This window comes from Trachypithecus francoisi, unplaced genomic scaffold (genome assembly GCF_009764315.1).
Source record: "Trachypithecus francoisi isolate TF-2019V2 unplaced genomic scaffold, Tfra_2.0 Lachesis_group14, whole genome shotgun sequence".
NCBI lineage: Eukaryota > Metazoa > Chordata > Mammalia > Primates > Cercopithecidae > Trachypithecus > Trachypithecus francoisi.
In genome coordinates, this window is record NW_022681459.1 from 43,448,647 (window position 1) to 43,520,035 (window position 71,389).

The following is a 71,389-nucleotide window of genomic DNA, read 5'->3' on the forward strand; positions in this document are numbered from 1 at the left end:
TCTCGTTAGCTGTGGCTTTGGCCATCAACTGGAACTTCGTCATTATTTATAAAACAGGAGCAATCACAGGACTGTGGTGAGAATTACATGAGGTGACACATGTGAAATGGTCCTTTCCCCTAAGACGTGTAATTGTAACAAGGAACAAAATTTACATAGAAAATAATTACAGAGCAACATAGGACCATGTCTTCATTTCTCCCTGGAGTGGATGCAAAATAAGGTGATTGACTTGACCAAGCATGTTATGAATGTTTAGAAATGTCTTCTAGGGAAGTAAGCTGGCGCTCACCGATTGTGGTTTGCCAGGCGTATCAGAAGGCGCTTTGTGACAGGTGCAGTAGGGACGTGGATCTCTTCATGTGTAGGCTATGCCCAGGCCACACCTAGGCCTTGCCTGAGTCTGGCCATGCAGTTCTTGCCCCAAGGAAGAACAGGAAAATATAGCATGTGGTTGACTGTCAGGCCCTCTGCACATTAGCCCCTTCCCTCCTCACAGCCACCTTCAGGGCTGCTTTCTCTCCATTTTCCTGAGGTCCAGAAAGAGGTAGCTGGCACAATGCCACACCGCAGTCACGAAGAAAAGCCAGTGTGCACCAAGACCCTTCTTCCTCCCACATCTGCACTGCTCCATGCAACCTTTAGTGGTTGGCTGTTGCTTGGGTCCAACTTCCTTTCCATGAAAGCTCAGCCGTGCTAGCAAAAAAGCAGGGGCTGTTTTCATCTTCTGTGAGAATCCCATGACACTGGTGAGCAGAGGCGGCCAGTGGGACACCCATGCAAGGAAGCAGGCAAATGCAGGGGCCAGCGAGCCACCTGCGTCCCTCCTTCTACTCCCTCTCCTCCGGTCATTGTGTACCTTCTTCCTGTCTCATCAGAGAGTAAGGATCCAGTGAGTGAACTCATCCTACGGTCAATGACCTAAGGGGCTATTCTTCCTGGGAAGGACTCCAGGGAGAGGTGGGCTGGGCCAGGCTTCGTGGCACCCTTCAAACCACGAGACAGGAGACTGCATGTTCCTCTCACAGGGAAGACTGGCCCAACTGGATGACTGCTCGCCTCCATCAATTTAAATGGACAGGGTACGAGTGTGGACCCAGTGCTAGGATCTGGGAGAGGCGATGGGGCATGGAGAGCCATGCAGAGGCGCAGGGCAAGATGGACCTGGATGCCACTGCAGAGTGAGGAGAGGCCCCGTGGGCAAAGTGTTGGGTATAGAATTAACATTAACAGCTTGTGCCATAGGTTTAGGGGTAGTTGCTTTTATCTTCTTCTGCAAAATATATCCATGGAATCCATATTGTCGCCATTTTCCCACAACGGACATGTTCACTCAGCCACATACTTCCTGAGCTCCTGAGCGATGCCAAGTATGGGAACACGTATTACTTTTATAATCTGAAAAGGCAAACACTGGAGGGAGAGAGCAATACCTAATAGCAGGGAACGAGGCTCAGTGGTACCTCAGGGAGCACAAACTGCTCTGCCCCAGAAGCAGGCTGGTGCCACTCAGGGATACTGCAGGCCTCCCAGGACACCATGAGGTGGGAACTCCTGCCCCACCCACTTTACAGAGGAGCAAGCTACCTAGGGCGGATGAGCAGCTGGCCAGCCCCCAACCCTGCTGCCTCTTCTTTGGAAGGACCCTCTGTCCGACATACCTGACTTGTGGGACGCAGGCCCAGCTGCTGGAGCAGCGGCCCTCCATCTCACTCTGCCCTCAGGTGCCCCGGGTCTTGCTGGAGTCCCAGCTGGCAGGGCGCTAACGCAGAAGAGGGCCCTGCATACCCCTCGTCTATTTAGGAAGGGGATCACCAAGCAGAGCCCAAAGGCTATAGAGTTAAAACAGCCCACTGCATTGTAAGTACATCTTCTTCTCTCTTATGCCCTATTTAATTTTCAAAGATAAATAGGAAAGGCCAGGCACGGTGGGCTCATGCCTATCATCCCAGCACTTTGGGAGGCCAAGGCGAGCAGATGGCTTGAGCCCAGGAGTTCGTGACCAGCCTGGACAACATGGTGAAACACTATTTCTACAAAAAATACACATACACACAAATTAGCCAGGCACAGTGGTGCGTGCTTGTAGTTCTAGCTACTGGGCAGGCTGAGGTGGAAGGATTGCTAGAGCCTGGGAGATCGAGGGTGCAGTGAGCCATAATTGCACCACTGTAATACAGCCTGGTGACAGAGAGACCCCGACTTAAAAACTAACAAAAAACCAAAACACAACAAAAGCAAGAAAGAAGTATATCCATCATACCCTTGCGTTCAGAGATCCCAGCTCAAACTGCTGAACGGATGTTTCAGAGACTGAACACAACCCTTTTTAGACCCTAAACACCTTCAAGGACCTTCCTACGCAGAAGAGAGAAACTGGTTTTGAATCAATTATTCTTTTTTTTTTTTTTTTTTTTTTTTTTTGAGACGGAGTCTCGCTCTGTCGCCCAGGCTGGAGTGCAGTGGCCGGATCTCACTCACTGCAAGCTCCGCCTCCCGGGTTCACGCCATTCTCCTGCCTCAGCCTCCTGAGTAGCTGGGACTACAGGCGTCCACCACCTCGCCCGGCTAGTTTTTCGTATTTTTTAGTAGAGACGGGGTTTCACCGGGTTAGCCAGGATGGTCTCAATCTCCTGATCTCGTGATCCGCCCGTCTCGGCCTCCCAAAGTGCTGGGATTACAGGCTTGAGCCACCGCGCCCGGCCTGAATCAATTATTCTTTAAAAACAAAACAAAACAAAACAAACACTAGGATCAAGACAGTAGGCAGGAAGTAGTCATGAAACTGGGAGCTTGCTTGGTGGCCTCATGCATAATTGGCCTGGACACAGGCATGGTTAGATGCTCTTCTAGCCATCTTCTAGCTGCTTCTCTTCCAGCCGGAACCACCTTTGCACACTACTCAAGAGAGGAGCTGAAGAGGTGGGAGGGGCACAGCGTGGAGGGCATTTGTTCTTAGAGAGACATTTCTTGGTGAAACAGAATTTATTAGCCATGGTTCAGAATAATACAAAAATAAAGGTGTGGCTTTATTTATACACATTCTTGAAACTCTTGGCATTCGGCTGAGAGCGGATACCATACTCAGGGTAAGCAAGGACCAGTGTGAGACTGGGCCCATAAAACGGGGAGGGACTGGAAGGAGAAACAGGGAATGACATTAAAGAAGAAATAGACGCCCTGGAGAATTTATGACTCCTTTCTATATATGTCATGTCCAGAAGAGGCAAGTCTACAGAGATCAAAGTAGCCTAGGGATGGGGAGGCTGGGGTGGTGACTAAGGGGGCTCCTGGGCTCAAGTGATCATCTTGCATCAGCCTCCCGAGTAGCTGGAACTATAGGCATGTGTCACCACGACTGGCTAAGAAAAAATTTAGGTAGACAAGGTCTCACTATGTTGTCCAGGCTGATCTTGAACTCCTGAGCTCAAGCAATCCACCTGCCTTGGCCTCCCAAATTGCTGGGATTACAAGCATGAGCCACTGCACCCGGCCCATTCGGCTTTTACATCTCACGTGACCATCCTTTTTTTTTTTTTTTTGAGATGGAATCTCGCTCTGTCGTCCAGGCTGCAGTGCAATGGCATGATCTCGTCTCCCTGTAACCTCTGCCTCCCAGGTTCAAGCAATTCTCCTGCCTCAGCCTCCAAAGTAGCTAGGACTACAGGCATGTGTGTCACCACGCCCGGTTAATTTTTGTATTTTTAGTAGAGATGGAGTTTCACCATGTTGGCCAGGCTGGTCTCGAACTCCTGACCTCAAGTGATCCACCTGCCTTGGCCTCCCAAAGTACTGGGATTACAGGCGTGAGCCACCGTGCCCAGCCCATCCTGTTTGTTAATGTGTCCTTGGCACTAGCGGTTAAGTTCCTTCGTGGCTGGGGCCATGCCACATGCAATTTATCTTGGTATCCCAAATGCCTGGCACATAGTAGGTGTACCATAAATGCTGAATGAATGAATGATGGTATCTCAAAGAGACTCTACCATTAGCTCCTGGGAGTGGGCTGCGTGGGTTCCCTGGGGAGAGAAGATAACCAGATGGCTGCAGGAAGAAAACTTAAGAGGGATACCTGGGATTCAAATCCAGACATCTACATGTTAAAACCTGCACTTCACACACGAACAAATACACATGCAGACATGTACACACAGACGAATACTTGTGTATCCATGTGCACACACACTCCTCTCTCAAGTCTGGAATCTGGGCGGTCCCTGGGGAGCCGCCCTCATGCACTGGGCCTCTCTGACTCTGACTCCACCGTGTCCCAGCCCGAGTTCTTCTGCAGCTGGCGAAAAAGCAGCTGCCGCTGGAGGCTCCTCAGGCTCTCCAGGTCCTCGGGAGAGAGTGGCAGGGCCGGCTTCCCTGGGTCCTGCTCTTCTTCTTCCTCTTCCTCCATTTCCGTGAGTCCGTCGGGGGGCTGCGGGGAGCTTCTGGAGATGTAGCCCTGGTCAGACTGCACTGACCGCCGCTGCTCCTCCTCGTAGGGTGTGTGTGGGTCTTTGAGGACCATAGCGGGTCTACTGCAGCCTCCCTGGGCCTGGCAGCTCAGACTCTGCTGGAAGAGGGAGAGCATCAAGCCTTCGAGGTGCTCCCTCATGTCCTCTGGAAGGTGGTCAGGAGACGCCATGGGGGTGCTGCCAAGGGGCGAGTCCTCGGGGTCCACAGGGAGGAAGAGGACGCTATTTCGCCCAGCGCCTGGGCTGCCCAGCAGCGGGCAGGCCTCGCCCTCCCCCGCCAGTGCCAACCGGATAGCAGCACCGTCAGCTAGGGGCCCAGGCTCCACCGCTGCCACCAGGGCGCCCTCCTCTGCGGGGAGCACCAGGGTGTGGAGGGGCTGCGGCGCTGGCTGACCCCGGGGCTGCAGGTGAGGTTCCAGCTTTGCCACTGCTGCTCCTCCTTCCTCCTCGACCAGGAGGTCTATGGCCAGGCAGGCCTGGGAGCCAGGCTCGCGTACCAGGGGCGCCCGCTTCATGATGCCGGTTCCCGGAGGCAGCAGTGGCTCCTCAAACACCTCTTCGTCCAGGGACGGGGCATCCTGGTCATCGGCCGAGTAGAGGTTCTCACGCTCGAACCAGTCGGGGCAGCGGGCCTGCCAGTCTCGGAACCTGTCCAGGGCGGCGCAGAGCTGCCTGCCGCCCGGGCTCCGCAGGTAGTTGTCTCCTGACAGCTCCCCCACGCGGTGCATGCGGCCGGGCTGGAACATCTCCAGGTCCTGGATGCGGAAGTACACCTCCTCGAACCTGTCCATGAGCGGGTACCGCGGCGCCGCGCCGAACAGGTCGGGGACGTCGCCGTCACCGCTGACCTCGCTGAAGTAGCAGACTACGTAGGTGCCGAAGCAGGCTGGCCTCTTGAAGTCCGGGAGGATCATGTTCATGGCTGCGGTGAACAGGTCCCCCACGGGCTTCCCGTGGTCACAGCGCAGCCGCACAGGCGCTCCCCGGCCCAGGAGCGCCTGCCACTTTGCGCGCGTGCCGCGGGAGCACAGGATGATGATCTTAGAGTTGCTCTCCACCATCTCCTGCTTCTGGCGGCCCACCCAGGTCATGACTCCCACCTCCGAAATAGCCTGCTCTTCCAGCAGGTCCAGGGCCACTTCCGTGCCGCAGGCAGTGAGCAGGAACTGGGCGAATTTCAGGACCACGTCCACGTAGAGGGGGTGGTCAGCTGAGTAGATGATCCAGACCTTCCTGGGCTTCAGCGGTGGGGGGGTCAAGTCAGCCGCAGGCAGGCCATCTAAGGAAACAAGACCACACGTGCTGACCCTCACCCCAGGGCCCAGGGCCCAGGGCAGCTCTGTGCCTGTCAGCCCAGGAGAGGCCTGGACCAGGACACAGAGCTTGGCCACCTCCCTAGGCTGAGAAACCCAACTGAGGCCTGTTGGAAAAACCCAGATGTTACTATTCCACCTTTGGCTACCTGAAAAAAATCAGTCTGCTGCCTTGTGGGAAAAAGAATCTCTCACGTTCCTTTCTGGTCTTTAGCCTATACTTAAGAAAAGAAAAAGAGGCACCAAGCTCTGTTGGTCTGCTCCAGGGAGGACCTCTTTTCACAAAGTACAATGCACCTACCTTTCTTTCCTTGTCTGAGTGATTCAAAAAAATGGCACCCAGCCCTTGTTATTGGGGGCCCTTGTGAGTGGGGTACTGGAAGGGGGTTTCTAAGGTGGGGTCTCCTGAAGGGACTCAGGAGTTAGACCACAGGACGCAACCCACACACTTATCCCAGGAGAACCCTCCACTGCTTTAAAAATAGGCAAACAGGCAAACCAAGAAATACTGACCGGTGTATTTGGTGTCATTACTGTATTTTTCATTTCCAGGCCCTGGAAAGGAAAAGAAATATACTGGAGAGGTTCTTTGGGAAGAGAAATAGAAACCAGCTCACAGGGTGTCTGCCCCATTCCTGACAAAGGGTGAAGGGTAAGGGGGCAGCCCTGAGACTGAGTAGGGAGGCCAGGTTAGGTGGCTGCACAGGCATGAATCCTGGGTCTGCCACTACGAGCACCATGACCTGGAGCAGTTACGAGTGCCTCGGAAATGCAGCTGCTTTCTCTGTGAAATGGGTCTACATTTGCTCTCGTTTAATGGGTATTAAATGACTGTATGTGAAGTGCCTGGCATGTTGTACATAATCAACTGGGGCCACAGTTATTATTTTGTAGCACTGACCCAGCTGGGACCCCCAGTGCTGGGGGAGGGGGGGTCTACCCTGGTTCCTCATTATGGTCCTGGTCTGCCGCGTCTCCCTGAAATTTGGCTACCCCAAACTGACTCCACCTGAGGGAAAGCTCTTCCCTGCAAGTGTCTGTGCAGAAGGCATGCATCTTACCACACTTCTTTCCAGAAGCAGCCCCACCAGGCTGCTTGCAACATTTCCTCCTGGTATTTTTGAGGTAAGGAAGGGGAACCCACATACTTAAGCAATTGTTCCTCTGGGAGATGTGATGAAAAAACTGCTCTGCAGGAGTTAACTCCTTAGTGACAGCTGGGATGATTGCGATCCACAGATGACTCAGCAAATGACTTAGAACCTTAATCTCAATCCTAACCCTTTCAGCTCTTCCCCAGAACTGTCAAGACAGCCAAATAACCAGCGAGGCTCCTCCTTGCCTTCACCCCATGGTGGTGTGGGGCACTGTGGGAAACAGAGGTGCAACAGGAGAAAGGAAACCCAAAGCACCGCCGCCACCCTGCCCCAAACCTTTGGAGAGCTGCACAGCCTATGGAGCATTGGCTGAGATACTATTGAATGTTACTGGAACCTCCCATAGGTCCTCCCATGCCTGGCCGGTTATCTTTTCACCACACAATAATGATGATTAACACCTAATCCTCACAAGCCTAGGAGAGCGTGGAAACAGCTTCCCAGATGAGGGAAGGAGCAGCCTAGGGTCATGGGGGCAGGGAAGGGCTGAGGCTGCAACCGGGAGGCCTGCGTTCCCCCAGCTTAGGACTTGGCCAGCAGAGGGCTGCGGCTGAGAGAAGGAACTGGTATGTACTAATCCCTACCAGCAAGCGCCTTCCTCAGCTACTCATTTAACCTTCGTCACAGCCCTGAGAGGAAGGCATTATCAGTGTATTTTACAGAAAAGAAAAGTGAATCCATGGTGTGTTAAGTAACTGGCCTGTGACTACAAGGCTAATGAGGTAGGGCTGGGGTCCACCCCTGTTGCTCAGGGCAGCCGGAGCCTTCTCTATCACCCGATGCTGACCCTCACTATTCTCCCTGACCCCAGATGTCCACGTCTGGTGGCTGCAGGATGGGGTTGTTCAGGCTGCTCCGCCTGCCTGGTTGGTCATTCCTGACACAGGGAAACTTCACTCTAGCTCTTTCCAACCTGTTGATTTTACTAATATTACATTTAGTAACAACAAATATAATCGTGGCTAACAGATACTGTACAAATAGCACATGCCAGGTTCTGTGCTAACAATTCCTGTGTCTTATTTCACTCAGTCCTTACAACAGCTTTATGACATGGTTCTCAAGCAAGAACCTGAGGCTAAGAGAATAAAGCGATTTGCCCTGGTAGTGAGTGGTGGTGCTGGTATTTGAGGTGCTGACTCCAGGACGGCCAGAGCCCCAGCCCTTACCGGCTAGCCTCCAGGTCATGCAGACGATCAGCAGGATGGCAGAGCCCACCAGCAGGACGGAGATGCCCGTGATGAACCAGTACACCCACAGGGGCATGTAGTCTGCGGTGAGCAGAACAGCGTGAGTGATGCAACGGGGCCTGCCCTGCCCACCCTGAGGCCCCCAGCCCCGCTCCCCAGCCCCAGGCTCTCTCCTCTTTGGCCCTACCACGACAAACCATGGTCTCACCCCCCCCTTGGGCTGGCCTCAGTTCAGCCTTGTCTGCCCGGCTGAGGCAGGGACTTCTTAAGTGGCCCCTGGGGAATGTCCCCTGAGGGCTGCAGTGGGCTGCCGGAGAGAGATCCAAGCTTACCCGGAATTGGTTCTGCAATGAGAACAGAGAGAAAAGGAGAAATAGTATTCTTAACGCTTCCCAGGCATCACAAAAAACACAACTGACGTCCCTTGAGGGCTTTAATGACGCTGGCCCAGCACCAGGAACTTTAGATCCAGGTTAAACTTAATGAAACCACCTACAAGAGACACTTGAATTGTTGGTCTAAGAGGAGACACCTTGCCTCCTCCTTGGGAGGCTGGGTTCTCCTTCCAGCCTGGCTCCATGTATGCGCCTTCTGGTGAGCATGTGGCCGCAGCCTCCTGTGCATTGGGGCATGTGACTTTTGAAAACAGCGTCCCTGGTGTGTGATCTTGGACAAGTTATTCAACATCTCTGTGCCTCAATTTCCTCATCCATGAACCTCGGGTTTGGGGTGGGGGATCCTCTACTTCACAGTATCGTGACTCACAATGAGTGAGAATAAAAAATGGACGGCATGTTGGAGCACCGTGCTTAGTGCATGGCGCAGAACTAGGGCTCTAGGATAAAAACCACCCCATTTTCCAATCCAGAAAGTTGAGGATCAGAAAGATTAAGTATTTTGCCTAAGGCTACATAGCTAATGAAAGACAGCCAGCCAGGAGTCTAGCCCCAGGGAGTGACACTCTAAAGCCCCACTCCACACTTCAGGCCTGAAGGACTCCAAGTTACTCTCCTCCCTAACCACTCCCCAGAACCAGGTGAGGACGCAGCGCAGGCTGGGAGCCCTCAACCACTTGCACTCCCAGTATGGCCTGGGACAGCTGCATGTCCCCTACCTGGAGTGTCTGGCATTTCTGGGCAGGGAACAGTCACGGAGTGTCTGAGGCAGTCATTGAGGCAGCTGCTGAAGAAGGGCTGGATCTGCGGGCAGAGAGGGCAGGAAAAGGGCTCCAGAATTGTAGAGTGCCCATGCCTACTAGCCAGCAGAGGCAAGGTGAGAGGAGGGGATCCTGGCTGGCTACTCCATGATTGCCAGGTGGCCATCATCTCCCTCCAGCAAGGGCAGGTCAGAGGACCCCTGCCCAGGTGAGGGTGGGAGAACCGGACAGGAGAAAGGCAGGGGCAGTATCTTACCAGGCAAGGAATCCTGACTGGTAGCGGTGGCTCGGTGCCAGAGAGAGCACAAGCTTTCCCCTGTCCACCAGCAGGAACGCCGGCTGTGCACGCTCCCCACTCCCATCCACACCACACTCTCCACCTGTACACGCTCCCTATTCCCTTCCACACTCTCCACCTGTGCACACTCCCCACTCCATCCAAACCACACTCTCCACCTGTGCACACTCCCCACTCCCGTCCACACTCTCCACCTGTACACGCTCCCTACTCCCGTCCACACTCTCCACCTGTGCACGCTCCCTACTCCCGTCCACACTCTCCACCTGTACACGCTCCCTACTCCCGTCCACACTCTCCACCTGTGCACGCTCCCTACTCCCGTCCACACTCTCCACCTGTGCACGCTCCCTACTCCCGTCCACACTCTCCACCTGTGCACGCTCCCCACTCCCGTCCACACTCTCCACCTGTGCACGCTCCCTACTCCATCCACACCACACTCTCCACCTGTGCACACTCCCTACTCCATCCACACCACACTCTCCACCTGTGCACGCTCCCCACTCCCATCCACACTCTCCACCTGTGCACACTCCCCACTCCCGTCCACACTCTCCACCTGTGCACACTCCCCACTCCCACACTCTCCACCTGTGCACACTCCCCACTCCCTTCCACACTCTCCACCTGTGCACACTCCCCACTCCCTTCCACACTCTCCACCTGTGCACACTCCCCACTCCCTTCCACACTCTCCACCTGTGCACACTCCCCACTCCCGTCCACACTCTCCACCTGTGCACACTCCCTACTCCATCCACACCACACTCTCCACCTGTGCACACTCCCTACTCTATCCACACCACTCTCCACCTGTGCACACTCCCCACTCCCATCCACACTCTCCACCTGTGCACGCTCCCCACTCCATCCAAACCACACTCTCCACCTGTGCACGCTCCCCACTCCATCCAAACCACACCCTCCACCTGTGCACACTCCCCACTCCTGTCCACACTCTCCACCTGTGCACGCTCCCTACTCCTGTCCACACTCTCCACCTGTGCACACTCCCCACTCCCATCCACACTCTCCACCTGTGCACACTCCCCACTCCCGTCCACACTCTCCACCTGTCCCGTCCCCACGTCCCCCACTCCCCCCACCACACCACACACACTCTCCACCGACACGCTCCCACCACTCCCATCCACTCTCTCCACCTGTGGACGCTCCCCACTCCCGTCCACACTCTCCACCTGTACACGCTCCCCACTCCCGTCTACACCACACTCTCCACCCGTGCACGCTCCCCACTCCCATCCACTCTCTCCACCTGTGCACACTCCCCACTCCCGTCCACACTCTCCACCTGTGCACACTCCCACTCCCGTCCACACCACTCTCCACCTGTGCACGCTCCCCACTCCCGTCCACTCTCTCCAGCTGTGCACACTCCCCACTCCCGTCCACACCACTCTCCACCTGTGCACGCTCCCCACTCCCGTCCACTCTCTCCACCTGTGCACGCTCCTCACGCTCCTCACTCCCATCCACACCACGCTCTCCACCTGTGCACACTCCTCACTTCTGTTCACTCTACACTCACCACCTGTTGTGCTCCCTGCACCTGTCCACACCACACTCACCCACCTGAACTTGGTGGCGGCAGCACCCTTTCAGGTTGCGTGGAGTGAGTGTGACGTTGGATCGCTGGTGGAAGTCCTCTGGTCTGGGCTGAGGAGAGAGGCAAGAATGGGTAAGGCTAGTTGGGTAAGAACACGCTGTGCCACTGCCACGGAGAAGCTGTCCAGGGCACCCCTTAGTGCAGGGGAGAAATACTTTTCAGGTTTCTGTTCCAGAAAACACTCCATTTTTACATGGAAGCTGGTTTGTTATAAATTCATAAGTACACTTAGTAACTGGTAAGTCTCTCTGCTTTGACTGTTGGGAATGAGGGCAACAAATCTGTGTTCATGGACATCAGTTGTACAGAACCACATAGCACATATTTCCTGCACTGAGCTGGCTTCATCGCATTGCCTTGTCTTCTTTTTTTTAGAGATAGAGTATCGCTCTGTCGCCCAGGCTGGAGTGCAGTGGTGCAATCTCAGCTCACTACAACCTCTGCCTCCCAGGTTCAAGTGATTCTTCTACCTCAGTCTCCCAAGTAGCTGGGACTACAGGCGTGTGCCAGCGCACCTAATTTTTGAACTTTTAGTAGAGATGGGGTTTCATCATATTGGTCAGGCTGGTCTTGAACTCCTGAGCTCAAGTGATCCACCTGCCCTGGCCTCCCAAAGTGCTGGGATTATAGGCGTGAACCACTGTGCCTGGCCTATTTTATGTCATTAATTTACTTTATTTATTTTTTCATTTTCATTTTATTTAGAGACAGGGTCTCGCTCTGTCCCCCAGACTGGGTGCAGCGGTGCCATCATGGTTTACTGCAGTCTCGAACTCCAACTTCAAGCCATTCTCCTGCCTTGGCCTCCCAAATACTGGGATTACAGGTGGGAGCCACCGCGCCTGGACTTATTTCCTTATCTTTAGTTCCCCTTTGTCTCTATTTCCACATTTCTTTTTTTTTCAAATCCTCAAATCCTTTTTGTAATAAAGAAAGCAAAACAAAAAGAGGACAAGGGAGCATGTAGGGGAGGGAAGAAGAAAAAGGACTGAGTCATGGGCAGAGCAGAGTCAACTGCTTTCTATCAACCATAGACCACCGGGGAAGAAAAAGGGCAAGTCGCCATGATCACTACGGACTAAGCACAGCCCTGAGTCCCGAGCTTCTGGCAACACAGTTCTGTCAGACCAGCAGAGAACAGACTCGGGGCTTGGAGGGGTGGTCCCGAGCTATGCTAGGGGGGTTGAAAAGAGCAGAGTTACCGCAGGAACGTGGTACATGTGCTCAAAGCAGCTGTGGTTCTCCATGTGCGGAAAACTGGTCAGCAGGATCTGGTAATGGGTAGATTCATTCCACAGGGTGAAGCCCACACGCAGCTGCTGGGCCGCCAGGGTCTCCACAGTGATGTTGGGGTCCCACAGGCTGCCTGCCAAGGTCACACGCAGGCTGGGAGTGAGGAGGGGCACACACATGTGCATGTGTGCGCATCCAAGTAAAGTTCTCCCGCGCCAGCCCATTACCTGAGCTCATGCATGGCGTGGTTACCTTCATTCTGGTGTGCTCACAGTCTGTCGGCCCAGAAAAAAGGAAACTCATTAAGCCTCTGCCTTAGGAAGTCTGTTCTTTCAGGCTCCTAACACCAGGAACAACACTTAGTAAGTACACTTTTGCCACTGGGAGCCTGTCCACTCTGAAGATGGCCCCTTCAGAGTGAGATCCAGGGCTGGATCCACCTTGGCATGAGTGCTAGCCTGCTTGTCTGATCCTCCTCTCTCAGGGAACCCTCCCGATTCAAGTGCATTCCTCCTGAGCTTGCTGTGGGTGATCAAGCAATCTCGGTCCCCTCCAGTCCCTTCTCTGCCCACCCACAGCTTCTTGTCCCCACTGGCCCTGTCTTTGCACAGGCTGAGAAGACATGTGACAGGTGTGAATCACCATGGAAGGACAAGGACTGAGTCAGTCAACTTTAGGAACAGAAGTGAGAACTGAGGAGATTCACTTCTTCAACAAATACTTATTGAGCACCAACTATGCACCAGGCCCTGTTCTTGGCACTGGAGGTACAGTGGTAAACAAGACAAAGCCCTGCCCCCCTAGAGACTGCAACCCAGTAGAAGAGACCAATAAAAGCAAACGCACAGCATGCAGTACCAGTGAGGGAGTGATGAGCCACATGCGGTGACATAAGGCAGGGTGAGCAGAGTGTGTGCACGCATGTGTGCGGGGTGTTCCCAGGATGAAGAAGGTCAACACCGTCCTTAACAAGCATTTCCTGACCACCTACTATATGCAAGGCAATTCATGAGGTTCTGGAGATTGTACAAATGGGCAGAAGACTCAGGCTTTGTTCTCAATTGGGCTTCCTGACATAGCTGGCTATGGACAGTGAGAATTGTAGGGAGACTGAGGCAGGAGAATTGCTTGAGCCCAGGAGTTCGAGGCTGCAGTGAGCTAGGATAGCAAAACTGCACTATAGCCTGGGTGACAAAGCGAGACCCTATCTCTATTAAAAACAAAAAGAGAGAACTGTAGGTAATAGCTGAGCTTCTGGGGAGGACAGAGAAGCAGAAGGCGCACATACATCAGAGGATGCCTGAGAAGAAAAGCCTGGCAGTAATCACAGGCAGCGTGGATAGGCACGGGCAGGAGAGTGCTATGCATGGGACCAGTGTTGGATGATGCAGGCGGAATATGAGGTGGAAGGAGAAGAGCAAGTCATGGAGGCTGGGACCAGGCTGGAGGTAGAGGCTGCAACTTCTCCACGAGTGGCTTGCGGCTTGCCTTTATGGTATTTTCTGGGCAGGATGGGTGCTTCTCTAGATAGAGGGAGGTACTCTGGTTCCCATAAAACTCCTAGGATCTTGGGCCAACATGCACTGTTGTGCCAATAGAGAATGGGCTGTGCCTCAGGGAATGGAGGCTGCAACACACACCAAAGAACTCCCAGTCCTGCCCTCTGTTTGTTCTGTGGGTCCCAGGTGCTGGCAATGCCAGCCACTGAGCAGGGGGACTGGCGTCTGTGCCACCTGGTGCCTCATTCTCACAGAGGCTGTTGGGGAGGGAATGTCTTGGGAGGATGCTCTTACCAGGCACAAGGAAATTCTTGGACTGGTGGTTTGGGTCCCCGTCAGGGATGGGCTTGGGCAGGTGGTGAACGGTCACCTCATATTCCTGGTCAGGGTCAACCACAAAGTGGCTGAAGGTAAAACGCCACTGAAGAGAAGGGAGGAAGGAAAGGTGGACGGATTACACACACCTCTGTCACCCATCTATGCCCAAAGACCCCCGTTCCCACCCACTCCCAAACATTCAGCCAAAAATAAGAATGAGCAAAAACCACAACAAAATCCAAAGTCAGGGAACGCAGTACCTTTGTTTTTTGTTTCCTCTGGTCCTTTCTGCCAATTTTTTTTTTTTTTAAACCTGGATCTGACCTCATCAGTAGATGGTGAATAAGGCAAAAGAATTTGGGGAAAGTGGAAGTAGTCCTGCCCCTCCCACCTGCCCTCTCAAATTCTAGAACAATAGGTATGACAGGGCTGAGCCAGAGGACTTGGTGCTATGGAGATCTGGCACACACAAGGCAGGTAAAAACTATTTGTCAAATGATTCTTCCTCCTTAAATGGGAAAGCCAGGGATCTCTTGAGGTCATTCTGGTGTAAAAAGGTGCAGAGGACAAGCCAGAGACCCCCACTCACCCTGGGCCAGCAGGCACCTTAGTTGCAACGATATTTGAATTTGTGCTAAGTTATTTTCTGGGTGGTAGAGATTACAGATATTGACTCCATCCCCCATTCTAGTTACCCTGGTGGAGGAGCCAGGGGTCCTTTGCTTCTAAGTGGATGGAGAAACCCGGTTCTCACCATCCACATAGCAGTCAAGTTTGGGGGTCCTAATTTAACATCGGAAAGGGGTTCTGTCTTTGCTGCTTGAGTCTGTGGGAGATCTAACTTATTTTCAAGGGGCCATTTGCAGATTTAAACCAGCAGTCTTCAAACTAAGGCTTGTATCATAATTACTTGAGGATTAAGCACCTGTTGCTGGACCCCACCCTACGAGTTTCTGGCCTGGGAAGTCTGGGGTGGGGCCGCACATCTCTACCAAGTTCCCAGGTGAGGCTGAGGCTGCTGACCTAGGGACCACGCTTTGAGACCCACTGCTTTAAACAAACAAACAAGAATCAACATTTCACCATTTAGCTGTGAGCAGCAAAATGAGACTAAACTGCTGTAGTGCTCATTTGCCCACCTACGGCAGTTCTTTGGGCAGTTTTTCCTTCCTGAAGGCAGGCCCCAGCTTAATCCAGTTTACACATAAAAGATGTTACACAAAGTTACACAAAGATGGCAGGAGGTAGGCCTGTGGAAGTTGTCTTCCAATTCAACTTCCTTTCAGAATGAAAAGCTAGGTAAAGTGGGAAGAAAAAGTCGGGGTGAGTATGTGAGGGAAGCTTTCAGAAATATGCTCTGTCCCTCACTATTGCTCACGGTGGCCACACCACTTCTCTTTTGACTTCTGCCCATCTCAGGCTGCCATTTTGAATTTCAGACTCTCTCAGCACCTCTCGGTCTTCCCCACTCTAAATCAGGGTCTGAATTTGGGGACAACAAGTCTGCACTGGTGTAATCAGTGGAACACAATCCACTCAGGAGCTGTATTCTTACAAGTCTGCACTGGTGTAATCAGTGGAACACAATCCACTCAGGAGCTGTATTCTTACCCGCTTGTGGTGATGCCTCAGTTTGGACAGAAACTCAAACTTGACGCACAAACGTTCATTGGTGTTCAGCTGCAGGACAGATAACTCTGCACCCTCGAGGTATAGGATGCTGGCTGAAGGACAGAGGGAGAAGAGGACACAAACAGACACAGATCAGCCAAGACAAGTGCTGGGTGTGTCACTTCCCTATCTGTTGTGGTTGTTCACTCCTAAAAGAAAATCTGCCCTGTCTTACCCAACTCTCCACATCCTGTTCCTTTCAGTTCGCTCTCTGGCCTCAGCCCACTGCCTTGCAGACAGTTATTTCCCAGCTAGGCAAGGAAAAATGACACTTTACACTGGGCTAGGAGTAAAGGCTTTACAAATTTGTGGTGAGGGCTTTGACAATCCGGCATGGGAGTCAAACACAGCCATCCCCACCATCCTCACGAGGTTGTGGCAGTCAGCGGGAGCACTGAGGGCGAGGACTTCCAAAAACAACTTCCCCCACGTCCCGTTCACAAATCTGGGGCTAGTGCTCATAAGCCCCAATCGTCCCAATTCTATAACATAAACTCTCTATTCCTGAATAGGCTCGGGGGATGTTTTAGAAGTGCTGGCCCCTAAATTTAGGGAACAGGCTGACAAATGTGTTGCCATTTTCCACTTCATTTTTGGCACTGTAGTCACAAAATTAACTGCTTGCTTTATTTTTTCCTCAGGGTGCTAAAAATATTAGGCTGAAGGTAGTCCTTTCATGAAGAATGGTGTGATGAGAAGGTATCACTGTGGGTTAATATCTAAAATGCTGAACAAGTATTAACTGCATGAAATGATGGATCCTTATAGCACTAAATTTGAACCCTCATGTCTGAACACAGAACTGGGAGCCCAATCCTGAGCCTGACTGGGAGAGCCACTTGCAGGTGGGGAGAATCCCCCAAGGCCCTGCTGGCAGGCCCACTCACCATCTGTCTGCAGTGTCCATTCGATGTGAGCCACGGGGAACAGGTCTCCTTGCTGGGTGTGGGCAAAGCGCAGCTGGATCTGCAGGTCCTTTGGGGAGGAGGGGGTCAGGTTTCGAGGGTGAATCCAGCTGTCATCTAGGCATGTACCTGGCAGCCAGGGAAAAGCAGCACTCAGAGACTCATAGCCAAGACCCTGAGATGGCCCAGCAGCAGGTACAGAGAGCTAGACAGTAAACAGCTCAGGGGCCTGCAACCTTCCAGCCTGTGGCCCTCGGCCATGTCCTCAGCTTTACTGCCCTGCTCCCTCTTTTCTAACGTTTACTGGGGTCACTGCCAACCTCTCGAGTCTAAAGGGAATTTTAGGAGAGAAGACAAAGTACACAAGTTGATTCTGAGATGAAGCTGTGATTGGGAATAAGGGCACAGGTGGGATGCAGTTGTAGTAAGAGTCGCTTTATTTTTATATGTCAGGGGTCTCTAATTGGCTTAGACACTTGAATTTGCGCCTCTTCTTTGAATTAAAATAAAACAAAATCAACACCACAGATGTCTCTCACTTTACAGTGACAAGCTGTGGCAAATCAAATTATATTATAGATACAGTAGGACAGCACCCCAGAGAATACTTTCACAATCCAAATGACAGTTGTTTCTCCTTTCCTGACTTTTGCATAATGAATGTTCTCGACAGGAAGCGCAGGTGCACGCATCCACAGTTCTCCGGGAACCCTCCTGCGGATGGCTGTAGCTCACAGCCTGAACCTGGAGTGGCATGGCAGGGCTTCTGTCAGAAGTTGGCACCAGGCTCTCACTTGATTAACAAGGCAACAACAAGAAGATCAGAAAAAGATGACTTACTGTTCTTGACTGTGCAGTTTAGCCCCTGTGGAAAAAAAGAGGGTGGTTATTACAGCTGGGAAAGGGCTTGGATTCACCCGCCAGGGCCAGATGCTCTCCGCTGGCTCATTCTCAGGAATGCCATTTACACAGCTCGCCCTTCTCACTTTTTGGGGAATAGGATGAGGAGTGAGTCCAGTGAACGGCAAAGGGAATGGTGTTTTATGAGGAACTGCTATGAGCTGGGGCCCTGACAGCTTTAAAAGACACTGAGAGGGTTCTCTTGGAGGGCCCTGGGAAAAGGGCCCCTTGGTCTCCTGAGGTTTCCAACCTTCCTGGATAACACCGCTGCAAGAGGTGCGAAAGGGGTGAGGGGCAATATTTACAGTTTCTGTGACAGATCTGTTGGGGAACATTCACTAAGTCCCCACAAAGTCTCTAGGGAAAAGTGTGCCAGGCCCTGTTCCAGGTGGTCATGATGAGGTATTATCCTCAGCCCATTTTGCAGATGAGGAAGCTGAGGCACCCATATTACATTATATTGCCTCCCTCCTGGGCAGGATGTGTTAACTTTCCAACCCTGAGGAGATCCTGATGGCCAAATTTAGAAGCCCTAGTAGGGAAATGTAACCATTAGGCTTATGTGTTGCCGGCTGACCTACTTTGGAAAACACATACACACACAGATACACACCTGGCACCTGGGGTTGAGTCCCCTCCCCAAGCTTTAATTTATCCAACTATAAAATCAGAATAATCGGCCGGGCACGGTGGCTCAAGCCTGTAATCCCAGCACTTTGGGAGGCTGAGACGGGCGGATCACGAGGTCAGGAGATCGAAACTATTCTGGCTAACACAGTGTAAACCCCATCTCTACTAAAAATACAAAAAAAATAAGCCGGGTGAGGTGGTGGGCGCCTGTAATCCCAGCTACTTGGGAGGCTGAGGCAGGAGAATGGTGTGAACCCAGGAGGCGGAGCTTGTAGTGAGCTGAGATACGGCCACTGCACTCCAGCCTGGGTGGCAGAGCAAGACTCTTATCTCAAAAATAAAATAAAATAAAATAAAATCAGAATAATCATAGTACCAACTCTACAGCACTGATGAGCATTAAGTGATAGAAAGAGAAACGCAGAACTTTGGGGTGAGGGTGGGTTGGTGCTGATGGTGTGCCTGTAGAGAGTCGTTCACTTTTCCCTTCTAGTATGTCTGCATTATAAAACCTTTCAAACAGTGGGAATGTAGTCATGGACTACACAACCGAATGAATCTCAGTGCTGCAGCCCTGCTAGACAGGCAGCTCCCTAGAAGCACTGGGAGAATCACTATGTCCAGAACCACCTCACTGCCTGTGAAATGAGGCAAACTGTGCCCTGTGTCTGGTTCATAAGGGGTGCTCTGTAACTAATGGCCCCCTTCTCTGGAGCCTGGCATAGAGTAAGAGCTTAATAAATGGAAGCTACTATTATGATGAGCAGAGGTCCCCACTCATTCAGACTTGGTGGTGCAGCAAGGGGAGGCCCAAGAAGGAGCTCAGGCTCAGGTATCTCCAGTTCTCTAACCGGCAAAATAGACCAAACGCATCCTGCAGTGGAAAGTCAGATGCTGAGGCAGACCAGAAACACAATCTCAAGGTCAACAAAGTGACTGGTGTGAGTAGGTGCTGAGGCTGACACCTTCCTCTCTCTTGAGAGGGAGCAGAGAGGTAGTGCTAAGCACAGGACAAGACCCCATGCCACCAGGGTTCACTTACAGAGTGGTCACACACAGGATGACATCTGCACGCACCCAGCATTGACTCTGAGCGAGCTACTTCACCTGGATCCTCCTCTGGGACCCCAGTTCATAAGCGCTCCTGGCCCTGTTCAGCTCCTGAATTCTCCCCTACAGGTCCCTGGCAAGCACCACCACCCCACTAGGGGGCGTGGTAGGTGAGTAGGTGCTGAGGCTGACACCTTCCTCTCTCTTGAGAGGGAGCAGAGAGGTAGTGCTAAGCACAGGACAAGACCCCATGCCACCAGGGTTCACTTACAGAGTGGTCACACACAGGATGACATCTGCACGCACCCAGCATTGACTCTGAGCGAGCTACTTCACCTGGATCCTCCTCTGGGACCCCAGTTCATAAGCGCTCCTGGCCCTGTTCAGCTCCTGAATTCTCCCCTACAGGTCCCTGGAAAGCACCACCACCCCACTAGGGGGCTCCGCACATGTTCCCGGCAAAATCCACCTGGCTGCCTAGGCTCACACTAATAAATGTCACTCTTTCCTAAATGGTGAGAAGATTAACTCCCCCGAGTCCTCTCATTTCTCCTCTCCCTTAAAATTCCTAGGATGTGGAGGATAAAAAAGTGGTTCTTTCACCTTGAGATGGGGAGCTCTTTTAGAGAAGGCAAACAGATAGATCGTTTGGAGTAACTTCCTACTAGCCACTGGGAGCTACTCAAAAACACTGCAGGATGTGCCCATGATGAAAAGCTCCTGTCTTCATGAAAACCAAGAGGAAGGTGGAAGGGTCTGACAACAGTCGGTTGATTCCCAGTGGTGCAGATGGGTGTCCTCCTCTCATTCCTGAGCTGGAGGGAAATAGTGGGTATGCCCTACGGAATACTGTTTTTGGTCTCGGTTTCTGATAGTTGTGGTTGCATATAAGTCTTTTACTTCAGTTACTATTAGGTTTATAGTTTTCATTCAAAACAGCTCTGAACCTTATCATATACCTCTCCAGCACTGATTACTAGGTTTGGTGCATTGTTCTTTTGATATTCTGCTAGATTACATTTGCTAATATTTTATTTAGAATTGCATGGATTTATGTTCATAAATGAGATGGGTCCAAAGTTTTTCTTTTTGTATAAGATTTGTCAAGTTTTAGAATTAAGTTTATACTAGCTTTTAAAAAACTGGATGGCTTCCCCTCTTTTTCTGTGGTACTGAATGCTCATCAATAGAGAATGGCTGAATTAAGGTGAGATCTAGTTTAAATCTAAATGTTATCAAACTAGAAATGGCTGAACAGATTGCTATCTACAATGGAATATTATGCAAATATTAAAGAGAATGAGAATTAGTTGCATAGACATCTGTTGGCCTGCAGATGGCTGGAATGTGTTGATGAGTGAGGAAAATAAGTTGCAAATAACTTTTTATAGTATGATCCCAATTTCTATGGAAACAAGTCATGAAAAAGATCTCTCTTTATATATATGAGTATAACGTAACTGAACGAGAATAGAAACATGTGAACAGGTATGTATCAGGTGTTAACATAGTTTGCTGAGGGCAAAGGGGACAGAAGCAGAGGAGATGGCATGAGGGAAGATAAGGGGAAAAGAGATTTAATCAAAACTGAAAAATATACATGTAAGTGAAACATAGAATAAAAATTCTGTTAGAGGTAATAGCGCATTGACCATATACACATATTTTCTCCCTCTCTCCAAACAATATAACAATTATAGGAAAGAAATTTTTTTTTGTAAATTCTCAAAGACCAAAGAGCCAAACTCAGTGGACAAGAGATGTGAACAAAATTTTAAAAGTCCTTTCCAACTTGGCCCCAGCAGCATAGCTCCTGTAAAGAAGGGTGCTGGCCGGGCGCAGTGACTCATGTCTGTAATCCCAGCACTTCTGGGAGGCTGAGGTAGGTGGATCACCTGAGATCAGGAGTTCGAGACCAGCCTGGCCAAGAGATGGTGAAATCCTGTCTCTACTAAAAATACAAAAATTAGCTGGGTATGGTGGCGCGTGTGCGTGTAGTCCCAGCTATCTGCGAGGCTGAGGTGGAAGAATTGCTTGAACCTGGGAGGCAGAGGCTTCAGTGAGCCAAGACTGTGCCACTGTACTCTATCCTGGGCGACAAAGCAAGAATCTGTCTAAATCAACAAACAAACAAATAAAGGGCTATTCTGTCACCTGCCACCAATGAGGTGGTGACACCAGAATATGAATGGTTTCACAAGCATACACATGGAGTGGACGTCAAGCAGTGTGCCCCTTGGTCACTCAGAGAGACCCAGAACTTTGCCATGAAGGAGATGGGGACTCCAGATATGCTAACACCAGGCTCAACAAAGCTGTCTGGGCCAAAGGAATAAGGAATGTTCTATACTGTATCCATGTGCAGCTGTCCAGAAAGCACGAGGGTGAAGATTCACCAAACAAGCTCTATACTTTGGTTACCTGTGTAACTACTACCACTTTCAGAAATTGACAGTCATTGTGGATGAGAATGATGTTGTCAAATAATATGATAAAACCTCAAAAGTGAACAAATGAATGAATACATAAATAACTGTTCAAGTGGCAGCAGAGTAGGCAGCTGGCTCTTGCCGTGGAGGAACTTCTGTCTGAACGCTGCAAAAGGGAGTTACTGATAAGGAGGCCAGGGGCCCCTCAGAACCTTATAACCCTCAGGGCTGAGGGGCAGGGAGAATTAAGTGAAGGTCTACGTATGGAGTGTTGGGAACCTTATCTTCTCTTTCCCTGCTCTGATCTCAGAATGCTGGCAACCAGGCCCAAAGAAAAGACTTCCAGATTTCAGCATTTGGAGGTCACCCAATAGGCCAGGTTCACCATTAGCCTGATCTCCTATACAGTAAAGTCCAAGGTTCACTAAACCTTAACTACACAGAGCATTTAATCAGCTCTTGGGACTTCATTCTTTTTTTTTTTTTTTTTTTGAGACGGAGTCTTGCTCTGCCACCCAGGCTGGAGTGCAGTGGCCGGATCTCAGCTCACTGCAAGCTCCGCCTCCCGGGTTTACGCCATTCTCCTGCCTCAGCCTCCCGAGTAGCTGGGACTACAGGCGCCCGCCTCGTCGCCCGGCTAGTTTTTTTTTTTTGTATTTTTAAGTAGAGACAGGGTTTCACCGTATTAGCCAGGATGGTCTCGATCTCCTGACCTCGTGATCCGCCCGTCTCGGCCTCCCAAAGTGCTGGGATTACAGGCTTGAGCCACCGCGCCCGGCCGGACTTCATTCTTAACATATTCTCAGACATCCAAGGAATACCAGATATTTGAGATAGGTTTTCTGTATGAAAAATAGATCAAAACAACTAAAAAATACTCCTGGAAGAAAAAAAACACAAAAATCCCCAAAAAACCAATGCTGTTAACATGATTAAAACAGACAAGTAAAATTATTCTAGCCCCGAAGAGATACAACACTGCATCTGTGAAACAAGGGCAGGACACCGTGGAGAAATGAGCAGGCAGAGAATGAAAACTGAACCCTGAAACTCAACAGAAGAAGTTCTACTGAATAAACATTCAATAGAAGGGTTAGTCTATGAAATTGAGGACATTTCTCTGAAAGTACCAATAGAGTAGGAAAAAATACATTTTTTTTTTTTTTTTTTGAGACAGAGTCTTGCTTTGTCGCCAGGCTGGAGTGCAGTGTTGTGATCTCAGCTCACTGCAACCTCCGACTCCCGGGTTCAAGCTATTCTCCTGCCTCAGCCTCCCAATTAGCTGGGATTACAGGCATGTGCCGCCACACCCAGCTAATTTTTGTATTTTTAGTAGAGATGGGGTTTCACCATGTTGGCCGGGATGGTCTTGATCTCCTGATCTCGTGATCCACCCACCTCGCCCTCCCAAAGTCCTGGGATTACAGGCGTGAGCCACCGCGCCCGGCGGAAAAAACTATATGATTATTAGAGATTCAATTTAGGAAACAAAATATGATTGACTAGATTTCTAGACGGAGATTAACGAAAAAACAGAAGGAAGAAATTATTTTTTAATAAAGGAAAGAAAGAAAGAAAACATTCTGGAAGTGAAGGACACATATTCCCTGAGTGTGGAAAAACTCAAACTGTATTTTTCCTCTGCCCTGACATCACCACAAGAATCAACAGAAGTCACAGAAGACTTGTGTGACTACATATTGGGGGTGGTTTTCTTCCCACCACCAAGCGAGCAATCAATTCTGCAGCAGACACCAGCTGGGTATCCTCCAATTTAATTCTGACACTATTTGGAGACAGCATCAGATCCCACAGGTTGAGTGCTCAATCCCCAAGACTGCCCACCCCCTAGACACCAGCGGTTTAAGTCTGGGCCTCCAGAACTTCTAAGACCAACTGGGTTCAATTTGAGGTTCTCACGCTCCTCTCTTTCAGTTCAATTAATTTGCTAAAGCTGCTCAGAGAACTCAGGGAAACACATTTACCAGTTTATTTTAAGGATATCACAAATAATACAGAAGAAAAAAAATGCATAGGGTGAGGTATAGGGGAAGGAGTGCAAAGCTTCCATGCCCTCCTCAGGTGTACCACCCTCCAGGAGCCTCCATGTGTTCCACTACCTGGAAGCTTTCTGAACCCCATTCTTTTGAGTTTTTAATGGAGGCTTCCTGTGAGCATGACTGATTAAACCACTGGCCATTGCAACTTCAGGGGACCTTCAGTCCCCTCTCCCCTTCCCAGATGTGAAGGGTAAAGGGGCAGGGCTAAACGTCCTAGCCCTCTAATCCTACCTTGGTCCTTCCCGTGACTAGCCCGCATCCTGAAGCTGTCTAGAGGCTGCCAGCCACCAGTGAGTCATTAGTATATAAAAGATACAATTTTGGAGATTCTAAGGATTTTAGAAGTACTATGCCAGAAAAAGGAGTTGAAGACCAAATACATATTTCACAGTATCACACTGTCAAATTAAAAAGGTAACTAAATGGCCTGTACAAAAACAACAACAAAGACCCAGACCAAGGCCCCAAATCTTGAAACTATTGTAATATCAGGAATAAAAAGAAGACCCTAAAATTACCAGAGTGTCATAAAAAACAGGTAAGAAACATAATAACATTCACTTTCTTAGCATCTGCACTGTTTGCTAGAAGGCAATAAAGCAATGCTTTCAAAATTCTGAGGGAAAATTATCTTTAACACAGAATTTTCATACCCAGCCAAATTATCAGAAAAAGGTATGAGGGTAGAATAAAGATATTTTGACATGAAAAGACTTCACATATATGTTCCTGATATATATGTCTAATCCATCCCTCATACATATTCTTAGGAAATTACAGGATGATATTCTTCAGCAAAATGAAGGAGTAACCCCTGAGGAAGAAGACACAGGGTCCAGGACATGGGAGATTTGACCATGACAGGATGTCTGTTCTGGTCTAGACCTGTTGTGCCGCAGGTCTAGAGAGCACAGACCTTGTTGGGGCTGGAGAACAGAGTGCTCTAGGAGGAAGTTCTCTGGGGACAGGCGGGGATGGAATTGATGGAATATCTGATGATTTGGAGGGGGAAATGATATGACAAGTCTGAAAGAACAAAATTAAGACTAGTTACAGGAAAATTATGCAAGTGAAGAATTAAAGCAATTATTATCTCTGGGGCAGAAGGGGAGGCGAATCGTACCAGAAAAAAAATATAATCTAAGTACACTTACTTGCCTCAGCAAAGATTACTTGTTATAATAATATAAATGCTGACTATTAATTTAACTAAAATCATGATTTAACTATAATGAAAGAAAGGGAGAAGTGGTGGCAGAAAGATAATGTAATTTTCATCTATTAGAAGTCAATAGATAATACCTAAATTTAACAAATCATGAATTAACAGTATAAGCATGTTTAGAAATATGGAGGTATATGTCAGAAGAATTAACTAAAGGAATCATATTTGGGGAGCAGTTTTAGGGGTGGCGCAGGGATCTGCTGTTTTTTGTTTTAAACATCTTAGTACCATTTTTAAAGGAGGATCATCATACATAAATTGAGAAAAATTAATGAAAAGATAGAAGTTTATCTATGATGTAATGCCAAATAAATGAAAGGATTGAAAAGTAAGATAAATGAATAAAAACATTAATTTGTTTAGTGGAAGAAAGAGTAGACTTTTTTTCTTATAATTTAATTTCATGGCCTGTAATCCTAGCACTTTGGGAGGCTGAGGCAGGTGGATTGCCTGAGCTCAGGAGTTCGAGACCGGCCTAGCCAACACGGTGAAACCATGTCTCTACTAAAATACAAAAACTTAGCCAGGCATGGCTGCGTGCACCTGAAGTCCCAGCTACTCAGGAGGCTGAGACAGGAGAGTTGCTAGAACCTGGGAGGCGGAGACTGCAGTGAGCCGAGATTGCGCCACTGTACCCCAGCCTGGGTGACAAAGTGAGACGCCGTCTCTAAAAAAAAAAAATTAAATACCAAATTACATAACATTTTAAATAAAGCAAAAAAAAAAAAAAAGTGGGATCTTCTTTGGATATTACTAAGATGTATCTTCTCTTGTTCAACAAATTCCTCTCCAATTGTCATCCCTAATGTCAAACCACTCATTCTTTTTTTTTTTGAGACAGGGTCTCACTCTGTCGTGCAGTGGCATGCTCAGGGCTCAGTGCAGTGTTGCCCTCTTGGGCTCAAGAGATGCACCCACTTTAGTCTCCTTAGTAGCTTGGACTAGAGGCAGGCGCCACACTTGGCTAATTTTTGTGTTTTTTGTAGAGACAGGGTTTTGCCATGTTGCCCAGACTGGTCTTGAACTCCTGGGCTTAAGTGATTCCTCTGCCTCAGCCTCCCAAAATGCTAGGATTACAGGTGTGGGGCCACTGCCCATTCTTCAAAAATAGCAGAATCAGAACATTATGGATGAGCTACCTGCTTGTGAATGGCATTACGTGAGGCCTCTTGCAGAAATCAGAGGAGGGATGTCATGAAAATGAAGGTGACAGCAGCTGATGTTTCCTGAGCTCCTCTTTTGTGCCAGGCATCATGCTAAAGCACTTTGTACATATATCTCATTTGATCTTGACAACAATCCTGTGAGCTAAGCACCCTTATCCCAATCGTACTGATGAAAAAACTAAGACCCAGGGAGGTTGGGTAAGTGGCCCAAGGTCCCACAGAGGTGGCACTCACATGACAAAGTTTTGCTCCAGAATACATGATCTTAATCACTGCTGTCTTGTCTCTCTAAATAACAAAAGGGGCCAGGTGCGGTTGCTCACACCTGTTATCCCAACATTTTGGGAGGCCGAGGCGGGCAGATGAGGAGTTCGAAACCACTCTGGCCAACATAGTGAAACCCTGTCTCTACCAAAAAATTTAAAAATTGGCCAGGTGGGCCGGGCGCGGTGGCTCAAGCCTGTAATCCCAGCACTTTGGGAGGCCGAGATGGGTGGATCACGAGGTCAGGAGATCGAGACCATCCTGGCTAACACGGTGAAACCCCATCTCTACTAAAAATACAAAAACTAGCTGGGCGAGGTGGCGGGCGCCTGTAGTCCCAGCTACTCGGGAGGCTGAGGCAGGAGAATGGCGTAAACCCGGGAGGCGGAGCTTGCAGTGAGCTGAGATCCGGCCACTGCACTCCAGTCCGGGAGACAGAGCGAGACTCCGCCTCAAAAAAAAAAAAAAAAAAAAAATTGGCCAGGTGCATTGGCTCACGCTTGTAATCCCAGCACTTTGGGAGGCCAAGGCAGGTGGATCATTTGAGGTCAGGAATTTGAGACCAGCCTGGCCAACACGGTGAAACCCCAACTCTACTAAAAATACAAAAATTAACTGGGTGTAGTGGCACACACCTGTAATCCCAGCTACTTGGGAGGCTCAGGCAGGAGAATCGGTTGAGCCTGGGAAGTGGAGGTTGCAGTGAGCTGAGATCGCGCCACTGCACTCCGATCTGGGTGACAGAGTGAGACCTTTTCTCAAAAAAATATATAAAATAAAATAATTGGCTGGGTGCAGTGGCTCACGCCTGTAATCCCAACACTTTGGGAGGCCAAGGTGGGTGGATCACTTGAGGTCAGGAGTTCCAGATCAGCCTGGCCAATATGGTGAAACCCCATCTCTACTAAAAATAACAAAAATTAGCTGGGCATCATGGTGCACACCTGTAGTCCCAGCTACTTGGGAGGTTGAGGTAGAAGAATTGCTCAAACCTGGGAGGTGGATGTTGCAGTGAGTCGAGATGGTGCCACTGCACTCTAGCCTGGGCGACAGTGACTTTCCGTCTCAAAAAACAAAACACAAAAAACAAAAATTAGCTGGGTATGGTGGTGGGCGCCTGTAATCCCAGTGACTCGGGAGGTTGAGGCACAAGAATTGCTTGAACTCGGGAGGTGGAGGTTGCAGTGAACTGAGATTGCACCACTGCACTCCAGCCTGGGTGACAGAGCGAAACTCTGTAAATAAATAAATAAATAAATAAATAAATAAATAAATGGACACCTCCAATAGGCCACTATTCTCTACCCACAAGGTGAAGGTTAAGAGGAAGAAATGAAAGATTGTATTCAACTGAGTGCCTGATAGAGAAAGTGGGCTTTGAACTTACAAGCATAGCCTCCTCTCAATCTCACCTTAGCACTCATTAGCTGTGCGACCTTGGGCCAATAACCCAGCCTCTCAAAAGCAGGTTCATCCTGTCAATCTTATAAGCTGTCATGAGCATGGGATGAAGGGATACTTGTGAACCACCGGAACAGTGCCTGGCATAAAGAACACAACTTTGTAGACTCTGGAAGAGTGGCATGATGAAATTGGCTTCTGGCAAGCAGAAGGTAAAAGTGTTAAACTGAGCAGTTGTTCTACAACCACAAGCCAAAACCGCAAACGCTCAGGAAAAAAGACTCTGTAATGAAATACACATCCTGTCTATGAAATCATGTGTTAACATTCACCCTGACCAACTCTTAAGTTGCTGCTGTCTTTCCTATGGGCATTCCTCCAGGCTGGCGGTCATGGGAAACCTGCATGACGCCTAGGCAGGGAGAAGGGCTAACCAAAAGGAAATGCCCAGGGAAATGCAATTATTGATGGTTTCTCATGTATTGATTTCTGTGGGGAAATCAGTCATCCTGGTTTTGAGGTGCTAACCCCAAGCAGCTGGAACCAGCGCTATGGTTGGTCTCAGCTTGCCACTACTTTCCAAGCAGAGCTGACCATTCTGTCCTTCATTCATCTTTTGTTCAGTCAACACACATGTATCAAGCCCCTGCATCCTGTGCTCCAGCACTGAGCTAGGAACAGGACAGGTGTGCAGAAGCCTCCTCCCTGTCTGAGGATAGTCATGGAGGGCTAAATCTAACTGGGCTTTGGACAGACACTTACATTCTGGAAAGTGGCACTGACTTACTTTGAGAAGGCTCACCCAGTCCTACCTTTGTGGAAATGAGGGAACCCAGGGCCAGGCAGCCTCAAAGCCCAAGACTGCAGAGACAGTAAGTGCGATGCCGTCTGCAAATCCAGGTCCTCTGGCCACCTCTGTGGACTTCCCTCCCCCATTGCATCCACTAAAACACTAGTGAGGGAGAGAAATTTGAAGGGTGTGTTTTCTTTCTTTTTAAAAGAACTAGTCAGTGGAGCCCAGAGCTGTCTATCTCTGGAGATGAGCTGTCTGTGAGCCAGGTATATACAGAACAGAGTGAGAAGAAGGAAGAGAACGAGAGACTGCAGATAAATATGAACAGCAAGTGTCTCTCTCCAGCCCTCCCTGGAGCCAGGCTGTGCTTCTGCTCCTGACTTGCAGTTGCTTCACTGTGCAGTGAAGGTCAGAGCTCAGCTCCCATGCCACACACAGGGGAGTCCCATCCCCACTTCTGGCATCTTTTCTCACTGTCCTATTACACAGACCCTCCATTCCGGCCACACACCGTCTCCTGTCCCACCTCAGGACCTTGGCTCAGGCCCTTTCCACCACCTGGAATGCTCCTGCTACCCCCACAGGGATGCCCAAATGCCTTTTCCATGACGGACACCCCAACTGGAAGCAATTTTTCTTCTTCCTGGAATTCCGTACACATACCAGTTGTGCAAGTAGCTTTGCTAGACAGTTCCCTAACTTCAAGCCTCGTTCCTCCCTGAGATGGGTTAGGTCTCCGGATATTAGAGTCCCCAGAGTATTTATTTATAGTTCCAGTTCCCAGTATGGCGCCCTGTACTCTGCGGGCACCTGAAGAATGGCTGTCAACCCAGGCGCACCAACCCTCCGTATCAGAACGCTTCATACACAGCCTGCAGGAGGGACCAGCAGGGCAGACGGACCTGCTTCGCCCAATAGTGGAAGTCACAGGACATTTCTCAACATCATTCACGTTAAACACTTTTTTTCTTCCTGCGAAATACTCACCCTCCACTCTCTTTCGGTAAATCCTCCACAAAATTAGATAAGGAGAAATATCCTTTTGTTTTACATCCTCTGACTCAGATGCTGAGCATTATTCCTTGGGGTCAGCGGTGGCAGTGGAGGGGAGGAAAGATCCCCTTGGAGATGCGGGGAAGAGGAGAGTATATTGTGGAGGGGCACACCGTTCTGCTGTTTTTTCTTTTTTTTCCCTTAAGATGGTCCTGGCTCACAGAAAGGCCACTACCTGGCAGGCGGGTGGGTCACTTCCTGTGGGCGCATCGGGGCTACGACTTGACAGCTATAAACGTTTGATCCTCCCACTGCGCGCTCACCGGGTTCCCAGACCCAGGTGGTGGAAGTGGGGGGTGGGAGAGGCGGCAAGAGCGCCGTCTTAAGAACCATCTGCTCCTCCTCAGGGCTTCGCACCTCTGGGGAGGTGGCTTTTAGCCGCCCTCGGCAGAGCCCTCCCCGAAACCTGGTGCCGCGTCTCAGCGCTCCGGCTCCCGCAGGCCGTAGCTCTACGGCAGCGGGGTCCCTCTGTGGGGCGCGGGTGGGGGCTTCCACCTTCCGAACGCACGACGTGGGCTCGCCTGGCTCCGTCGGCGGCATGAAGGGCACGGCTTGAGGGAAGCTCCTGAGGGTGCCACGGGCCTCCCGAGGGCCGACCGTGCCCCGCCGGGGGACGTGCGGGCGCACGGCGTGGAGCTGGGTCCAGACCCGTCCTGGCTCCTCCCCGGGCCCCTTCCCCACAGACCCTTTCTACCAGCCCTGCCCGCCTCTCCGGCCTGGCCCCGCGCCGCGGCCTCCTTCCCCGAACTCCGCGGCCCGGGCGAAGGTGTCACTCCCGCCTCCAGCCACGACGGCGGGCCAGGTTGTGCCACACTAGCCGCGCGATGTGCCACCCCCCCTCTACCCCCATTCCACACCGAGGGTCCTCCCCAGGCGCCGCGATATCTGTACCCAAGTTTCTTAGCCCCTCCGAGCCCGCGGCGCGGACTTCCTGCCTCCCCAGCCCGGACGCGTAGTCCCGGCCGTGAGACCGTCCAGCCCTCCGCGATCTTGCCCGGCGTCCGCAGCATCCTGGCGGCGGCCGCTCCCCCAGTCGAGTCTCACCGGCTGGGAGCAGACCAGCGCCGGGTGGTCCAGGAGTCGCAGGGAGGCGCCACCCGGGGCCAGCACGCCCAGGAGCAGCAGAAGCAGTCCCAGCGGGGGCCCCGGGACAGCGGGCGGCGGGCTGCGTGCGGCCCCCATGGCCCCGGTGGCGTCGCGGAGGGCTCGGCCCCGGATGGGGACGCAGCGAGCGAACGTTCTGGGGCTTTCCTTTCAGTGGTGGAGTTCGAGGCAGCTCCACTCAGCTCGCTTCCGGCTTCCAGCCCGGGCCCAGGGGCGGGCCGGGCCGAGGGGAGGAGTTTAGGCTGGGACGGGGAGGGGTTTAGGGTGAGACAGGGTCCTCCCCACGTTTCTCCCTGCGCCTCTCCTCTCCGCCCTCTGCTTGGTTCTTCCGGCGTACGTTCCCGGCCTTCCTCCGCCCGCGCGCCCGAGGTGCGCTCCTCCCGCTGCTCCTAGGCCTGGCCCGTCGCGCCCCTAGTTGCACCCGCGTCGGGCTAGCGTCAACTCCAGTTGGAGCCTCGCCTGCCCCCACGCGCACCCTCCATCCTGGCGGTGCCGCAGCAACTGTCGATTTTAATCCTCCGTCCTCACTCACTCGATTCTTGGCCCTGTTCAGACTTCTTGTTTCTCTCCTGGGTCATTGGACGTCAAATCCCAACTTGGGATTCCAGGAAGTCCGTTTTCTTAGTCTCTGTCCCTTTTATTTTTATATTTTATTTTAGTTTTAGACAGAGCCTCCCTTTGTCTCCCAAGCTGGAGTGCAGTGGTGCAACCACAGCTCACTGCAGCCTCGGCCTCCCGGGCTCAAGCGATCCTCCTGCCTCTGCCTCCTGAGTAGCTGGAACCGCGGGCCCTATCCCATTTTATTGTCCCCACCCCTTTGCCTGGTCCTGCTCGCTCTGCTTTGCTTGGCTTTGCTTTCTCTTTCTCAAGACAAGGACAGCTCCGGGCTCCAGGGAGGAGGGGACAGCAGTCATTTCCAGCCTCCTGGCTCGGACTCAGGGACACTGAGTTCCTGGAGGGCAGGCAGTTACCTGGTCTGTGCGACTCTGTGTCCCAGCCGCGCCTCAGAGAGTCGTTACTCCCCAGAGGGTCGCTCCACGGCCGCGGAAGCTGTCGCCAGCGAATTATACATTTCATGAGTTTCCTTCTTAGCACGCGTGCAGCCTGTGTCCTCTCCTCCCTGGACCCTCGAGGACCCTCCCAAGCCGGCCCGCGCTACCCCTGTCCTAGGTTCCTGCCTCGAGCCCGTCCTGCGGTAGTTCATCCACACGCTCCTGCCCATTCGCCTCTCCTCCCTTCCTCCCAGGCCCACCACAATCCGCTTTTCCTTGCCTATCAAGTGCGCCTCTGCCTGGCCCTGACACGCACGGAGTCTACACTCACGTAACTTTTCCCTGTTTTCCACTGCCCTCGACAGATGGGTTTTTTCGTTGCCCGAAGCACCCGCCGACCCCCAGCAACCTCTCCATGAGCCCCGCCCGCAGACACGACCCAGCTGAATGAAGCCTGAAGCTCAGTGGTCTTCAAATATCTTTGTTTGTCTGTTTCTAAAAGAATTTTGGAAAACTGCATCCTCTCATGCATTTTTAAGATGACATCTAAAATTCTCCGTCCTAAGTCTAAATAGATGTAGAGGATGTAACTGTTACGTAAAAATCAGCGGTTGTCGTGGGCAGCTTCTAAGATGGGTTCTCGGATCTTACCTCCTGGAAGTCACGACCTTCTGAATCCTCCTCCCGGAGTGTGGGATGGACCCAGAGGCTGGGTTCTAACAATAGAATATGAATGGAAGAAGACAAAAATGATGGGATGTCACTTACAAGATTAAGCTACAAAAAGATCCTGATTCTGTCTTGCCCAGCCCCTCCCTCTGAGCTCCTAGCTCTTAGGGAAGCCATACTGTGAGCCCTCCTGGGTGGGGCCCGAGTGGCAGAGAATGAGAAAGGCCTCTGCCCACTGCAAGACACTGAGATCCTCATTTCATCATTGCCATTCTTAGTACATAATTGATAAAAATAATGTAAATATAATACACGTTAGTAAGTAAACATGAACTGTCATTTGAAATTCATTTTCTTCCTTAGTTCATGTATCTGTGAGCAAATATTGCTTATTCATAGAAGAAAACAACATTTAGCATTTAAAAATATTTTATTACTATTCTTTTATTCTATTATTATTATTATTGTTATTTTGAGACGGAATCTTGCTCTGTCACCCAGGCTGGAGTGCAGTGGCATGATCTCCACTCAACTGCAAGCTCCACCTCCCGGGTTCACGCTATTCTCCTGCCTCAGCCTCCTGAGTAGCTGGGACTACAGGCACCCGCCACCACGCCCGGCTAATTTTTTGTATTTTTAGTAGAGACAGGTTTCACTGTGTTAGCCAGGATAGTCTTGATCTCCTGACCTCATGATCCGCCCGCCTCAGCCTTCCAAAGTGCTAGGATTACAGGTGTGAGCCACCGTGCCCGGCCATTATTTTTCTTATTTTTAAAATTGAGACAGGGTTTCACTATGTTACCCAGACTGGTCTTGAATTCCTGGACTCAAGCCATCCTCCTGCCTCAGCTTCCCAAAGTACTAGGAATTTAGGCATGAGCTACCACCCTAGGCTAAAAATATTTTAGATGTAAGCCTTAAAAAATTGCTTACATAGGCCGGGCGCGGTGGCTCAAGCCTGTAATCCCAGCACTTTGGGAGGCCGAGACGGGCGGATCACAAGGTCAGGAGATTGAGACCATCCTGACTAACATGGTGAAACCCCGTCTCTACTAAAAAATACAAAAAACTAGCCGGGCGAGGTGGCGGGCGCTTGTAGTCCCAGCTACTCGGGAGGCTGAGGCAGGAGAATGGCGTAAACCTGGAAGGCGGAGCTTGCAGTGAGCTGAGATCCGGCCACTGCACTGTAGCCCGGGCGACAGAGCGCGACTCCGTCTCAAAAAAAAAAAAAAAAAAAATTGCTTACATAAATAATTATTATATTTATTTCATCAATTCTTTGAACCCGTTTTCAGTCATATGGCAAAGATCACATAGCCATCTTGTCACCCTTTTTTTTTTTTTTTTTAATAGGGTCTCACTAGGTGGCCCAGGCTAGACTCAAACTCCAGGGCTCAAGAGGTCCTCTCAACTCAGCCTCCCAAGTAGCTGGGATTACAGGTTTGCACCACTGTGCCCAGTCAAATATTTTTATTGATTTGGCAAGTGACAAGTTGATTGGGTTCTCCTTCAATTTTAGTAAGGCAATATTTGGAACCTACCTCACTTGCAAAAAATGTCTGTCTATCTATCTATCTATCTATCTCTATATATCGATATGTGTATATAGCTACCCTGTGATCACAGTCCTATTAGACAATGGTATTTGGCACTGTTGCTATGTCTAGTGCCCAGGGACTTTTTTTTTTTTTTTTCTGAGATGGAGTCTTGCTCTGTCACCCAGGCTGGAGTGTAGTGGCAACCTCCACCTCCTGGGTTCAAGCAATTCTCCTGCCTCAGCCTCCCCAATAGCTGAGATTACAGGCGCATGCCACCACGCCCAGCTAATTTTTATATGTTTGGTAGAGATGGGGTTTTGCCATGTTGGCCAGGCTGGTCTCGAACTCCTGACCTTGTGATCCGCCCTCCTCGACCTCCCAAAGTGCTGGGATTACAGGAGTGAGCCACAGCTCTGGGCCCCCAGGGGCTTTTTTTACACAGTCCCCCAAATTTCACACGTTAGAAACTTAATAGTCAGGACTGATGAGAGGCCTACCTTTCTTCTGAAAGTGGGAGAAGGACAAGTAGGAAACAAAAGTGTGGGGAAGGAGAGGAGCCTCCACCCGCACCTGACATGTTGACAGCTGGTACCTTTCCAGGCAGGCAAGTGTCTGGAAGAGGACACGGGGAGGTTGAGATTCTGCAGGTCCATTCCCTTCAAATCTATTCCCTTCCAGCCAGGGCCAGCAAATTTTATTTTTTTCTGAAAAGTGTCAGATAGTAAATATTTCAGGCTTTGCCAACCATGTAGTTCTGTCCCAGCTATTCAACTCTGCCTTTGTAGCAGCTATTGACAATATGTAAACAAAGGAGCGTGTCTGTGTTCTAATAAAACTTTATTTATGGACACTTACATTTACATTGCATATAATTTTCATTTGTCCTAACGTATTATTTCCCTTTTGATTTTTTCCCCTGACCATTTGAAACTGTAAAAACCAACTTAGCACAGCCGGGCGCGGTGGCTCAAGCCTGTAATCCCAGCACTTTGGGAGGCCGAGACGGGTGGATCACGAGGTCAGCAGATCGAGACCATCCTGGCTAACACGGTGAAACCCCGTCTCTACTAAAAAATACAAAAAAACAGCCGGGCGAGACGGCGGGCGCCTGTAGTCCCAGCTACTCGGGAGGCTGAGGCAGGAGAATGGCGTGAACCCGGGAGGCGGAACTTGCAGTGAGCTGAGATCTGGCCACTGCACTCCAGCCAGAACGGATTTGGGCCATGGGCCTAGTTTACTGACCTGTGCCCTAAACTTTCCAAGGCATGCCCTTTGGAAAGTCTTCAGGTAACCTCAGGGTAATGTGTACTCTCATTTGAAATTGCTATCCTGGTTCTCAACTCTGCCTACATATTAGAATCCCATGAGGTGCTTTTTAAAATACCAATGCACAGCCATCCTCTTCCACACTGATTCGTTTGGTCTGCGGTGGCGTCTGGGAATAAGTATTTTTGAGTTTCCCAGGTACGTCTGATGTGTAGCCTGAACTTGGACCACTGTTCTAATTGCTATAGGCTCTGCACACCTCTCATGGCACGATGCTGCTTTGTGCTGTAGTTACCGTATTTCATCCAATGATCCAAAATCATTGAAAGATAAAGCCTACTTTTAGGAATTTTAAAATGTAGAAAATGGGTGTCTTCAACTGGATGAAATATAGTTTTTCCCTAGCTGTAAGACTGTGCTCCCTGATGGTAAGGACCCCGACTTCCTCACTCCTGTGTTGCTCTCACCCGCAGTGCTTGGCTGGGTGTGAGGTGTTCTGTGAGTACTTGCCAAGCACATGTCAACATTAGGCTGCTTTGCTTATTGCGTGTTCTCTGGGTTTTTACTTTTCCCCTGACAGAGCCTCATCCTAAGGAGATAGTAGATATCCAAAAAACATTTTTTTTTGATTCATTGACTGATTATACAAGGAGCAATAGATTGATGTCAGGAATGAGTCAGGGATTGGAGAACTTGGTGGTGTCTTTGGCTATGGGAAAATGGAAATGGCCACGGATTTCATTCCAGGATAGTGAGACAGGGGACAGAATATCCTTTGCCATGAGAAAGATGGGGTTAGGAGCTAGTCTCTGATTGACTGATCTTTCTGTCTCCATTCTCTGAAATGATGTTGTTTGTTTATTTGACTTTTTCTCCGTGTCCTCTGCTAGTATATAATCTCAGTGAAAGAAGAGACTGCAAATTATTTTTCATCATTGCTATTCTTTGAATGTATCCCCCAAATTTCACATGTTACAAACTTAATCCCCAAATTCATATGTTGATTGGAGGTGAGGCCTTTGGGAAGTAATTTGAATTAGATCATGAAGGTAGAGGCCTCCATAAAGGGACTGGTGTCTTTATATGAAGAGGAAGATAGGCCAGGCGCGGTGGCTCATGCACTTTGAGTAATCCCAGCACTTTGAGAGGCTGAGGCAGGCAGATCACTTGAGCTCAGGAGTTCACAGACCAGCCTGGACAACATGGTGAAAACCCGTCTCTACCCAATATACAAAAATTAACCAGACGCAGTGGCACGTGCCTGTAGTCCTAGCTGCTCGAGAGGCTGAGGCTTGAGCCTGGGAAGGAGGCAGAGGTTGCGGTTTGCCGACGTTGCACCACCACACTCCAGCTTGGGAGATGGGAGTGAAAGAGTGAAATCCTGTCTCAAAAAAAGAAAGACTAGCAGACTTGAGCTGACCTGCACACTCTTACCCTCTCTCCCTATGATGGCCTCTGCCATGTTTTGACACAGCAAAGAGGCCCTCGCCAAATGCCGGTGCCATGCTCTTGGACTTCCTTGTCTCCAGAATTGTGAGCTAAATAAAATTTTTTTTCTTTATAAATTACTCATCTATGGTATTCTCTTATAGCAACAGAAAACAGACTAAGACAACCATATTTCCAGTGCTTAGAATAGCCTCTGTCTCACAGGAGATGACCAATAAACATGTTTTGAATAAACTATTGAATAATTGTGTCAACTGAGATTTACTAAGTTTAAGAGGATTTTTGTGTGTGGAATTTTTTTTTCCTTTTTTTTTCCCAGACAGAGTCTCACTGTGTCACCCAGGCTGGAGTATGGTGGCTCCATCACAGCTCACTGCAGTCTCAACATCTTGGGCTCAGGTGATCCTTCTGCCTCAGTCTCCTAAGTATGTGGGACCACAAGTGTGCTCCACTATGCCTGTCTAATTTTTTTTATTACTTGTAATATGTAATATCTATGTTTCCCAGGCTGGTCTCAAACCCCTGGGGTCAAGCGATCCTGTCACACCTGGCCTCAGAAAATTTTTAATGACAACTGTTTTATTTTTATTCTTAGACGGAGTTGCAACATTTAAATCCTAGTTCTTCTCAAGCATTATTTGTTATTATTATTATTTTTGAGATGGAGTTTCACTCTGTCGCCCAGGCTGGAGTGCAGTGGCGTGATCTCTGCTCACTGCATCCTCTGCCTCCTGGGTTCAAGTGATTCTCCTGCCTCAGCCTCCTGAGTAGCTGGGATTCAGGCACCTGCCACTATGCTCAGCTAATTTTTTTGTATTTTTAGTAGAGAGGGGGGTTTCACCATGTTGGCCAGGCTGGTCTTGAACTCCTTACCTCGTGATCCACCCACCTTGGCTTCCCAAAGTGCTGGGATTACAGGCGTGAGCCACAGCGGCTGGCCTTTGTTTTTTTTTTTTTTTTAGAGACAGTGTCTCACTATGTTGCCCAGGCTGGTCAGCTGATCTCAAACTATGGCTTCAAGTTATCCTCCTGTCTCAGCCTCCTGGGTACCTGGGATTACAGGCACTAGCCACCACATCCAGTCTTTAAGCTTTTAAATTTAACTTACAAAGCTTGCTAGTTTATTTATGTATTTACTTACTTACTTACTTATTTGAAACAGGTTCTAGCTTTGTTATGTAGGCTGGAGTGTAGTTGCATAGTCATGACTCACTGCAGCCTCAACCTTTTGGGCTCAAGTGATCCTCTAGCCTCAGCCTCCAGAGTAGCTGGAACTCCAGGTGTGCACCACCATGCCTGACTAATTTTAAATTTTTTTGTAGAGACAGGGTCTCACTATGTTGCCCAGGCTGACCTCAAACTCCTGGACTCAAGTGATCCTCTCACCTTGGCTTCCCAAAGTACTGGGATTATAGGCATGAGCCACCGTGCCCTGCTCTAGTCCATTTATTAATCTGGTAATATTGGCATAAAATAAGAACAATCTCTTTTACTTGTTCTTTGATACATATGCTATTAACTCATAAATGTCAGAGACTAAATCCTCCTTAAACACTTAACACTACTTCAAACTTGATTCATTAAATTTCCTAAGACATTTTAAACCACATCGCAAATTTTATGTGCATGTTTCTCTTAAAAGTTTCAAATGCTGACTGCTAGACTTACAAATTTAACAAAAAATTATTTCTAAGCATCTATGCAACACCTGAAAAAGCTAATAAATCGAACTGTTAACAAGCTGTAATAAGCTATTAAAGTAATGGCCCTCAGTTTGTTCACACCTGCTTGAGTAATCCAGTCTCACATGGATTCAGGGCTGGGTCATGAGAATTGTTTTGGCCAGTGGGGCCATAGCAAACTTGACACATTGGGGCCTGCTTTCTGGAATCCTTAGGCTTCCATGTGAGGAAGCTGAGGCTGACTTATTGGTGGGTAAGAGGCCATGTGGGGCAGAGTCAGTCCATCCCAGCTGAAGCCCCCTCAGACCAAGCAGCCTTCCAACTATCAGACATTGACCATTCAGTCTTGAACATTCAGCACTAGTTGAACCAGACTGGACCAGAAGAGCTGTTCAACTGACCCACAGAAAGAGGAGAAATAAAAAGAGTAAACTTAAGCCACTGAGTTTTGGGGTGTTTTGCTATGCAACAAAAGCAAACTGATAATGCAAACTGAAATCTTTCAATGTAATAGACCTCTTCAGGCCTGCATTTTTTCCTTGAAATCCTGGAGCATCCCTCCATCCTATAACACAGGTCACTTTCACAACATTTGTGCTCCTGATTTGAGTTGGTGAAGTCATGAGCCCTCTATCCAGGTTGTATTAATAACTAATCACTCTCCTCCTTGAATGGATTCCACACTTTTCAAATGTTTTACTTTCTCTCTTATATCATCTCTGATTCTAAACTCATATGTAGATCTCTCCCTCGTGGTCAATGGACTAATTACTCTTTTAACTATAATTTTTGATATTTTTAAACAAATAAACATATGTATCTAACAATTTCTTGATATAATAAAATGCCAATGCAATACAATTAGTATTAATAGTAAGGTGACAACAAAGAGGATAACACAGTCACCACTGACACATACTGCACATCATTGTCATTCTTTTCTTGAGTTGAAACGCTCTTCGAGTACACTTTACATTTTATCCTTTCTGGAATACCACTATAGAGCCATGATTTCTCTCAGGTTTGTTTCTATGAAATAGAATGACAGGTACTTCCTTTTCTGTCGCTCAGGCTGGAGTGCAGTGGCGTGCTCTTGGCTCACTGCAACTTCTGGCTCCCGTATTCAAGTGATTCTCATGCCTTGGCCTCCCGAGTAGCTGGGATTACAGGTGTGCGCCACCATGGCGGGCTAATTTTTGTATTTTTAGTAGAGACGGGGGTTTCACCATGTTGCCTAGGCTGGTCTTGAACTCCTGACCTCAGGTGATCCACCCACCTCGGCCTCCCAAAGTGCTGGGATTACAGGCATGAGCCACCGCAACTGGCCCAGGTATTTCCTTTTCATTGTTCAGATGGGAACATCTCCAGTGGAAGATCCTTTAAGCTTGCTCTTATCTCCTCAGTGCCACCTCAAATGCTCTGAAAGCATCTTGCTTTCTGGGAATGGATGTTATAGGCACCAAGGTATAGCTACTTTGCATCAAGCTTAGTTCTCTTAGCAGTGTATTGGAGACCCAATTGAGGGTTCTACAGGCACATATAAAATTGTTCCGTGCGAGTATAAATGGGAGATCCTGCTGTGGGCCATTTTTAGTGATGGTGCTAGAAAAGTTACGCTTTTAAAAGGTAACTAGTGCACAATGGTGTTTCCAATGTAATTCCCATTTAGCCAGTCCTTAATTGTTTTTCAAAATAAAAATATGGGCTGGGTGCGGTGGCTCGCATCTGTAATCCCAGCATTTTGGAAGGCTGAGGTGAGGGGATTGCTTGAGCCCATTTGAGACTAGCCTGGGCAACATGGTGAAACCTTGTTCCTACAAAAAATACAAAAAATGAGCCAGGTGTGGTGGCGCATGCCTGTAGTCCAAGCTACTCAGGATACTGAGGTGAGAGGATCACTTGAGCCTGGGAGGTTGAGGCTACAGTGAGCTGATGTCACACCACTGCATTCCAGCCTAGGCAACAGAATGAGACACTGTCTCAAAAACAAAACAAAACAAAACAAATTAAAAAAAAAAACCCAACAAAACAAAATAAACATCTTATGAACAGGCCAGGTGCTGTGGCTCATGCCTGTAAGCCCAACACTTTGGGAGGCCGAGGTGGCCAGATCACCTGAGGTCAGGAGTTCAAGACCAGCCTGGCCAACATGGTGAAACCCTGTCTCTACTAAAAATATAAAAATTGGCCAGACATGGTAGCTCACGCCTGTAATCCCAGCATTTTGGGGGGCCAAGGTGGGAGGATCAGGAGGTCAGGAGTTCGAGACCAGCCTGGCCAACATGATGAAATCCTGTCTCTACTAAAAATACAAAAATTAGCTGAGCGCGGGGCGGGGTGGTGGGCGCTTGTAATCCCAGCTAGTCAGGAGGCTGAGGCAGGAGAATTGCTTGAATCCAGGATGCAGAGATTGCAATGAGCTGAGATTACGCCACTGCACTCCAGCCTGGGTGACAGAGTGAGACTCCGTCTCAAAAAAAAAAAAAAAAAGGAAAGGTACATTGAGATTTGAAGAAACAGAGGAGAGGGTTGTAGGTGACTGACTAGAAATACTGCTGGGAGAGATAATGTGAGATGAGTCCAAAGAATAAGAGGCTGAGAATTTTGATTCCTATTTATGGGAGGAAGAGAGAATGATGTGGTGAAGGGTATAGAACTATGAGAAAATCCTTGTCAATCACATGGCTAGACAATAGTGATCATTGAAAAGGAAGTAAAACATAAAAACATTTGCAGAATATTTCTCAATCAAAAACTTTCACTAGGGGTTTCAAAATAGTGCTGCGGAAGCAAGCTGGCTTTACTTCCCCAACAGAAAACTGAAAAGAAACACGTAGCACCAAGATCATCATCAGCAATGTTCCAGAACTCAAATATGAAGACGAGACATTTCCTGGGGCCACAGATGAAAAAACTTTGAGACGACGTCAAGAGAATCAGACTTAAATTAATTTTTTTTTAAAGATGGAGTCTTGCTCTATCGCCCAGGTTGGAGTGCAGTGGCTCACTGCAACCTGTGCTTCCTGGGTTCAAGCAATTCTCCTGCCTCAGCCTCCTGAGTAGCTGGGATTACAAGTGTGCGCCACCATGCACGGGTAATTTTTGTATTTTTAGTAGAGAGGGGGGTTTCGCCATGTTGGCCAGGCTGGTTTCGAACTCCTGACCTCAGGTGATCTGCCCGCCTCGGCCTCCCAAAGTGCTGAGATTACAGGTGTGAAACACTGCGCCTGGCTGAGACTTAGACTTCTATATCCATGATGCCCCTCCCTCAAATCTGCCCCACACCAAGCGTGCAGAAAACTCACTGACTCATGCATTCTTCACTGGAAAAAGTGAAATCAAGATGGCCAACCAGCTTCTCCATCATCGTGGGTTCACTGGCAGGAAAGCTGTCCCTAACTCAACCTACAGAAAGCATCCAGTGTGCCTGAAAGAAACATCCCAGAAGAGAGACAGAGTGGGGAGGCAGGACCACCATTCCCAGCCCTGGACGCCCTGCTCTAATTTGGCCAAAGGAGACAGCAAATCAGCGTGGCTGTTCAGCAGCACCATGTGGTAGGTTTGTTCCACAGGTCCCCTGGGCACAACCCCAACCATCCTTCCCACACTACTGAAATGTCCCTTTTGAGACCTCCCTCATTCTGATGGGTGGCATTCTTTTTTTTTTTTTTTTTTGAGATGGAGTCTCGCTCTGTCACCAGGCTGGACTGCAGTGTTGCGATCTCCGCTCACTGCAACCTCCGCCTCCCAGGTTCAAGCGATTCTCCTGCCTCAGCCTGCTGAGTTGCTGGGACTACAGGCGCCCGCCACCACACCCAGCTAATTTTTGTATTTTCAGTAGAGACGGAGTTTCACCATGTGGGCCAGGATGGTCTTGATCTGTTGACCTCGTGATCTGCCCGCCTCAGCCTACCAAAGTGCTAGGATTACAGGCGTGAGCCACTGTGCCTCTTAATTGGCACTCTTAATTGCTTTCTAGGGTGGCACTCAATTGCGGTCTAGAACCAAGGCAAACCTGGGCTTATGCCACCATCTAGTGTCAAAAAGGAGGAAGTGATCTAGCTGGAAAAAAAGAAAAAATAAATAAATAAATAATCAACAGGTAAATTAAAAATAAAAACTCCAAGCAAACATATCAAATAAAAACCGAAACAAGCCAGACAGAGAAGATTGAAATAAACAACAAATCCTTTAATGCAAAGACACAGACTCACATCACAGGAAACAATAGCAAAGAAGGAACCATGACCCCAAATGGACAGAGCAAGGAACCAGTGACTGACCTTAATGAGTCAGCAATATGTGAACCTCTGACCAAGAATTCAAAATGTCTGTTTTGAGAAAACTCAGTGATCTCCAAGATAACATACAAAAGTAATTCAGAAATTCACAAGAGAAATTTAACACAGAGATAGAAGTTTTGAATAATCAAACAGAAATCTTGGAGCTGAGAAATAAATTCACTCAACTAAAAAATTCATGGCCAGTCGTGGTGGCTCACACCTGTAATCCCAGCACTTTGGGAGGCCAAACTGGGTAGACTGCCTGAGCTCAGGAGTTTGAGACCAGCTTGGGCAACACAGTGAAACCCCGTCTCTACTAAAATACAAAAAGTTAGCTGGGCATGGTGGCACATGCCTGTAGTCCCAGTTACTCGGGAGGCTGAGGCAGAAGTATTGCTTGAACCCAGGAGGCGGAGGTTGCAGTGAGCAGAGATCACACCACTGCACTCCAGCCTGGGCGACCGAGTGCGACTGTCTCAAAAAAAAAAAAAAAATATATATATATATATATATCTGAATATATCATTAGAGGCTCTCAACCAGCAAAATGAATCAAGCAGAGGGAAAAACCAGTGAACTCAAAGACAGGCTTCTAAAAAGCACACAGAAGAGCAAAAACATAAAAAGAACAAAATGCAATAAAAATTGTCTCCTAAATATAGAAAATTACCTCAAAAGACCAAATCTAAGAATTCTTGGTGTTCAGAAGGGAGCTGAGCAAGAGCAAAGGGTGGAAAGCTTATTCAAAATCAAACACAAACAGACACCCAAAAAACTTTCCAAACTTGAGAAAGAGACAAATATCCACGTACAAGAAGGTCAAAGAACACCAAACAGGTTCAACCCAAATAAGACTACCAAAAGGCATGTAATAATGAAATGCTCAAAGGTCAAGGATAAAGAAAGGATCCTAAAAGCAGCAAGAGAAAAGAAGCAAATAACATATAAATAAGCTCCAATTTATCTGGCAACAGATTTCTCAACTGGAACTATACAGATCAGAAGGGAATGGGATGACATTTTCAAAGTGCTGAAAGAAAAAAACTGCCATTTAAGAATACTGTATTAGAAAAGTGTCCCTTCAAATATGGAGAGGACGTAAAGTCTTTTCCAGACAAACAAAAGATGAGAGAGTTCACCACGACCAGACCTGTGTTACAAGAAGTGCTAAGAATTCTTCAATCAGAAAGAAAGAAAGAAAGAAAAAAAAAACACTAACATGCAAAAAGAAAACATGTAAAGGTATGAAATCCACTGGTAAAATTAAGTACATGAACAAACCCAGAATACTCTAGTACTATAATTTCAGTGTGCAATCCACTCATAACTAGTATGCAGCCCAAAAGACAAATCTATCAAAAACAACAATACCTACAGCAATCTGTTAGGAGATAGACATTATAGAAATACACATAAATTGATACAACATAAAGTCAGAATGTGGGGGATGAAATTAAATTGTAAAGTTAAAACTTTTTTTTCCTTGTTCATTTTTATTATTTTCTTTAAGTTGTCATCTCTTTAAAATAACTTGTTATAACTATAAAATATTTTTGGTAAGTCTCATGGTAATCACAATGCAAAAACCTAAAATAGATTCATTAAAAATAAAAGCAATGAGTTAAAACATACTACCAGAGAATATCACTTAACCTCTAAGAAAGACAGGAAGAAATAAAGATAGGAAGAAAGAAAGAAAGGAAGCAAGGAGTTACAAAACAATCAGAAAACAAGCAACAAAATTGCAGTAGTAATAATATCTATAATAATTCTGCATGTAAATGGACTCAATTCTCCAGTTAAAAGCCATGGATTGGCTGATGGGATAAAGAAACAAGACCCAATTATATGCTGCCTACAACAAACCCATTTCACCTATAAAGACATGCAGAGACTGAAAGTGAAGGGATAGCAAAAGACATTCCACACAACTGGAAGCCAACAAAGAGCAGGAATAGTTATTCTTATATCAGATAAAATAGACTGCAAATAGAAGACTGTAAAAAGAGATAAAGAAGGTCACTATACAATGATAAAGAGGTCCGTTCATGAAGAGGATATGACAATTATAAATATCTATGCAGCTGGGCGCGGTGGCTCAAGCCTGTAATCCCAGCACTTTGGGAGGCCGAGACGGGCGGATCACGAGGTCAGGAGATCGAGACCATCCTGGCTAATACGGTGAAACCCCGTCTCTACTAAAAAATACAAAAAACTAGCCGGGCGAGGTGGCGGGCACCTGTAGCCCCAGCTACTCGGGAGGCTGAGGCAGGAGAATGGCGGGAACCCAGGAGGCGGAGCTTGCAGTGAGCTGAGATCCGGCCACTGCACTCCAGCCTGGGCGACAGAGCGAGACTCCGTCTCAAAAAAAAAAAAAAAAAAAAAATCTATGCATTCAACACTGAAGCCCCTAAGTGCATAAAGCAAACATGACTAGATCTAGAGGGAGAGAGGGACTGCAGTACAATAACAGTAGGGGACTTCAACACCCCACTCTTAGTAATGGACAGATCCAGATCCAGACAGAAAATCAAGAAAGAAACATTAGAGTTAAACTACACACTAGATCAAGGCCTAACTGACATTTACAGAACATTTCACCCAACTGCTACACAATCCATATACTTTTCATCAGCACATGGAACATTCTCCAGAATAGACCATATCTTAGGCCACAAAACAATTCTCAACAAATTCAAAAAAGTAGAAGTCATGTCAATTATCTTTTCTGATTACAATGGAATAAGACTAGAATCGGTAATAACAGAAGCCTTGGAAAATACACAACACATAGAAACAAAACAACATGCTCCTGGACAATCAATGGGTCAATAAAGAAATCAAGAAGGAAATTTTAAAAACTTGAAACAAATGGAAATGGAAATACAACAAGCCAAAATCTAGGGGATACAGCAGAAGCAGTAACAAGAGGGATGTTTATAGCAACAAATGCTTATAAGAAAAAAGTAGATTCCAAACACTGTGAAATCAAGAAAAAAAAAAAGGTAGAAAGACTTCTTTTTTTTTTTTTTTTTGAGGCGGAGTCTTGCTCTGTCGCCCAGGCTGGAGTGCAGTGGCCGGATCTCAGCTCACTGCAAGCTCCGCCTCCCGGGTTCCCGCCATTCTCCTGCCTCAGCCTCCCGAGTAGCTGGGACTACAGGTGCCCGCCACCTCGCCCGGCTAGTTTTTTGTATTTTTAGTAGAGACTGGGTTTCACTGTGTTCGCCAGGATGGTGTCGATCTCCTGACCTTGTGATCCACCCGTCTCGGCCTCCCAAAGTGCTGGGATTACAGGCTTGAGCCACCGCGCCCGGCCAAAAGACTTCTTATAAACAACCTAATGATGTGCCTCAAGGCACTAGAAAAGCAAGAGCAAACCAAAGCCAGAATTAGGAGGAAAGAAATAAAAAGATCAGAGAACTAAATGGAATTGCGACTAAAAGAATTACAAATAATCAATGAAACAAAAAGCTGCCTTTTTGAAAAGATAAAATAAACCTTTAACTAAACTAAGAAAAAAGAGCAAAACATCAAATAAAATCAGAAATGAAAAAAGAGACATAACTGAGACCACAGAAGTACAAATAATCGTTAGAAACTACATAAACAACTATACAGCAACACATTAAAAAACTTAGAAGAAATGCATACATTCCTGGACGTATACAGTATATCAGGATTGAACCGAGAAGACCGCTGGGCACAGTGGCTCATGCCTGTAATCTCAGCACTTTGGGAGGTCAAGGTGGGTGGATCACTCGAGTCCAGGAATTAGAGACCAGCCTGGCCAACATCATGAAACCCTGCCTCTACTAAAAGTGCAAAAATTAGCTGAGCTTGGTAGTGGGCGCCTGTAATCCCAGCTACCCAGGTGGCTGAGGCAGGAGAATCGTTTGAATCTGGGAGGCGGAGGTTGCAGTGAGCCAAGTTTGCACCACTGAATTCCAGCCTGGGTGACAGAGCGAGACTCCATCTTAAAAAAAAGATTGAACCATGAAGAAATAGAAAACCTCAACAAATCAATAATGAGTAATGATATCGAAACAGTAATAAAAAGTCTCTCACCAAAGAAAAGCTGGCCGAGCGTGCTGGTTCACGCCTGTAATCCCAGCACTTTGGGAGGCCGAGGTGGGTGAATCACTCAAGTTCAGGAGTTAGAGACCAGCCTGGCCAACATCATGAAACCCCGTCTCTACTAAAAATACAAAAATTAGCCGAGCTTGGTAGTGGGCACCTGTAATCCCAGCTACTCAGGTGGCTGAGGCAGGATAATCATTTGAACCTGGGAGGTGGAGGTTGCAGTGAGCCACGGTCGCACCACTGCACTCCAGCCTGGGTGACAGAGCGAGACACCATCTCAAAAAAAAAAAAAAAAAGATTGAACCATGAAGAAATAGAAAACTTCAGCAAATCAATAATGAGTAATGAGATTGAAACAGTAGTAAAAAGTCTCTTACCAAAGAAAAGCCAGCCAAGCGTGGGGGCTCAAGCCTGTAGTCCCAGCACTTTGGGTGGCTGAGGTGGGCAGATCACTTGAGGACAGGAGTTTGAGACAAGCATGGCCAACATAGCAAAACACTATCTCTACTAAAAATATAAAAATTAGCTGGGTATGGTGGCACATGCCTGTAATCCTAGCTACTCAGGAGGCTGAGGCACAAGAATAACTTGAACCCGGGAGGCAGAGGTTGCAGTGAGCCGAGATTGCCCCACTGCACACCAGCCTGGGTGATAGAGCAAGACTACGTCAAATAAATAAATTAATAAAGCCCAGAACCTGATGGCTTTGCTGCTGAATTCTGCCAAACATTTAAAGAAGAAATAATATCCCGCCAGGCACAGTGGCTCACACCTGTAATCCCAGCATTTTGGGAGGCTAAGGCAGGTGGATCACTTCAGGTTAGGAGTTCAAGACCAGCCTGGCCAACATGGTGAAACCCCGTCTCTATTAAAAATGCAAAAATTAGCTTGGTGTGCTGGTGGACGCCTGTAATCCTAGCTACTCAGGAGGCTGAAGCAGGAGAATCCCTAGAACCCAGGAGGCGGAGGTTGTAGTGAGCCCAGATGGCACCACTGCACTCCAGCCAGCCTGGGCAACAGAGTGAGTCTGTCTTAAAAATAAAAAAAAAAAAAAATAATAGTAATTCTATTCAAGCAAGTGCTTCAAAAAATTTGAAGAGGAGGGAATACTTCTAAACTTATTCTAGAAAGTCAGCATTACTCTGGTACCAAAACCAGACAAAGACACAACAAAAAAGACAACTACAGGCCAATATCATTCATAAACATAGATGCAAACATTCTCAACAAAATACTAGTGAACTAAATTCAACAACATGTTAAAAAATAATTCACCATGATCAAGTAAAATTCATCCCAGGAATTCAAGGATGATTCAACACATGCAAATCAATAAATGTGATATATCACATTAACAGAACCAAGAACAGAAGCCATATGACCATTTCAATAGATATTGAAAAATCATCCAATAAAATTCAACACACTTTTATAGTAAAAACCCTCAGCAAACTGGGTATAGAAGAAACATACCTCAAAATAACATAGGCCATAGTTGACAAACACACAGCTAACGTTGTATATTGAAAGCCTTTCTTCTAACATCTGGAATAAGACAAGGATGCTCACTTTTCACCACTTTGATTTAACATAATATTGGAAGTCCTGGCAGAGCAATTAGGCAAGGGCAAAAAATAAAGAGCATTAAAATTGGAAAGAAAGAAATCATAGCCTTGTTCACAGATGACATGAACTTACACTTAGAAAAACCTAAAGACTCCACCAAAAAACTGCTAGAACTGGTAAACTAATTCAGTAAGTTGCTGGATACAAACTCAATGTACAAAAATTAGTAGCAATTATATATGTCAATGGTGAATAATCTGAAAAAGAAATCAAGAAAGCAATCTCATTTACAATAGCTACAAAAATATGAAATACATAGGAATCAATTTAGACAAATACATGAAAAATTTTGATATGGTTTAGATGTTTGTCCTCTCCAAATTTCATGTGGAAATGTGACCTCCAATGTTGGAGGTGGGCCTGGTGGGAGGTGTTTTGGTCATGGGGATGGAACTTGGTATTGTCCTGCAGTAATGAGTGAGTTCTCAGTCTATGAGTTCATGTGAGATCTGGTGTTTTTTTTTTTTTTTTTTTTTTTTTTTTCCTCTGCAGCCCAGGCTGGAGTGCTGTGGCCAGATCTCAGCTCACTGCAAGCTCCGCCTCCCGGGTTCATGCCATTCTCCTGCCTCAGCCTCCCGAGTAGCTGGGACTACAGGCGCCCGCCACCTCGCCTGGCTAGTTTTTTGTATTTTTTAGTAGAGACGGGGTTTCACCGTGTCAGCCAGGATGGTCTCGATCTCCTGACCTCGTGATCCGCCCGTCTCGGCCTCCCAAAGTGCTGGGATTACAGGCTTGAGCCACCGCGCCCGGCCGAGATCTGGTTGTTTAAAAGAGCCTGGCGCTTCCTCCCTCTCACTCTTGCTTCCTTTCTCACCATGATTTGCTTGCTACCCCTTTGCCTTATGCCATGATTGGAAGCTTCCTGAGGCCCTCATCAGAAGCAGATGCTGGTGCCATGCTTCCCATACAACCTGTAGAACCATGAGTAAAAGTAAACCTCAGGAGGCGTCACTCTGAAAGTAGACCCAGCTGTTCTGATGCAATTCAGAAACTCTAACTATACTGAAATCTGTAACCCATCTCAGTTCCAAATTTTGGACTGAGTAGTCCCAGCCAAATTGAGACAGTAATTCTGATCTCCTCAAAGTGGTAAGCATAGGAAAATGCTGTGAAGGTGTAGAAATAAGCATTGTGATAAGAAAAATGTCTACCAAATCCGTGATATTACTACTTTGCATTAGGTTTAGAAAAAAATTGAAATCGTCATGGTAATTTGTATGTATTATTTGTTTCTTAAGGCATTTGAAATACTTTGGAGACTGTCATGTTAGAGAATCTGGCACATTATGGTTGTGATTAATTTGAAATAGTTAAGAGGATTTGATATTCATCTTGTCACTTATTTTGAAATATTAAAAAAGTGAAATGATAATAGATTTGGATATTTTTAAATGTGTAAAATAATTTGATTATTTTGTGATCAGTATTGAAATTTTTCCAAATAATTTGATTTATGAAAATTTTAGATTAAGACTTAAGTTCTGGGTAAGGAACTTAAATGCGTAGGGTGGCTTTGTCATAAAGAAATGAAAGCTTGTCTTATTAGGAATTTGATGAAAAGGTAGGGTACATTATGTTGATGGCTACGGTTTGACATGCCCAGGAAACCCAAGTATCCAATTTCATTAATATATCTTCCAAAAACAGATGTTAAATACCTTTTAAAGAAGAACGCTGCTGTTAGCTGCTAAGGTTAAAAACTTAAAAATTTTCAGGCTGGGGTGGTGTCTAATGCCTGTAATCTCAGCACTTTGGGAGGCCAAGGTGCCTGGATCATCTGAGGTCAGAAGTTTGAGACCAGCCTGGGCAACATGGCGAAATCCCATCTCTAATAAGAACACAAAAATTAGCTATTGAACCCTGGAGGTGGAGGTTGTAGTGAGCTGAGATTGTGCCACTGCACTCCAGCCTGAGCAAAAGAGTAAGACTCCATCTCAAAATAAATAAATATATAATTTCATAAAGTGATTTGAGGAATGGGGATGAGCAAAAGTTCCCTGGGTTTGCTGGAATCTGAAAGGCTTTTTGATCCAGTGACTTTTGAGAAGGGTCCTGAGGAATGAGACAGTGGGTAGAGGGGAGAGAAGGACATTTTAGGCAAAGGAAAGGCATTGAGTTTTTTCAGGGGATGCGAGAGGTCTAATGTGACTGGATTGACTGAGAGGTTACAGTAGGGGAGGTGGGCTGTGAGGAGCCATGGATGTGTGTTGGGCAGGAAGGAGACATTTTGATTTCGCATATACTTATGGAGCTTGATGAGCCATGCATAGCACAGGCACTAGACTCAAAAGGCCACAGGAGGGAGAGCTTCAGAGGCTCCACGGGGCCTTTGACAAAGCTGAGGTGGGGATCCAAGTCAGATTCCAAGGAGAAAGTGGCTATTGTGGAGGTGGAGCTCCCATGCAAAGAAGGCTTGACTTAAGAAATCTTAAAAATAGCAGAAAAGCCCGTTCTAGTGTGGGGGCTCGAAGGGGCAGCAGAAGAACCCCCTTGCAATTCTGAGTACAGTTTTGCGCGGCCATGACCCTTTCCTCTGCCTCCCACACACTACATTCTTGTCCTCTTTTCTTGTTTCCTAGGCCCTCAGGCTGTAGCTGTGTTTGTTCAGCACAGGTTTGCAGATCAGCTCAGGAAAACTGAAGCCCAGGTGACAGGGGAGGAGAGGAACCCAGTATTTGCTGAGCACCAACCGAATGCCAGGTCCTGGTTGTCTTGTTTAATCCTCACAACCCCCTGTGAGGTGGGCATTTTATAGAAGAGCAAACAGGCCGGAAGAGTTGAAGTACTGTCACGCATGTTAATGGCGGGGATAGGTTCTGAGAAATGCGTTGCTGTTGTGGGAACATCAGAGCGTACTTTACAAGCACACTACTCCACCCCAGCTAGACAGCATAGCCTACTGCTCCCGGGTGGCAAACCTGAGCAGTGGGGGACTGTGCTGAATACTGCAGGCCATTGGAACACAGTGGTAAGTACTCAAGTATCTAAGCATAGCTAAACATAGAAAAAACACAGTCAAAATATGGGTCCAGGCACAGTGGCTCACGCCTGTAACCCCAGCACTCTGGGAGGCCGAGGCGGGCGGGTCACTTGAGGTTAGGAGTTTGAGACCAGCCTAGCCAACATGGCGAAACCCCATCTCTATCTACTAAAGTTACAAAAATTAGCCGGGTGTGGTGGCACATACTTGTAGTCCCAGCTACTCGGGAGGCGGAGGTTGCAGTGAACAGAGATAACATCACTGCACTCCAGCCTGGGCAACAGAGCGAGACTATGTCTCGAAAAACAAAAAGCAAAAACAAAATACGGTATTATCACCTTCTGGGACTACCAGATGGGTCCCTCATTGACGGAAACACAGAGTGGGACTGCAATTTGCCCAAGGTCATGTTTTGAGGAAGACGGCAAAGTTCTACCCGCTTTCCCACACCTGCACTACTCCTATTCTTGGATCTCCTGGAGGACTACAGTCCCTTGAAGTTCCCCCCCCTTTTTTTTCTCCCAGTCTCACTGCCCCCTTTGGCCTCTTTTCCCTTTCTATCCAGCCTATATCCAAGATTGGTCACAGGGACTCTCACCAGTGTCAAACCATGCAGATCACCTCTGCTGACCGGGGCCTGGGACTGTGACAGAGCCCACTGGGTGCCCTTGGGGTCAGGGGTTCCACAGTGCACAATTCCAGGAAATGCCATCACTAATGTAGTCCATGTGAATGGCATCTCCTGGCGTTATGCAGTTTATAGCCTAAGCCCCTGTATGCCAGGTCCCTGACAAGGCTCTTTCCTTCTTCCTTCCCTCCATCCCTTCCTTCCCTCTTCCTTTCCCTTTCCCACGTTTTCTTTCTTTTCTTTCGTTCTTTCCTTCCTTCCTTCTTCCTTCCTTTCTCTCCTTCCTTTCCTTCCTTCCTTCCTTTCTCTCTCTCTCTCTCTCTCTCTCCCTCTTTCTTTATGGAACCAGTAAACAAGATGGGGAAAGGACATACGTGAGATCAAGGCTATGGCCTACATGATAAGACCTGGCTACCTGGTGCATCCTTGCTCCTTACATAAGCACAGCTGAAGTTCATTCTCCTTTTGTTCTGCTTTTTTTTTAAAAATTAAATTAAATTTAATTTTTTTAGACGGAGGCTTGCTCTGTCGCCCAATCTGGAGTGCAGTGGCATGATCTCGGCTCACTGCTCACTGCAACCTCTGCCTCCTTGACTGAAGCAATTCTCCTGCCTCAGCCTCCTGTGTAGCTGGGGTTACAGGTGCCTGCCACAACACCTGGTTAATTTTTTAATATATTTAGTAGAGACAGGTTTTCACCATGTTGGCCAGGCTGGTCTTGAATGAAATTCATTATTATATGCAGTCTGCACAGAGCAAGAAATCTTCCAGGCCAGGGAATAAGAAGCATAGGCCTGCTGCCTTTCACATACTTTTTTTTTTTTTTTTTTTTTTTTTAGGCTAACAGGTACCAGAAGCCAGAGCCTTCTATTTTGTACAAATCTGTAGTGAATGTACTTCTCAGTCAGGGCTGTGGGGACCAAACCTTCCCCAACCTGATGTATGCCATCCTGCAGCTCTCCAGATGAGTGGGGCGCACAGGTGTGGTTTCCCTCAGGGTGTCTGACTATGGGGTGACAGCTATATGGTCTGCCTTTATATCTGCCTGACAATTTCCTTATCATGTCCCTTAGCATGATTTTTTTTCATCCCCTTGCGGTTCTTTTTTTTTTTTTTGACAGGGTTTCGCTTTTGTTGCCCAGGCTGGAGTGCAATGGCACCATCTTGGCTCACTGCAACCTCTGCCTCCCGGGTTCAAGCGAGTCTCCTGTCTCAGCCTCCCAAGTAACTGGGACTATAGGCATGCACCACCACGTCCCGCTAATTTTTTGTATGTAGTAGAGATGGGGTTTCACCATGTTGGTCAGGCTGGTCTAGAACTCCTGACTTCAGATGATCCACCCACCTTGGCCTCCCAAAGTGCTGGGATTACAGGCAGGAGCCACTGAGCCTGGCCCCCTTTGTGGTTGAGTGTTCCCAATCAGCCCTCATGGGTGGGGCTCACAGGTTCACGCTCTCCTGGCTCCCAGAGGCCAGTGGAAGCCACTGCCAGCTCAGGACGCTGTGGCAGTGAGATTTGCAGCAGTGGCACAGGGCCAGCGCCCAGCATGAGCCTCCTCCCTCCCTGAGGATCGATTCTCTGGGGAAATATTTGATTGCAGAGGCCAAGGGATGACCGTCTACTCCCCTTGCAGCAATATCATCATTAGATTGCAATTTGTATTGTCCTTGATCTCCCTCTCCTTTTTTATTTTTATTTTTATTTTTTTTTTATTTTTATTTTTTATTTTTTATTTTTGTTGAGACGGAGTCTCGCTGTGTCGCCCAGGCTGGAGTGCAGTGGCCGGATCTCAGCTCACTGCAAGCTCCGCCTCCCGGGTTTATGCCATTCTCTCGCCTCAGCCTCCCGAGTAGCTGGGACTACAGGCGCCCGCCATCTCGCCCGGCTAATTTTTTGTATTTTTTTAGTAGAGACGGGGTTTCACCGTGTTAGCCAGGATGGTCTCGATCTCCTGACCTCGTGATCCGCCCGTCTCGGCCTCCCAAAGTGCTGGGATTACAGGCTTGAGCCACCGCGCCCGGCCTATTTTTATTTTTATTTTTGAGACGGAGTCTCGCTCTGTCACCCAGGCTGGAGTGCAGTGGCCAGATCTCAGCTCACTGCAAGCTCTGCCTCCCGGGTTCACGCCATTCTCCTGTCTCAGCCTCCCGAGTAGCTGGGACTACAGGTGCCCGCCACCTCGCCTGGCTAGTTTTTTGTATTTTTTAGTAGAGACGGGGTTTCACCGTGTTCGCCAGGATGGTCTCGATCTCCTGACCTCGTGATCCGCCTGTCTCGGCCTCCCAGAGTGCTGGGATTACAGGCTTGAGCCACCGTGCCCTGCCTCCTTTTTTATTTTTAGAGACGATGTTTCGCCATGTTGACCAGGCTAGTGATGAACTCCTGGCCTCAAGCGATCCGCCTGCCTCAGCCTTCCAAAGTGCTGGGATCAGAGGCATGAGCCACTGTGCCTGGCCTTGTCCTTGATCTCTTTCTGCCACCCACTCTGTTCCCTGGATGCTCTGAAATGACCTGTCAGGCTGCCCATGTTTTGGTGAGGATAGGCATTACATTATATTAGTTGAATGTAAATGTGGCTGGGGCAAAAGAGACCCAGAATAAATTGGTTTAAAACCAGAGAACTGGTTTTCTTTTGTGTGTAGAAGTTTGAGTTGGTATGGAGGCTCTGCTTCATGGAGCCATCAGTGGGGCAGGCTCCTTCTATCTTTCCATTCCACCTTTCTTGGGGTCATGTCCTTGTGTGTATGTGGGGGTGGTATTCCAGCCAGTGGGAAGGGGAAAGGAAAAGGGAAGGAGAACCCTTTCCCTGTGAGTGTGTGACCTGGAAGGGATGCGAAGCACTTATGTTCACATCCCATTGAGGAATGTTTCTGTCTGTGAGAGAGGGTGGGAAGAGTGGTCTTATTCAGGGGAGCAGGTGCCCAGCTAATCATTCTAGTCTCTGCCACAGGCCAGTTCCGTAGTGTTGGGCTGTGTTCTCAGGACCTCTGTTTCCATAGGTTGGACTTGCAGGCTTCTCTCTGGTTGTGCAACAATATTACTGCCTCCTCCCGAGAGCCTGGTGACATCTCCTCTGCAAAAGATTCTCTCCTTGTCCAAACTCCAGCCAGGTTCCTCTGAGCCCCCTTCTCTATTAGGCCTCAACCTTGGCTTATCAAGATTTGAACAAACACTATCATAGTCTCTAACAGCTCATCCCTGTGATGACCCTAGGGCCCCCGTCACCGCCTGCTTCAAGTGCCTACTTGAGAAAACTCAAGGTTGTCAGAAGAATTTACTGTTTGTTCCAGCCAACAACAGAAGACAGGGCCCCTGCCTTCCAGTCTCTGTGGGAATACAGGAGCCTAACTTCAATAAGCCCCTGTCAATAAACCCAGATGGGTTTCCAATGGACAAAACCCTCTCCCCACATTCTGTAATTTCTCACTTCCATGACTTGCTTACCCTCTCCCTATCCCCTCATTCTTCCTTTCTTTATTTGACATGGAGTCTTGCTCTATTGCCCAGACTGGAGTGCAGTGATGGGATATCGGCTCACCGCAACCTCTGCCTCCCAGGTTCAAGCGATTCTCCCACCTCAGCCTCCTGAGTAGCTGGGACTACAGGCTGTGTCACCACAGCTGGCTAATTTTTGTTTTTTGTTTTTTTTTGGTAGAGATGAAAAAAAAATGTGGCCAGGCTGGTCTCAATCTCTTGATTTCCAGTGATCTGACCACCTCGGCCTCCCACTGCTGGGATTACAAGCATGAGCCACCATTCCTGGCCCCCTCATTCTCCCTTGAAAGCAGCCAGTCACCTCTGCACAAATCAAAATCAGCTCATGCTGGACTCCTTTCCTGATTGCAATAGTGCATTATTGGCAAAAATCTGTCCTTGTCATTTACTAGTGTCCGGCTTTGTTTGTCATTGACATGTCCCCCCATCCTTCCCTTGGCAGGGCTGGATTTCAAGATTCTCCCAGACCATTCTAGAGGGAAGGTGACTTCGAGATTATGGGATGCTGTCTGTCCAGAGTCTGCTATTCCCTTAGATGTGGTGTGAGCCCTACTTTCACAGATTCTGTAGTCACTGCTGTGGAAGTGAAGAAAAGTATTTAAGGGGGTAATGTCCACATCCAGCCCACACCCACTCCCCATTCTGAGCTGCCACTAAGGAAAGGTGAATTGATCCCCCTTCCTACCTACTTATGGCTCTTGTCTGCTCCTCCTGCTTTTGTAGAAATCATGTTTTTCGGCTTAGATTGGGGTGCTGGTGTGTGTCTGTGTCTCTTGAAGTACTGCGTCTTTTACTTACCCTGCTGCCCGCTACAGATGGTATACGGGGGAGAAAGTTCAGACTGTGTCCCGAGATGGGGGGCAATCCTGCACATCGAGGATGATAAGTTGAGTTCCTTGATCAGAGCAGAAGTTGCCATTTCCCACATGCCGGGACATGGTCACTGGCAAGGCCTCCAGTGGTAACTGCAGCATCCCCTCAAACAACCTGGTGATGTTCTGACGTGCAATGGTCTCTTCTGGTGGTGGTCTACTGTTAGCACATGTACCGCCCTGTCTGGCATGTTGTTGCTCACACTAATATATCAGTGTGTGTGGAGGCTGAGGCAACTCCAACTTGCATGCTTTTGCATGCTAATCCATCATGTTGACTTCTGATTAACCCCAGGTCTGTGAATGCCTCTAAAATTTCTATTTTTATCCACTATTCCTCATTTAAGAGCTAGTATTTCTTGCCTCAGGTGGAAACAACCTTGATGTTTTGCATAAGTTACAGACTATGATGTACGTAGCATTCTTGTCTTTTCCTGGAAGGTTGACTTTAATTGTGCTGCACATTCCTTATTGAATACATAAATCCTATTTCTGCAGTATATAAGCCCTGGGTCTTGGGGGTAACAGTGCAGAGGTCTACCTGTCTTGCTGCTGCCCAAGACCATGCTTCTGCCCATAAGTTCCCAATAAATCACCCTCTACTGACAAATTGGGTTTGTCTGCCTTATTCTTTGATTTCTTGGCTCCTTTGGGTGTTGCTTTGTATATTTGACTCTTTCATGAAACAGTGTGAGATCTATATATCATCCATTGGTCAAGTGAAGGCCCAGTTGGGTCCTAGTCTCATTGTTTGGTGCATCACAGGGGACAGGACTGCGTCCAGGGACATGTCCAGGCACTACCTGCTTTATCTTTGGATGCTGGATCATGATCTCAGCTCCGGAGCAGCTGCGTGGCAAACCTTCAACATCCTGATTCCTTCTGAACATAAGTCCACCCAGTAAAGAGATCCACTCAAGCATTTTAATGGCTCAGTGGGATGCCCTCCTTAGGAAAGTCATTGACCTAAAGTCTGGGGTATTGGTCAGCTCTTCATGGTCTCACATCTGCTCCTACCTCCTAAGGAAATCTCCTTGATTAACCAGTGCTGTGTCTTCTAGGCCCCTCAGCACTCTCATCCCCATCGTGATGGCTCTGGGATTTCTGTCAATATTTGGGTTACGATTTCCTCTTGGTAGCTGCTTCAGAGACCACTGGGCTTAATGTCTGAGCCCTCATTGGTCAGAGTACATGCTCCTGGCGTGGTCTTGGGTCTTGGCATCCTGGCCTATTCCTGGGGCAAAGTGTGGCATCCTTTTATTAATATTTAATTTAAGAGAGAGCACTATAATCATCTTAAACACCTTTTTGGCCAAAGTGGTTAGTTACTTATTTGCTTATTTAGTCACTTTTTTAGGCCTTGGGAATATCATAGAGAAGGAAATAAAGAGCTAATATGGGCTGGTGTTACCAAAACCCCTGCCTCTCTGTATTTTTAACAGGGGTATTAAGAAGTGTTGGTCACCTCTGATGGGTGGGTGACTTGAGGGTTGCCAAGGTGCCTCCCCCACCCTCATGGTGGGTCTCTACACTGACACTTCAATCGGGTACCACTACCCCATCTCCTCGAGTGTCTGACTGGTTTGTTTCTATGGCAGCTGCCCTCACTTTGTTCAGGCTTTGTGCTGGCCTCTGTGGTGAGAGAGTGAGGTGCCCTCTGAAACCCTTGCTCTAATCAAAGGCCTGTTCTTGAGATGATGAGTTCATTTGAAGCACCTGGATTCTCAGTGCACTTTGTCTATACCTTGACGTGGGCTTACGTGTCCTGGTGGTCTTGAGTTTAAGGCCTTACCCCCGGCAGTGCACCTCTTTCTGCTTTGGCAAGTCCTTGCTGGGGTACCAGGGATGTAGATGGACACTGCCCCTCCTTTCTCATCTTCATCAACAACATGTTGTCCTGGCCTTGGGTGCTGGGTTTGGCCACTGTGCCTTCATCAGTTTCCCTCTGGAATGCCCCCATTACTGGAGCTGAGCTGGAAGACCTTCCACTGCTTGCATTTTTGTTTTCAAACTCCCTTCAAGCTCACCTGTCCCTCCTGCAGTTGTCAGCACTAGAGCAGCCAGTGCTAGGGAGGTGGAGTCTAGCGAAGGAATGGTGAGAGCAGGCTGGGCAGCTCTATGGGTACACCCCTTTGAAACTGGGAGGTCAATAGCACCATAAACTGCCTTCTGCTCCCCAGCCCTGGGCTTGTGGGCTGTCCCAGTTCCTGAGGAGTGCACCTGGGATTTAGTTTTCCCAGGCCAGGGATGGCAACCAATTGGTCAATTCAGTAAAAGTCCCACCCCAAAAGCTGGAGTAACCCTATTAAGATTCCTGTACCTGGTGTGTGCATTCACTCCCATGTCCCTCCTGCCCCCAGGCTTCCTGCTCTGAATCAGTGAGCCACCCTCTAGGACAGGCTGACTGGAGCCATAGCCTTCTCCCTGTCTCTTCAATCTCAGCTGTCCAGACCTCTGGGTCCGGTCCAGTGCTCGGCGGTTACTCCCACAGGGCTCACACAGCCCAAGTGCTTTTCAGGCCATCTCTGCAACAGGCTGTGGGGAGCCTTTTGCTTTCCTTGAACTTTCCTTGTGCCTGTATTGAACTGCAAGGTCTTTCTGACAACATCCTGCCAATGTCTGCCAAAAAGGATCTGCCAGCCACAAAGGCTGGGCTAGCTTTGATATGTTGTTTTCACTTCATTTTATTAGCAAACAGCATCCAGGCTGTGCAAAGGCCATTCGCGAGGGCAGGGATAGCAGTGGGAAGGTCCTATAGCTCCCTGTCCTGTGTCCTGCTTCCTCATGGAGCAATCCCAGGGACTCTGTGGTTGCAGCAGCCTTAGGGAGGGCGCGGTCTGCCAGGTCAAGTTCTTTTGAGGGTTTCTGTGGCTTTCATAGGGGAGAAGTGATATCTTGTCCTTACCCATCACAAGGTTCATGGCTGACACTCCTATAAAAAATATAATAGATTAACAAGAATGTGTATGACAGAAACAATTTTCCCTTAAGGAGCTTGCACATGCAGAGAGAGCAGGACCCTGAGCTAATCAGTGTGGCAGTTTCTTTTTCCTTTTATGAGACAGAGTCTTGCTCTTGTTGCCCAGGCTGGAGTGCAATGGTGCAATCTCAGCTCACCGCAACCTCCACCTCCTGGGTTCAAGCGATTCTCCTGCCTCAGCCTCCTGAGTAGCTGGGATTACAGGCCTGTGCCACCACGCCTGGCTAATTTTGTATTTTTAGTAGAGATGGGGTTTCTCCATGTTGGTCAGGCTGGTCTCAAACTCCCGATCTCAGGTGATCTGCCTGCTTCGGCGTCCCAAAGTGCCTGGATTACAGGTGTGAGCCACAATGCCTCAACACATGTGGCACAGTTTCAAAGTGCAGAATGGCAGCATCTGTTGAGGGAAAGTATCCCAGGAAGGCCTTCCAAAGAACTAGAACTTGAGAAAGAGCTTGAAAGATGGAGAATCATATTTATTTACTTAAAAATATTTATTTATTTATTTTAGAGACAGGATCTGGCTCTGTTGCCCAGGCTGGAGTGCAATGGCATGATCTTTGCTCACTGCAGCCTCAACTTCCTAGGTGATTTGCTTTCTAGGAAGCTGATTTGCTTTCTAGGAAGCTGGTTTGTTTTCCAGGAAACCAATTTGCTTTCCAGGAAACCGATTTGCTTTCTAGGAAACCGATTTGCTTTCTAGGCTCACCAGGGCGAGTATTAAAGGACCAGCGAATCCCAGCACTTTGGGAGGCCGAGACGGGCGATCACGAGGTCAGGAGATCGAGATCATCCTGGCTAACACAGTGAAACACCGTCTCTACTAAAAATACAAAAAACTAGCCGGGTGAGGTGGCGGCACCTGTAGTCCCAGCTACTCGGGAGGCTGAGGCAGGAGAATGGCGTGAACCTGGGAGGCGGAGCTTGCAGTGAGCTGAGGTCTGGCCACTGCACTCCAGCCTGGGTGACAGAGCGAGACTCCGTCTCAAAAAAAAAAAAAAAAAAGGACCAGCGAGTAGGCAAGGCTAGGAGCAAAACTGCACATTTATTTTTTGGTCAGCCAACTTTGTGGGGGAGGGGTGAGGTCCATCGGTCTCCGGCAGGGGAGGCCGGGGGAGTCACCCGGTGGAGCTCTCAGGTGGAATTCCTGCAGTCCCGACAGGAGTGGGGGCTGAGGAAGTGCGCACAGCGTGCCCGCCGGGAGCGGCTTTTATGTCCTGGGCCTGGGAGTGGGAGGGCAGTGGTGGGACATAGGCGGGTCGGGGGCCAGGCGGTAGGCTGGCTAGATGGGTTCTGGTTTTTCTCCGTCGGAGGTCGGGTTGGGCCCGGGCAGTCGACCTGGGTCTTTCCCTGGCCGGGAAAGCTGACGGTGAAGAACCCGGAACTGCGCCATCTTGCCTCCGTTTGTCCAAACACTAGGCTCAAGGGATTCTCCCACCTCAGCCTCCTGGGTAGCTGAGACTACAGGCATGAGTCACTGGCAGGGCTAAGTTTTGTATTTTTTGTGGAGATGCCATGTTGCCCAGGCTGGTCTCAAATTCCTGAGCTCAAGCAATCCATCCACCTCAGCCTCCCAAAGTGCTGGGATTACAGGCATGAATCACCCCACCCAAACAAAGTGTGTTATTTTACTACCTCTACTTTTAACATATATCAGTCACTTTAGAACATCTAGAAAGATGAGATATTTCCAAAAAGTATTTAGCATTGTCTACATACAGTAGTGAGGAATGAAGCGCACACACAAGACTAATTAGAGTATGAAAATGCCTTCTAAACACTCCCAGTCTGGCATGGAACTCTGCTCTCTTCCTCCTCATGTCCCCCTCCATGTCCTCTAATCCAGTGAACACATGTGGATATGTCGCTCTGGGGCAGCTTCCAGGCATGGCCTAACAATTTTGTTTCAAAAAATCATTTCCAGAAAACATTCATGTTCTATGACTGTTGTTTTAAACAAGTGGGCATTTAAAAGATGCGTGATCTCCTAACTCTACCCTACCCTTGTGGACCACCTCTTTAATCTAGAGGGGCTAGATGGAGCTAGCGGTTTCTTTCAGAAGGCTGGGGGGCGGTGAGAGTGGCTTTCCACCCTGTACACCCGGGCCCTCTGGAAAGGCCAGTGAGCTCTCCCACAGGGTGGCGGCACTCCCAGCAGATGGGTGTGGCACGTCCTTCTGCCGTCCCTCCCACAGCTCAGCCTGGGCACCGGGACCAGTCACCCGCTCCCGCGTCCACCACTGGGCCATGCAGTTCCCTCCGGCAAAGCCTTTGTCCAGGTGGCCAGGACTAGGTAGGCTCATCTGGGACTAGGTAGGCTCACTCAGGACTAGGTAGGCTCACCGAGGACTAGATAGGCTCACCCGGGACTAGGTAGGCTCACCCAGGACTAGGTAGGTTCACCCAGCTGGTGGCGGTCACCTCCTGCCGGCTCCGAGCTGCTCCGTGGTCTGAAGCGGTGCCTCCAAACCCAGAAGGCCCCAGGGCCCCACGCTACCCGCCCTCCACAGCTGGAAGGCTTCAGGGCCCATGTTCCCACCCTCCACACCCCGAAGTCTCCAGCACCCCCCCCCTCCGTCCCCAGCACTTCCCGCCTTCCACAGTTCTATGGTTCCAGATTCCACGATTCCTGCCCTTCACAGCCGGAAGGCCTCGGGGCGCTGTGCTTCCCGCCCTCCGCAGCCCTAAGGCCCCCCGGCTTGGTGGGCAGCAGGCCTAGCAGGGTTGGGCTGGCCACCTGTGGCTGGTGGGGTCCAGGCGGGGAGAGGCCGCCGCCAGGTCCCCGAGGTGTGGAGAGGCTCAGCGCCCTTCTACAGCTTCAGGGCTGCTTGAGGGCGGGCGGCTCCGGCAGGGCTTCTGTGTCGGCGTCCACACGGAAGGAGGCCACGCAGTCCAGGCCCAGCTCATTCGCCTCTCACTGGCTCTGCAGAAATGCTTTCTGTTTTTAAATTCCAGACGTTTTTGCTTTTGCGTTTACATTTTAATCCTGGATCCTTCTCTGATTCATCTGCATCAGGGCTGAGGTGTGGAGTCAGGGATAATTTTTTCTCTGTGGATATGCAGTTGGCCCAGCGCCCTTTACTGAAAGCCATGCGCTCCTCGAGCTGCGCCAGCGGCTGCACCTCCTGTCAGGTGGGACCACATCTTCGTGTCTGTCTGGGACTCCTGTTTGCTTCACTGGTCTGAGAATACGTCCCTGTGTGAACCTTCAGGGTCTTAGTTGCCTCAGCTTTAAAACAATTTCTGCTCTCTGGCAGTGAAATCCCCCAGCTGGGTTCTTCTCTTTAGGGTTGCCTTGGCTGCTCAGGGGTCTTTGATTTTCTGTGTCCACTGGAGAATCATTTTCAATGTGCACAAAAATGCTGGGATTTTGAGTGATATTCCACTGAATCTGTACATCAAATCAGGGAGATTTGGCATTAAAATACTGAGTCTTCCAATCCGTGAACATGATCTATTCCTCCATTAATCTAGATATTCTTTAATTTTTCCTCAGTGATATTCGTGTGTTTGAAATGCTTATTTCCCGGTGCTGTAAAAAACAAACAAACAACAACAAAAAACAAAAAACAACAACAAAAAAGCACTTGAACATAAATTTAATTTTCTTGGCAAGGCCATTTTTATACTTTCTGCAGAAAGGGTACACTTGCCAGCAGTTTTGCCATGAGAGTACACCGAACACAGGAGACAGGGTCGTTTATAACCTGACTTGTCCACCCTACTGCTGTGTCTGGGTTTCCACTGGCTGGAACAGAACCTCACATTCTGTATTTGTCCTGATTGGCTAGCAACTTAGAACTTTTAAAAAGAGGCAAAGGCAGAGGAGAACAAAGGAAGGAGGAAGTAACTTGTGGAATGGTGAGAAAGGTAAAAACACCTTCAAATAAGGAAGAGGAACAGGATATGACCTAATGCTTGCTTGGACCAGTAGAAGCATGCCAGGGCAAATATTTAGGCTAAGTGTGGGAGTTAAGAACATAAAGTACATTGATTTCTTTATTACGGCTAGCAGATATTTAAGAATGTTAGCACAGGTCTTTGAATAAATTTTGCTTCTAAGAGAAGTTACTATTTGTTCCTAAGTAGACGAGGAGGAAAGTCTTTGAAGAGGAACCTCTACTTTACTTTTCACATGTGTTTTATATTTTTCAGGGTAGAGTCTTGTGTATCTTCCATTAGTTTTATTCCTAGGTATTTTTTTGGCTTGGGTACTATTGTAAATGCTCTTTTCAAAAGTTTAGTTTCTAATTGTTATTACCAGAATGTACAGTACCTTGGATTTTTTTGGGGGGATGGGTATTTATTTTAATTGTGATAAAATATATGCAACATAAAGTTTGCCATTTAAACCTTTTTCTTTTGGAGATGGAGTCTTGCTCTATTGCCCAGGTTGGAGTGCAGTGGCATGATCTCAGCTCATTGCAACCTCTGCCTCCTGGGTTCAAGCAATTCTCCTGCCTTAGCCTCCCAAGTAGCTGGGATTACAGGCACATGCCACTGTGTCCGGAATTGGTTCCTTCCAGTGGATTCTTGGTCTCCCTGACTTCAAGAATGAAGCCGTGGACCTTTGCAGTGAGTGTTACAGCTCTTAAAGGTGATGTGTCCGGAGTTTGTTCCTTCAGATGTGTCTGGAGTTTCTTCCTTCTGGTGGGTTTGTGGTCTCACCGACTTCAAGAATGAAGCTGCAAACCTTCATGGCACAGCGCTTAAAGGTGGTGCGGACCCAAAGAGTAAACAGCAGCAAGATTTATTGTAAAGAGTGAAAGAACAAAGCTTCCACAGCGTGGAAGTGGACCTCAGCAGATTGTGGCTGCGGGCTGGGGTGGCCAGCTTTTATTCCTTTATTTGGCCCCACCCACATCCTGCTGATTGGTTCATTTTACAGAGTGCTGACTGGTGTATTTACAATCCTTTAGCTAGGCACAGAGTGCTGATTGGTGTATTTACAATCCTTTAGCTAGACACAGATTGCTGATTGGTGCATTTTACAATCCTCTTTTTTTTTTTTTTGAGATGGAGTCTCATTCTGTCGCCCAGGCTGGAGTGCAGTGGCCGGATCTCAGCTCACTGCAAGCTCCGCCTCCCGGGTTTACACCATTCTCCTGCCTCAGCCTCTGGAGTAACTGGGACTACAGGCGCGCACCACATCGCCTGGCTAGTTTTTTTGTAACTTTTTAGTAGAGACGGGGTTTCACCGTGTTAGCCAGGATGGTCTCGATCTCCTGACCTCGTGATCCACCTGTCTTGGCCTCCCAAAGTGCTGAGATTACAGGCTTGAGCCACTGCACCCGGCCTACAATCCTCTTGTAAGACAGAAAAGTTCTCCAAGTACCCACCCGACCCAGAAGTCCAGCTGGCTTCACCTCTCACCACCATGACCAGCTAATTTTTGTGTTTTCAGTAGAGACTGGGTTTTGCCATGTTGGTCAGGCTGGTTTTGAACTCCTGAGCTTAGGTGATCCGCCCACCTTGGCATCCCAAAGTGCTGGGATTACAGGTGTGAGCCACTGAGCCTGGCCCATTTAAACTTTTTTTTTTTTTTGAGAGGAAGTCTTGCTCTGTCACCTGGGCTGGAGTGCAGTGGTGTGATGTTGGCTCACTGCAACCTCCATCTCCAGGGTTCAAGTGATTGTCTTCCTTCAACCTCCCGAGTCGCTGGGACTACAGGCTTGCACCACTGTGCCGGGCTAATATTTGTATTTTTAGTAGAGATGGGGTTTCACCATGTTGGCCAGGCCAGTCTTGAACTTCTGACCTCATTATCTGCCCACCTTGGCCTCCCAAAGTGCTGGGATTACAGGTATGAACCACCATGCCTGGCCCATTTAAGCCATTTTTAAGTGCACAGTTCAGTGGCTTTAAGAACATTCACATTGTTGTGCAACCATGCAATTGATGTTTAATATCAGCTTTGTTGAGGTATAATTGACATGTGCAGCTCAATGAGGTCTGATAAATGCATGTAGCCATGCGATCACTACAACAATAAAGACACAGAGCGTTTCCAGCACCCTCAAAGTTTCTGTGTGCTCCTTTACAGCTCATCCCCAGCAGTCTCCTTCCCAGCCCTCAGCATCCACAGATCTGCTTTCTTGCACCATCATTTTGCCTTTGCTAGAATTTCAGGTAAAGAATCCCACCACAGGTATCTTTTATGTCTGTCTCAATTTACTTAGTGTAAAGCTGTTGAGAGTTACCCACATTCCTGTGTGCATCAGTAACTTGTTCTTTTTCATTAGTGAATATATTCCACTGTATGGATGTGTACCACACTTTATTACCTTCATCAGCTGAAGGCCACGTGGGCTGCTGTCAGTTTGTGGGGGGCAGAAGGAAGCATTGGGGTGATCAGACCCAACACCAGGTCATGGGGGCAATGAAGTCCGGCAGAGTCAGAGGAATGAGAAAAAGACAATTTGAGAGAGAAAGTGGGACTGGGGGCCATCACGAGTGTGGAGGCTGCAAAGGCACTGAGCTCTGGGAGCCCGCGCTATTTATTGGTGCTCAAAGAAACAGATGGTGAGGATGTGGAGGTTGAAACAGTGTATCAAGTGAATGATAAACATACAGCTGCTTGAGATAATGGGAGTGCCAGAAGCAAGGAGCCAGCAAGTCTAGCAGACATGCAAGCCCTGCCTCAGCTTCTCTCTCAATACTCAGTTTTTCTCCCAACATGGCATCCCTTCTCTTTTTTGTACAAAGGGCCACAGCTACCATTACTAGTATAAGGTGGCCTCTTTTTAAAATTAATTGAGCAAGGCAATTGCAGGCTGTGCAGCCCTTAATTGCCAGTTGGTGATCCAGCTTCATTTTTCTTAGCCCTTATTCAAAATGGAGTTGCTCTGGTTGAATGCTCCCTACCTATCTCCCCTTTCCCTTTTACAAGAGGACCCTTAATCCTAGGGGTTGCAGAAGGATGAAGGTCCATCTTCTGTAACTTCTTCATGCTGAATGGGGCAATGATACTCCCGCCTACCTATTAGGGTGTCTTGTATTCAGGGTAGAGAGGATTTCAGTCAGAAAGCATTGATCTGTTAAGCATTGATAGGTGAAACCCTGGCACTCCAGCAGTTTCTCAGCATGGCTCAAACTGGGGGAACCAGGTCTATGGTTGGGATCCATCGGTCCTTTCAGTCTCCTATTTCATGGTCATACACATCTTGAAGGCACCTATATGGTTTGTTCATCTCCTGCAAAAACACAAGCATATACTCACCCCCACATTAGTAAATCTACTAAAACAGAAGCAAAAGCTTTTGTGGCTGTGGCCAGGAGGCATGCCATTGCTGAAGCATTTGTAACTCAGCTTCTGCCTCTTTGGTTAATTACCATGGGGTAAAACTTACCATTTATAATGAGAAGCAGGCCCCTTCTAAGAAAAGGCACAGAAAAAGCAAATCAAGGCTTAAAAGCAATCCTTAAACCTTCAATTTGCACTGTACAGGTGGATCCACTAGATGTATGTGGCTCATGATAGATCTTCAGATGTTTGGTGGGCACCACACAGGCAAATCCTCTTCCCCATAAAATTATCTTTCCTTTTTCCCAGGTCTATGTATGTGCATCCCTCTACCATGTACCTTGTCCAGCCTTTTTATTTTCCTTTTGCCCTGTCAGGTGTTGTTTAGCTGCAGTCATGGGTTGATCTTTTCATAAATTAAAAAAATTTAATGTTAATAAAGCTAAATGCAATTGCATATGTGCTGTCTTACATTCCTGGTTCCCTCCCTTTTGCTTTTATATTTGAGTTATTTATTTTCTTTTTTTTTGAGATGGAGTCTTGCTCTGTCGCCCAGGCTGGAGTGCAGTGCCTGGATCTCGGCTCACTGCAAGCTCCGCCTCCCGGGTTCACGCCATTCTCCTGCCTCAGTCTCTCGAATAGCTGGGACTACAGGCGCCTGCCACCTCGCCTGGCTAGCTTTTTGTATTTTTTAGTAGAGATGGGGTTTCACCGTGTTAACCAGGATGGTCTTGATCTTCTGACCTCGTGATCCGCCCATCTCGGCCTCCCAAAGTGCTGGGATTACAGGTGTGAGCCACTGCGCCTGGCTATATTTGAGTTTTTAAAGTACAATTAGCTCTTTCCAATACTGCTTGTCCTTGTGAGTTATATAGAATACCCGTAGTATGGGTAATATTCCATTGTTGAAAAAATGTAGCCATGGCTTTACTAAAGTATCCTGGGCCATTATCAGTTTTGATTTTTTCTGAGAGTCCCATAACTGTGTTTGACATGTGGCCCAGATAAAAGGTGAATAGGTATCTAGTGAAACATGAACAAATGGCAATTTTCCAAAAGAAGGAATATGTGCTACATCCATCTGCCAGATGGAATTTGGAGATAAACCTGTAGGGTTAACGCCTGTTCCTTGATGTGGCAGATGCAGTACTTGGCAGGCAGAACAGTGTTGTGCAATTTCTTTAGCTTGTTTCCATGATGGATCATATCTTTTTCTAAGGCCTGCAGCATTAAGATGGGTTAAAGAATGAAATGTTTGTGCATTAGCAAAGTCTGCAGACACCAATGCATCCGCCCTTTGATTAAGTTTAGTTAAAGGACCGGGGAGGTCAGTATGTGCTCTCATATGAGTGATATAGAAAGGGGAATGCCTTTGTTGTACTGCTTGCTGTAAAGAATAAAATAAAAGATTAAGTTGTTCATAAGTCACATTTTAAACTAAGGCACATTCAATATTTTGCAAGCCTTGCACTACATAGGCTGAATCAGAAACAATGTTTACTGGTTGTTTAAAAGTTTTTAACACTGCTATCATAATCATAAATTCAGTCCTTTGAGCAGAAGCAAAGTCAGTTTGAAAAACTTGCTGTTGAGGTCCTGCAAAGGAGGCTTTTCCATTACTAGATCCATCAGTAGAAACAGTAATGGCCCCTTCAATAGGGGCTTTTTTAGTAATAGAAGGCAATATCCAGGATGTTAATTTTAGAAACAGGAAGATTTTAGACTTAGGATAATGATTATCAAGAATGCCAACAAAACCGGCCAAATTAACCTGCCATTCTTGGGAGTTAATATAGGCTTGTTGAATTTGTTGTTTAGTTAATGGAACTATAATCTGATTTGGATCATATCCCATTAGCTTGGTTGTGCGCAGCCTCACTCGTCCTACTAGCACGGCAATTTGATCTAAGTACAGAGTGAGCATTTTGGTTGTATTGTGAGGTAGAAAAAGCTACTCACCAGATCATCCTGTTGAACTATAACTCCTGTAGGTGAATGCTTAGTAGGAAAAACTAAAAACTGTAATGGTTGTATCGGACTAATCCATTCTAATTGTGCTTGCTGAATTTTTTCCTTAATTAATTGAAGTTCCTCCAATGCTGCTTTGGACAGGGAGTGTTTACTGTTAAGGTTAGAATCACCTTGTAAAGTAGAAAAGAGGTGAGACATAGCATAGGTAAGTGCCTAAAGTTGGATGAATCCAATTAATGTCTCCTAATCATTTTTGGAAACCATTTAAGGTTTCTAAATTATCTATTTGGGTTTGAACCATTTGAGGAGGCTTAATAGCACTTTGCTCTACCTTCATTCCTAGATATTGAAAGGGAATAGAAGTTTGGATTTTATCAGGGGCTATAATTAACCCTGCTGCATTTACAGCCTTTTCTAACTGCTTGTAGCACAACATCAATTCTTCCCTAGTTTCAGCTGTACACAGAATATCATCCATGTAATGGATAACATAACATTTTTTGAACTGTTCTCTAACTGGCTTAACAGCTTTCCTGACATAAGTTTGACAAATAGTCAGGCTATTTAGCATGCCTTGTGGTAGTACTTTGCAATAGTATCTGTCCACTGGTTCTTTTTTTTTTTTTTTTTGAGACAGAGTCTCACTCTGTTGCCCAGGCTGGAGTGCAGTGACTGGATCTCAGCTCACTGCAAGCTCCACCTCCTGGGGTTATGCCATTCTCCTGCCTCAGCCTCCTGAGTAGCTGGGACTACAGGTGCCCACCACCTCGTCTGGCTAGTTATTTTTTAGTTGAGATGGGGTTTCACCATGTCACTGGTTCTTTATTATTTATGGTGGGAACACTAAAAGCAAATTTTTCATAATCTTGGGCAGCTAAAGGAATGGTAAAAAAGCAATCCTTTAGATCTATCACTATGAGAGGCCAGTATTTTGGAATCATTGTTGGGGAGGGCAGCCCTGGTTATAGTATGCCCATAGGTTGAATCACAGCATTAACAACCTTAAATCTGTTAACATTATCAATTTCCCTGATTTTTTCTTAATGACAAATACAGGAGAATTCCAAGGGGAGAAAGTAGGCTCTATATGTCCCTTTTGCAATTGTTCCTGCACCAATTCTTTTAAAGCCTCCAATTTTTCCTGTTTCAGTGGCCATTGCTCCACCCACACCAGTTTGGCAGTTAGCCTAACAAGAGGAATGGGAGCCAGAGGCTCAACAATGGCTGCTGCTAAAAATGATACCCCAATATAGTCCGATCTGTTTGCCCTTTTAATTCTAAAGGTTCTGATTGGCCATTTTATCTTTTCCTAGTCCTTTTCCTTCTACTATTATTACTATATTGATCTGTAGGAATAGATATTTCAGCATCCCATTGTTGCAATAAGTCTCTACCCCATAAATTGACAGGAATAGGTGTAATGATAGGTTGGATTGTCCCTTCCTGACCATCCAGCCCTTGACATGGTAAAATCAAAGAACTCTGAAAAACTTCCGAGGCAGCTCCTACTCCAACACCACCAATGGATGCCTTTTGCTTAGGGCAGTGCCAGAGCCATTGATTTATAGCAATAATAGAGACATCAGCTCCAGTATCTACTAGTCCTTCAAAATCTTTTCCCTGAATAGTTACTGTGCAAATAGATCTTTTGTCAGACACTTGATTAACCCAATACACAGCCTTTCCTGCTGGATTAGTATTACTAAAGCCTCCTGTTCTTTTCACTGTGCTGCTTCCTAGTTTTATGTAAGGTAACAGCAACAACTGAGCAATTCTTTCTCCTGGGGAGGCAGACCATGGAGTTGAGGAATGAATAACTAATTGAATTTCTGTGGTATAATCAGAGTCAATTATTCCTGTATGTACACCTTTTAAATTTAGAGTAGATCTTCCAGGTAATAGACTGACTGTTCCTGAGGGTAAGGTCCCCTAACTCCCATGGGGACCTTCTTTGGTGGCTCCCCAGGAAGTAAGGACACAGGAATTGTGCTGTGGAGGTCTATGGCAGCACTGCCTGCTGAGGCGGGGGACAATTGTACATTTGTAAGGGCACTGGCTGTGCCAGGTATGCCTCGGTCTTGAACCCCTCTTCCCATTTCCTGAAAGAGGTTGTCCATCTTTGCTAAATTTAGAATGACACTGACTTGCCCAGTGATTGCCTTTCTTACACTGGGGACATACACTGGGACTTTTCTGTTGATTGATGGTAGTAGTTTTTGCCTTTTGATTTCCTTTTTTACATTCCTTTCTTGTGTGTCCAAATTTCCCACAATTAAAGCAAGAGCCTGAGAAATGGGGCATATTCTTTCCTACTCTTAATCCAACCTTAGACTGAAATAAAACAGTAGCCTTATGTAAGTTACCTCCAATGCCATTGCAAGCCTTAATATATTCAGCTAAATGAGCCTTCTCTCTCAGGGGTCTAATAGCAGTCTGACACTCCGCATTAGCATTATCTTATGCAAGAAGCTGTATTACAACATCGTGAGCTGTTTTATCAGTTAAGGCTTTATACACAGCCTCTTGGAGCTGAGCAATAAAATCAATATATGGTTCTTTAGGTCCTTGCTGGACAGAACTGAAATAAGCATATTTTTCCTCTGTAACATTTATCCTTTCTCATGCCTGTAAGCACACAGAGCACAGCTGAACAATGGCAACATCCTCCATTACTGCTTGATTTTCTAACTGACCCCAATTAGGGCCGATTCCCATTAGCTGTTCAA

General features: G+C 47.8%; 1 protein-coding gene and 1 long non-coding RNA gene across 2 annotated transcripts; both read right to left on the bottom strand.

The window, feature by feature from the left end:
* Positions 1 to 4,000: 4,000 nt before the first annotated feature.
* Positions 4,001 to 31,114, bottom strand: IL17RA (interleukin 17 receptor A). Its single transcript, XM_033233040.1, has 13 exons — positions 30,849 to 31,114; positions 17,674 to 17,698; positions 16,816 to 16,962; positions 15,869 to 15,981; positions 14,234 to 14,360; positions 12,668 to 12,715; positions 12,410 to 12,573; positions 11,174 to 11,257; positions 9,238 to 9,322; positions 8,456 to 8,467; positions 8,103 to 8,204; positions 6,290 to 6,331; positions 4,001 to 5,742 (listed from the first exon to the last, which is right to left on the bottom strand). Exons 1-13 carry the CDS (start codon positions 30,984 to 30,986, stop codon positions 4,232 to 4,234), a joined length of 2,598 nt encoding a protein of 865 aa, XP_033088931.1. The 5' UTR covers positions 30,987 to 31,114; the 3' UTR covers positions 4,001 to 4,231.
* On the bottom strand, positions 10,309 to 11,167 carry LOC117096089. The gene is made up of 3 exons (XR_004442341.1): positions 11,042 to 11,167; positions 10,780 to 10,856; positions 10,309 to 10,469 (listed from the first exon to the last, which is right to left on the bottom strand). It is a non-coding gene; the product is annotated as an uncharacterized LOC117096089 (long non-coding RNA).
* Positions 31,115 to 71,389: the final 40,275 nt, after the last annotated feature.

Excerpts from the sequence above, each read along its gene's own strand:
- IL17RA (XM_033233040.1), bottom strand. The coding sequence starts at position 30,986 with ATGGGGGCCGCACGCAGCCCGCCGCCCGCTGTCCCGGGGCCCCCGCTG. Across the intron at positions 12,716-14,233 it reads CAAGAATTTCCTTGTGCCTG|ACTGTGAGCACACCAGAATG; the intron begins GTAAGAGCATCC and ends CTGGGCCGACAG. Across the intron at positions 9,323-11,173 it reads GCTGCCGCCACCAAGTTCAG|ATCCAGCCCTTCTTCAGCAG; the intron begins GTGGGTGAGTGT and ends CTCTGCCCGCAG.